Source organism: Castanea sativa, chromosome 6, assembly GCF_040712315.1.
Source record: "Castanea sativa cultivar Marrone di Chiusa Pesio chromosome 6, ASM4071231v1".
NCBI classification, from domain to species: domain Eukaryota; kingdom Viridiplantae; phylum Streptophyta; class Magnoliopsida; order Fagales; family Fagaceae; genus Castanea; species Castanea sativa.
The window spans coordinates 62562234-62626068 of record NC_134018.1 but is presented as its reverse complement, the minus strand read 5'-3'; the positions used below and the strand labels follow the sequence as shown (position 1 = coordinate 62626068).

Genomic DNA, 63835 nt, shown 5'->3' with positions numbered 1-63835 from the left:
ACTGCCCTCTAAGTGGTAAATCGATCCACTAGACAATAAGTTGGGATACACGAAATAACAAGAGACCCTCCAAGCTCCTACTTCAACAAGGTTTCTCGGAACCGCGTCTTGTCTAGTTTTCCGGATCCCGCAATGCGCTCGATTGCATCCGTCAAAGCTTGGCTTCTTCTAATACTTCCCAGCAGCACCAAAACGTCACTAGACACATAGTATGGGTGTGGTAAGTGTTTGGGCTATCAACTTCTCAAGGATTTGGAAATGGAGAGGTAGGAGTAGAGGAAAACCACAATGGATGGTGTAGAGAATTGTAGGTATAAAAATCTCACACTTTCAAGGGTTTGTGGCTAGGGTTTTCTTCTCTGAAAAACTCTCTACTCAATATGTGGGTAATGATGGTATATATAGTATGTATGAGGATATAGTGGAGCAGATATGACAAAATAGCAACACAGACTGTTTCACGGGAATCTCGCGAGAAGGCCTTACCTGTGAGACACTAGTGAAAACCAGCTATCTCCATCATGTCCTGACTCTTCGCATTCTAGTCATGTGCTGGACACATGCATCACTTCACGGGATGGCTAGTCGCGAGCTACCCGCAAAACTCCTTTTGTCTTTAATAGATGCCTTGAGTCTTCACACTCTTTCTCTCTCACACAATCCTTACAAATAAATCCTACATAAAATACAGGGTACAAAAGATTGAATAAAATTACAATCAAATTTGGCATGGAATTAAACCCAACACATAGTAGTTGTAAATTACAACTTTACAATATTATTATATTATATATATTTATCTACCCATCCAATTTATATATAAGAAAAAAATTAATGTGGTTAGTTGAATTATGTAATTTTTTTTCTTGAATAGTTGAATGAGTTAAATTGACACATCACAATTATTATATTATTTTAGTTTCTATCTCTATTCATTCATGTTATATCCACAAAATAAAAATAGTTTGACTAACTAAAAATTGTTATGCATCTATTTCTTTAATAGAAAGTGAAGAAAAGAAGAAGATACTAAATGATAAAGGCAGAGAGAAAGTGGGTTGGGTGACCCAAAATGACTCACCCACTTTTCTCCCCATATTGGAGATATTAAATTTTGTGAGCCCTACTGGAAAGCACCCTGGCGTACGTCCATTTTTCATTCCTCCATTTCCTATTTGAACTAAATAATGGAAAATGCTATTTTTCCACATACTTTTTAGTCTAGTCAAAGAAATCCTAAATCTGATAGTTGAAAGAAACTCTTAAATTAAGATTTAGTCAAGCCTGGTTTTTGTTTTGTTTTATAAAAAATTGTGGACCTCACCAGTGTGTTAGTTAACATTTTTAGTGAGAAATCATCTCTTAGGCACTATTTTATAAGAAGTTAAAGGTTGGGTTTTTTTTTTTTATGGGATAAATATTAGTTTTGAGTATTGAGAAAGTATTAAGAATTTGGTTGAAATTGTTAGAAGTTAAACTTGTTTGTAATTAATCCTTCATAAATAAGTGAGTTTCATAAGTTAATGTAGTGGGAAGTTTATTGAAGTTATGTGTGAGATTTATGAATGTAAGAGTTAGAAAATAAATGTAGTGAGAGTTAAAGGTTGGATGGTGTACTATATAAACCCATTCATCCGTCAAATTCTATGCAAGAGTTGAAGAGAAATACAAAACCTTAAAGAGTTCTAACTCTTCCCTCTCCACTCTCTCTCTCTTTATTTAATTTGTGAGTGTGAGTCTCTTCTACACACTAAGTAGTGTGTGGATATTTGTGAGAGTAACTGAAGAAAGGCCCATCAATAGTTTGTTTTATTTCCAACAGAAATACACTTTATTCTTTTAAATTTGATTAAGTTTGGTGTTCATATCTCTGATTTAAAATCGATAAGTTTATACTGGAAAAATAACAAGGGTATCAATTTCGTACCTTTCTCCATCTCTTGTTAAATTTATTCCAAGTTATATTTCTTTTATTGATAATCAATTCCAAGTTATCTTCTTAACATATAATTTGTTAAAATTTTTGTCTGTCATATGCATTTTCTTTTACCACTTGCACTTTGAGTTAAATTTTAACTTGTTAATGTGATTTAAAAACATGTACCTTATTCTTTCGAGATCAGATCTTAATGTTTTTTCTACCCTAAAAATTTGTACATGTAGATTACACGCTTCAAGAAACAAGTGAAAGTATGTAATAAGAATCTCAATACAATTTGCCGATGATCATTACAATTTGCCATATTTCTAATATTTTATTAAATAAATAAATAATAAGAAAAACAAACAAAAATAAACAAACAATTTTCCATAACAATCAAAGGCTTTAATTTTTCTTCTAAAAAAAAGCTTTAATTTCTTTTTGGCCATAAGGTCGGTTTATTTATTTATTTTGATAGGAAATTACAGCAGCATTTCATTAAAAGAAGTCAAAAATACATCCTGTGCGATAGAAGTTTCTAAGAAACTGGGGTTTCTCAGCCGATGTCACAAAATCATCAACAAACTTAGCATGATGAGCTAATATATATATATATATATATATATATATAATTTTTTTTTTCTTTCATTTATTTTACATGAAGTTAACTTCTTTTTTTTTTTTTTATCATCAAGTCAACTTATTATTAGAAGTAACTGAAAGTTTAAAACAAAACTTATTACCATACCTTTTTTTTTTTTTGGGAGATAAACGATGGAATTACCATACTAACTCATAACCTTTATTTCCCTAAAAAAAAAAAATCATAACCTTTATATACTTTATACTTTACTGTTATGAAGAGAGTAATCTAAGCACTAGTTTTGCCTGTGAGCAATAAAATTCGCGAGAGCAAACAATGGCGCAGCCTTCACTGAATCAAACCCAGAGAGCGAATCCTGAGCTTCCTTGTTCAGTTTTTCAGCAAACTCCCTAGACTTGTCGATCCCCATTAGCTTCGGATATGTGATCTTATCTGCAACCAAGTCTTTGCCTGCAGTCTTCCCCAACTCTTGGGCCGATTTTGTCACATCAAGAATGTCATCCACCACCTGGAACAGCAACCCAATATACCTCGCAAACCTCCTCAACTTCTCAATCTCCTCATTAGACCCACCTCCCAAAATAGCTCCCACTGCTACTGTCCCTTCAAACAATGCTGCAGTCTTATGCAGATGGATGAACTCAAGCTGTTCCAATCCAATATCAGAGACTGAGAGACCCTCTGAACTTATATCTGCTACTTGCCCAGCAGCGAGTCCTTCGTGCCCTACTGACTTGGCCAACTCCTTAATCGCATGAACTACCCTTGTGGGATGCACACCCATTGTGGAAACTGATGTTATGTGATCGAACGCCAAGGCTAGAAGTGCATCGCCGGTTAGAACAGCAACAGCTTCACCAAAAACTTTGTGACTCGAGGGCCTTCCTCGACGGAGATCATCATTGTCCATGCAAGGAAGGTCGTCGTGGATCAATGACATGGTGTGTATCATCTCGATAGCACAGGCAGCGGGCATGGCTATGGACTCGGTGCCGCCTACGAGTTCACAGGCAGCAATGCAGAGGACAGGGCGGGCTCGCTTGCCACCGGCAAGAAGGGAGTAGCGCATGGCTTCTTGGATCTTATTGTGATGACCTTTGAATGGAATGGCTGCGTCGAGGGCTTGATTGATGGAAATGGCTTTCTGGACCATGTAGGATTCGAAGTTGAAAGTGGGTTTTGACTCATGTTCATGTCCTTTGAGAGTAATTTCCTTGGAAAGGACCATTGCACAGCTCATTTTCTTTCTGGAAGTTTTGAGGGAGAGTGAGGGGGTGGCTATCACAGTCTGCAAAATTAAGATAAGGAGGAGTTAGAGAAACTCTATCGAGTGCTAGCTAGCTTATAATTTGAACATCATATATTGGAGTGACAACTCTAGATATACTAACACAGATATACGCGTGCAGTGAAATTTCCTAAGAAAGATTAAAGAAGTCGTGACTTTTGAGACTTAAAAAGTATTCACTTACTCCATACCCAAAAAAAAAAAAAAAAGTACTCACTTACTTACCTTTTTCTCAAAAAAAGAAAAAAAAAGAAGAAAAGTATTCACTTCTTTTTAAATCTTCCACATCTACCATCCCTAGGAATCTTTGATTCTTTGCAATAGAAAATTCTACCGTGTTATATATAGTCTTCTAGAGGGAGTACTTGGGAGGACTTGGAATTCCAAGTCATAATTATTGGAATAAGATCAGCATTCATAAATCACAATTGAGCAGCTCATTTGTAGAATTGAAATCATGTTTTAAAATACGATTTCTAAAAACGCGATTTCTAAATAACATGAATAATAGTGAGTTCCTGTCTTAAAGATGAATATTTAATATCCAAATTTATATGTGGACGTGGATTGAAAAAGTGTTTCTAAAACACGATTTCGGTATAAAATAACTATTATTTGAATTTTTTGCTTTAGAGAGATCTTTAGGTTTTGGATGTCTAATATCTAAACTAATTAATAGAATCAAAATATTATTTCTAAGACATAATTTGAAAACAATATTTACATTGAGTTGATCGAGATTATCCCATGAGATCTTCTTAGTGGCAAGCTCCCACAATATATACCTATATTTTAGCAAAAAAAGAAGAAGAATATATCCCTATATCTGTAAAATGGAGACCCATTAGTAACCTGTATTTCCCGCCCTTTCTCACTTAGAAAAAAAAACAAGGTCAAAATTAAGTGAAAATTCTATCCTGCCTAGCTAATATCAACACCAAGAGAGCTAATAGACACTACAAAAAACATGACTTGTTTCAACCCATTTTTTCCAAGGGTTCACTGAAAATGGTTGAAACAAATGCTAAAAACTGGCGCGCCTAATTAAAATCTGACTAATCTTCTTACAATGGTCATTAAAACCCTTGAAATAAACTAAAACACTAAATTGGCGCGTAATTGTTTCCTCCAAATTTTTACATTCTTCAACGGAATTCTAACACAACCCTCGGAATAAAGTCTCTCTCTCACACAAGCTCAGAATTCAAAAAACTAATTTTCGAATAAAGTCTTTGCTCACTCTCTTAGAAAACTCATTTTCATTTTGTTCAATGGAGAGAATGAGAACTCTTAGTAAATTCTCTCTCTCGGAGCTCATCTCATCTCCGACAATAGGTTGAGGCGCGGTGGTCGGCGATCCTATCTCCGACGATAGTCAGGGCCCTCCCCTCCGCCCCTTTGTTCTATTACAGGTCTCTCTCTCTCTGTTTGTTTCCCAAGAAAAAAAAATTGAATTTGGAAATTACCTAGTAGAACTTTGCAAAGAATTTTTGGTATTCTCTCTTGTTTTCTCTCTCTCATTCTCTCCATTGATATTTCTCGGAAAAGACGATTCTGGTTACCGAAGGAGCCGGTTTCATTGGCTTTCACACTATGGTTTAGCTTCTGAATGAAGGCTTTAGGGTTTCGATCATCGACGATCTTGATAATTCCGTCACCAAAGCTGTTGATAGGGTTAGTGATTTGTTCGGCCCTAAGCGTTCTCAGAATCTTGAATTCCACCTGGTAAATTTCTGTTTTGTTTGGTTACCGAGAAAATGAGGGAAAAGAAGGTTAGAAATTAGAGATTTTTTTATTTTAGGGAGATTTGTATTTTCTTTAAAAAAAATTTAACAGTTTCTTGGCAACTAAAAGGTGGCGTTTTGAGGTTTTTGGCTTTTGGTTACATTACGTGTTGGTTTTATTGCAGGGTGATCTTAGGAATAAGGACTTGGAGAAGCTCTTTTCTCAAACACAGTATGTTTAATTTCAATTACGTGTTGGTTTTACTGTACTAGACTAATTTCAATTCACGAAAAATGAAGTAAAATACAATTAAATGGGAAATTTTTTCATATTTCATTTTAGTCCTGTTATTTTTCTTTTTGTTTGCTTAGACTTATAAGTTTCCTGTGAAACATGGTGATTGGGCTTCTGGAAGATGAGTGGAACAAATAATTAGATCACTTGCACTTGAATTTCAAACAAAGTTTGCACGAAGATCTCCTTTTCATTGGAATTTCACAAACTTGTTACAATTTCCTTTCCTAAATTGGTTTGCAGTAATTTTGTTTTGAGCTGCTGTGGAATTTTATTCTTACAATTGTTTCCGTCACATTGTATTCTGAAAATAATGCCATGCAGCTAAGAAAATAGGGACTTAAAATCTCAGATTCTTGTGTTAATTTTCTTTGGTTGGCAGGACTGCAGATCGCACTCAATGGGTTGGCGCATTTCACAAGAAGCAGGATTTTATTGATGTTGTAGAGGTATATGTAGCTCCTCAGAAACTGAATGATTTTAAGGCTGTCAGTTATATAAATTGGTAGTCTTTCCATTGGAGTGAAAAATCATTTTCATTTTTTATGCTTGTGTGAAACTAGTCTATCTTGTTACTGAAACAATTTTAAGTTGCTTCCAATCTCCTTTAGCACATGCATAAATGTAATTCTTCATAGGTTTTGTTGTGAGTTAGCTTGCCTTGCACTGACATCAATACCTAGAAGACCTTTTCTTTTCACCAATCCTTTGTAGAGTTAATCGCAAGACTAAGTCCTCTGTTCTGAATCATGATTTTGCAGCAAAGTTCATTGAAATAATTTTCTTCTGAGCAGTAGAGGTGGAGTACTTGAAAATTTAAACTACAACTATGATCTTTGAGAAGTACCAAGAGAAGGAAAAATCCATATTCCTGGATTACTAGCTAGAGGCCCAAAGGACTATTCTTTAGAAAGGTTTCCTACGTTATACACACGCATTTGTTTTGATTCTTGTTTGAAGTGATTTTTGTAAAGTTGATTTGAAGCTAATATATGGGTCCATAATGCAATTATTTCGATTGTATCTTTAAACTCCTTTTTGTGATACTTGTTTGCAAAATAATTCAGAATTACTTGTTATCATAATTGAAGAAAGAAATTAGCATATGAAAGATGATATGAATGCTGTCATGTTATATAAACTACTAGTAATCTAATTTCTGTTTTTAAAATTTGTTCTCTTAGTGTGAGTGCATTCGCTCGTGTGTTCTATGATTGTGGGAATTCCACTTATGTCCTACAATCACAGCTTATAATGTTTTATTGCTATTATTTCCATAATATTGTTGACTTGATTTTTTATGTTTTCAAATGAGTAAGAATCTTAGTATTGATAATGTATTTGTTCATTGCAGCCACCATTATCTAATAAAGTCAAAGAGACTGATGATGACTTTGCAATAGTTCTTGAGCTATCTGAAGATGACCCGCATTTTGATAAAAAGAAGGTAAGAAATGGCATAATTGATTGCCTTCAAGCTCTCTTTTATTCTTTGCTAATTTTTATTGAATAGTTGGTTAATGTTTAGAAATGTGAGGATGAAATATTATGTAATTGAAGGAAATATATAACTTTAGTAAGTCACTATTTATTATTTACTCTATTCTATATACTGAAGTGCAGGGGATTGATACTGGACTCCTGTTGCATACCAACTACTAAATTAAAAAAAAAAAAATTACATTTATAATTTTTTACATATGATTGTGTCAAATTCTTTTTAATTAAGATGTATACAAAAGAAAACGTGACTGTAAATACTGACAATAATTGTTCCATTTTTGTTAGCATGAAAATTATGTTCATAAATTTTCATTAGTACTTTCAATTTATTACAGTTATGCTTTAATACTATCTAGTTCTTGGTAAGGAAACCTAATTTCTCCTAATTTAATTGAGTTGTTATGTTGCTACCATTATTCTTATTATTTTCACATCTCGTTGGCAGAAATTACTTCAGAATAAGGGTTTTAACCCCAAGGAACATGTTTATCTTAAGAGCTCTTCAGGTCCAGATTGGATAAGTACTACCTTGAAAGTAATGCTTCAGATAGCAAGAATCATACAATTAGATGAGGTAAAAATTCCAATTCTTCTCTTTAAACTACTTGGTATTTCAGTGTAGGTACATGCTTGGAGGAAAATGAGAGAGAGATAAATTGATTTCCTGTATTAACAATAGGAAACAAAATAGTTTTTCCACATAGGTTTGATCCCTTTTAGGTTCTTAAAAATTGTAGCTTCAGTGTCTTCCTAGTTTGTTTTGGCACAAAATTCAAAAATGGAGCATGAATAGCATGATAGCCTGATCCCCGGCATTTTATGGATTATTAACTCATGATGATGTTTATTATAAGGGTTTCATTGGGATGCAGATAGAACTTTATTTTGGCGAGGATGATGCTTGTTCATCAGTGGAATATTACAGCCCCAGGAATGAGGTAGAGGTTCTTAATTCAATCCTTTTGCTTCTTGACATTTCAGTCTCAAGTGGTATGTGCATGCAAATGAATGTCCTCCAAGAACTTCCAGAAGAAATTATTGGTATGATCCGTGATTTTGGGGACAAAAACAGTGTGAAGACTACAATTTTAGAAAACCACAGCTGTGGTAAAGAAGAATGTTTGTTGCAATGGGGTGAAAACAATGGCATAAGGACAAGGTTGCAGATAGCTTGTAAGTCTTCACAATTATGACTGTTGTTGTTCTTTTTTTCCTTGCTTATTAGGCATGTAAAGATTTTGCCCCCTTTTCTTGGTGTCAGAGGATTTTTTTCCTTTTTCTTTGAGCGTCATGGACGAGTTCGTGGCTATGGGGCTGGAGTCACTCCTACCAAGTTATGGGGTTCCTCCTCATCTAGAATGTATGATCTTGAGAAGCGACTCCAAGAATCTGAACAAAAACGCTTAGAATCTGAACACAAACGAATAGAGGCTGATGCAAAATTGAAAGGAGAAGCGCACCTCAAAAGCATGCTCGAACAACAAGCTATTCAAATGGTAGAACAAAGAAGACATTTTGAGGAACAACAAGTTAGTCAAATGGCTGAACAAAGAGCACATGATGACAATATGATGATGCAAATGTTTAGTTATATCACCTCGCAATCAGCCCAATCTAGGAGTGATCACTAAGGTATGAAGATTAACTCAAGCTAGTGACTGTTTTAGTACTATTGGATAAATTTGGAATGACTTGTTGAGTTGTTTACATATACAATTTTCCCCCATGAGATGTCGATGCACATGCTTGTGGATATTCTGGGTATTGATTTTCAGCTGGGTTTTGTGTGAAAAAGCTGATATTTTTGGTTTTGATGTGTGTAGTTGTATGTGTATATAGAATTAGTTGTTTTAAGCTCAGCTAAGTGTTCATATATATATATATATATATATATATATATATATATATATATATATTAATGGGGATGGTGGAGATTGAGATTTGGGATATGAATTTGTTGTCTTTTGATTGTTGACATTTTCTTGTGTGAACAATTGAAGTTTGTGTAATTTGGGAGTCTGTTTCAATACTGAGAAAATAAAAAGTATTAGTGATCTCAATTTTGCAGTTCTTAGATCTTTTAGGTTTTTCCTAGAAGTAAAGGCCTTGAATTTCAGCTGAGCTTAGTGCAACTAATTGGGTTTCTTTTTTAGTGTCTCAGGAAGCACTAAATCAAGATATATTTTCAGTAAATAGGTAATTTATTTAAATAGGATTTTGCACAGATGCTAAACTTAATGGTGTTGGTGTGTTCTTTCTTTTTTTTTTCTTTTTTTTGTACTGTAACTGACAATTTATGGAAAATTTACTCGTATTTTTTGGTTGGGGAGGGGGTGCTATAAAGGCTGGAGCTCCAAATTGATAATCACCTTCCTTAAATCTTTTTGTTTTTAAAATATTGTTCATGACCTATCAAGGTGTTTTAGCAGATGCCATGTTAAACTAACTAAAACCTGTTCTGCTTTCTCATTGTGCAGCGAATGTAGCAGAATTTACTGGGAAGGAACAAATAGATGCACAGCCAACCAAGAAGGGAAGGGGAAGAAAATAATAAATTTGTTTACTACTAGACATATAGGTTTTGGACAAATTTTAGTTGATATCATGGATGATATGCAAAATCTATTGTGCAGTCATTTAATTTCTTGTGCAAAATCTACTTTGCATATTTGGGTTCTTGTGCAGTCATTTTATTTCTTGTTTTAAGCTTTCTGTAAGTTTTGGTTCTTACAAACCAACTTGATTCTCACAAGTAATATTAGGATCAAGATATCTTCGTGTAATTTAGGAAATACTAGTTCAAATTGCACTAATATGCTTCTTCAATATGGTAGTTTCAACATGAATATATATATATATATATATATATATATATATATATATATATATATATATTTATTGTGTATGATTGTGGTTTTTTTTTTATAAATAAAATAAAATCTTATTTTGAGGGTCAAGAGATCCCTTAAATAACCTTATTTATCAAGGGTTGTAAATATAAATTTTTTAAACCTTGGTAAAAGGTTATTTAAGGGTCTCTTGACCTTCAAAATAAGATTAGAGCACTTGTTTTGAGGGTCACGAAGGGCCCTAAAATTTTCCTTTTCGACGGTATATGTTTCGAAGGTTATCAAGGGTCAATTGGACTCTTAAAATAAATTTTTTCAAGGTTTTTTAATACTTTTTTTAAGGATTTTGACTCTTGAAAAAAGTCAGATTTGTTGTAGTGAGAGTTGAACACTTACCATACATGATCATGCATCTAGACAGCAACATGGATTTTTATACAGTCAGGATTTTAGACAACAATGAATAGATCACAGTACCGAAGAAAGCAACTAAATTAATACATAAGAGGTTAACAGGGCATCAAATTGATGATATTAAGTTCAAAAAAATCACACAAAGGCATCCACACGCGGAAGGTAATCACTAATTGCCAATTCAGCTTGAAAACTTGTTCTAACCACTTCAAAAATACTTTTTTTTTTTTTTGGGTGAGAAGGGAGTTTTATTTATATAAAAAAAGCTAGTACCTCAGATTTGTCCAAGAAACATCCGTAAAAACTAAAAAGTGTCCAGTTATAGGATTTAAAGGGCACTCACGTGGAGTACCTACACATAAAAAGTCTCATACATATTTGTAGAACACAAAAGATGGACAATCAGTAAATGTTTTCAAAAAGCTAGCTTGCATCCTCCCCCTCTTTGCAAGACCATCCGCTATAGAGTTTGCCTCACGGTATATATGTAATAGATGGACCACCCAATCCCTGTTGAGGAGCATCTTGCAGTAAAACATTATGGGAAATAATTCTGGAGCCAAGTTCCTAGAAGAAGTTAGACATGTAAGAACAAAAGTGGAATCAACATTAATACTTAAAAATTGAATACCTATGTCCCAAGTAGTTATTAAACCCTGTCTAACAACCCACAATTCAACCTTATTATTAGAAACAATCCTAATGTAACAAGAAAAACTTACCACCCATTTTCCCAAGTGATCCCGGATAACCCCCCCCCCCCCCCCCCCGCGCGCGATATCGGGGTTCACTTCAAAAATACCACTCACACCCTTGTATACAAAATTTCCACCTTCATTTGCCACAGACCAAAGTGAACGCCTGTTGTCAGCACTTATGCAGTCAAATAAGGAGTAGGAATTTGCAAACACCTCTTGGTAATGGTCCCTCACCCCCTACTTCATACTCAGGTATGGATTCAGGATTTCGAATTAAGAGGGGCTGGTGTATAAGTAAAAAAAAAAAAAAAAAATCATGGAATTTCAAATATCTATTTAATATTAACAAATTATCAACAAAGAAAAATACACAATTTTTGTTTCGTAATACATTATAATACAATCATCTACTAATAAAGACAAAAACACAAAACTTCATTGTTTCTTACTACATTAGAGCATTTGCATCAACTCATACAAAAATTTCTATCTATTTTAACATAATGACCTTTTTATTTATTTTCTATCTCTTTTAGCATAATAACCTTTTTATTTATTTATATAATCACTATTATTTATTTTATACTACATTTCATCATAATAATATTTCCTTATCAATTTTTTTTTTATTATCTCAAATTATCTCTCTCTTCCTCAACCAAAAACCATTTTTCTCAATCTAAATAATTTCTAAAACATTCATTTACATAGCAACAATAATTGTGTAAATTTTTCCAATCAACTCAAAATACACTCACATTAGTCTATGTATCATTGTAAAAAAATACATTTGTACTATGGTAATTGTGTAAATTTGCAAAAATTCATTTATGCTACAATAATTGTGTAATTTTGCATAGTTACTATAGTACATATGTATTCTTGCACAATAATACATAAATTGATGTGAATATATTTTGGGGTTGATTAAATAGATTTGGGGTCTTATGTTATTTTACAACTAATGCAGATTCTATAACAATAAAATCAATGTAAAATTGTGCGGGCACAAATATAAAATTGAAAAAAAATCTCTCTCTCTCTCTCTCTCTCTCTCTCTCTCTCTCTATATATATATATATATATATTTTTTTTTTTTTTTAAATTTCTTAAGAACTAGGGGGGCCGGGCCCCCTTGGCCCCACCTAGTTCCTTCCCTGTTCATACTGCACACAAAACCTAGACTCTTCAATGTTTCGTATTCATATAACTCAAATTTATACAAAAATACGGAGTCAACATTTGTAAAGCATTAAAAAATACTGCTAGACTAAAATCTTTCAATAAGCAAACAAACAGCAAATAATTTTTTCGTAGATGAAGAACTTATCTGATGACTTCTATAACCTATAATCCTAAGTTCCAATTTACATTTGGGTATCCATGACAAATTTTCACAATTTTCATATCATGAATACTGAGATATGGGAACTTCTACAGCTTAAGGTCTTGGAAATGGCTGAAATCAACTCGCCAAATCTGAATAAAATAAACACACCAAAATATTTGTTTCTAGCTTACCGATTATGGCTATACAAACTTAATAAACACATATGGGAAAATCATATAGTTGTCTAACTATCAGTTTATGATCATATCATCAATGATAAGGGGAACCTGTAACTAAAAGTGCATTACAATATTCAGGTTTCAGTAAAGCTTTTTTAAAATTTCATCTGGATATGGTGCAGTGTAGTGGGAAGAAAAGGGGAAAATGAAATCTTACTCATGTGGAACAGACCGCCATGGCCTTTCTAGACTCTCACGTGTGCCTGAAAACAACACGCAAGACAAAGAAGCACTAGTAAAAATCATTGGCCTTAGAATCAGAATCGCATGAAACTTGGTAGGCTGAAGCAAAATGGCTTTCTGAGCAATAGTCGTTGCTTTGTCATAAGCTACTCCTAAAAATGGCGAATTCCTTCTTTTAGGCCTTGAAAATTATGATTTTACTGTTTATAGTAATTTTTGTTTCCTTAATAACTTTTTGCTCAAAAGTTATAATTAGGTCCCGTTTGTTTTGAGATGATCTTTAAGGTCAGTAGTTTATAATTTTGCATTTAACTCAATTTTGTAATTTTTGGTAATTTTTGGTATTTTGTCATCTAATTGCGTAATTAGTGCAAATTAGGGTTTCAAACATTTTTCTCAGTATTTATATGTTTTGTACCAGTCAAAGACAAATTAGAATATTATCAATAAATACATACTTTTGTCAAATTTTTTCTCTGGTGAATTTCAATTTATTTCCTTGTAGATTCAAGGAAACCCCTCGTGGATTCGAGGTTTACTATAAGAAGCTAATAATTTAGTTTTTGTTCTATCAAACAGAGTATTGTGTATGCTTTCTTTAAGTTTCCGCGACATTCTTTCTCATTTTCAGAAGGTCAATAATGGGAAAAGCTAGGCTCTTTCATTTTCACAAGTTCAACTCCATGTGATGTAGAGCTGACGTAGAACAGACAACACAGGCTAGTGCAACGAGAGTGCCTGAAATCACGGTGCTAACTGCTAACTAAGAGGTTCTAATAGAAATCATTGAGGCAGCCATGTTAGAATTGCACAAAATTTGAAAAGCTGAAGAGAAAGGTCTTTTGATCAAAGGTTGTCGCTACCATGTACGGTAGATGTGTCACAACATCAGCCAAGTTGACGTGCAATAGTACTGGAAAAAAACAACCAATCTAGAAAGCATTATATTATATATATGTAACTAAAAAATTTAAATATTTTCTTCATATATAGCAATATCAGGTCAGCACTCAAGAAATAATTTCGAAGTAACTTCGCATGAAGAATGGAGGAGAACTTCTCAATTTAGAATTTTAGACAATTTGACAAAAGAAGGTGACAAGTTCAATGATTGAGATCATCCCTCTAGATAAATTTGACTAATTTCAGGTTGTTGCCTAGAAATAGGATAAATTTCATTATCACAAGAAAAATAGCATGGCTTGTTTATCAAGGATTTAAAAGTAAGTTAGCGGCTGAGACTTTATATTAGAATCTCATCGCTACCTTTCTTGTGTGTCTGTCTTTCACCAAAAAAAGAAAAGAAAAAGAGTAATTTTATACACATTTTATGTCACAATCCACCACGTGGCGAGTTGCAAGTGATGGAAGTGTGTTTCACCAATCGCCCAATCACAAAGTGGTGGAAATGTGTGCCACGTCCACCAATCACAACTCATCACATTACAAGTTATGACACAAAATTGTGCATTTTTATGTGTTCGTAATATTACTCAAAAAATAAAAAAGTGGCACTTTACTGCTGTTGAATAAATCATACGTAAAAAAGAAATGAAGTCGTTCATTTTTACTTGGATTTTGAATAAGGCCCATGTACTGCAAATGTTCTGTCCCTGAATCAAGTTTCCATGAGGCTGGGGGAAGAAATTTTGATGTCATTGATAGCTACCACCCATGCTCTATGGGAAAAAAATTTCACAAGGCCTAAAAACAAAAATGTTTTATGTATATATAATTCATTTGTTTACAACAAGTATGGAGGAGGATTTGAATCTTAATTATCTTCCGGTAGAGGGCCTAGAGGCCTAGCAATATACTATATAAGAAAGTCACCTTACAAAACAAGAGTATAAATGTCACTGAAATAAGGATGGCACCCCCATATTATCACCAATTTATCAACAAAATGGAAAATTCCTGAATAAACAATTGTATTTCGAACCCACGTCTCCTCCCCCATTATCTTTTTTTTTTTTTTTTTGAGATTTTATTGATATGAGACTATGTATCTCATGCAAATAGATACGAAATAGTCTAAATAATAACACTATGTACCTCTCCTCCCCCGTTATCTACATTTATGTTTCTGTTTTAAATTACCAAATAGGTATTTTATGTTGCTGGTAGCGTAAACAGTAACTCTTTTTTTTTAATAGGAAAAAGTAGCACACTGTTGAGTGTTGACTATTACAGCAGTATTGCATGCTAATAGGGTGGAAATGAATAAATGTTACTTCTTAAAACTGGAAACAATTTCAGTGTTCTAATGTAGGAATTTGTATAAGTATTGCAATTTGCAGCCTTCAATCCAGTTAAGTAATAACAAGGTAGGCATGATACAGTATTGTGTAACCTGAAAAACTCTCTCAAGAATATATACATATCGAATCCTCAATTTTTCTCAAATTTTTAAAGATAAAGTCATAAAACACGTGGTATTTAAAAATCTAATTAATGTTAAAGATATTAAACCCAATCCAAGTCAAGGTCCAAGCCCAATTATACTTGAAATGCAAGTAAAATATTTTTTTTGTTTACATATCCAGTAACCATATATGGTTAGTCTAGGAATAATTTCCTATTAATACCCTAAATTGGATTCATTTAATATATAATTTAGGTTGGGTTTGGATTGCGCTGAGCGCGTCCACGTTCAGCACTTTCCAACTTTTTTTTTTTTTTCTTTTCTGCTGCGCTCAGGAGATGTCACTGTGCACGCACTTTTCAACAACTTTTTATTAAAAATGGGTTTCGCAGTACTATTCACACATTTAAAAATTATTTTGCTACAGTTTTCAGTTTTTAGCTGTATTTTCAGTTTAGTATCATAAAAGTGTAGTCAACAAGGAATTTCCTTCATGGATTAAGTTGTTAATCTCTCTCTCTCTCTCTCATAGCTTTGACTATTAGGTGTTTGTTAGCAACCCCTTCTTCCTTGGCATTCTTTTGGTTGCCTTTGTATTCTCTGACCTACAATCGTCGCAACCATCAAGTTTCTTTGATGTCCTTTCTTGCATACGTGCCTCATGTTACATCCCCAGTTGTTACTCTTTAAATCATAGTTTGTCATATTATTTTTGACGTTGATTCATTCTTTTATTCCTAAGTCTTAATTCTTTTTGTAGTTAACAATTAAGCTAAATTATAAATTACATTTTCTAAATTAGATAGATTTTCAATAGAGTCATTCATAAAAAAAATTTGTATTAGTGAAAGAGGCAGGAAAGAATCTATTTATTCAAAACGGACACAAAAGAATAAGAAAAAACTAATAAATATATATATTTTTTTTTTCTAAAGCAATTCTAGTATGTTTGAATATGAGGCTCATATACAACATCTCTTTTCCTTCTTTTTTTCGTATTCTGTAGAATTACTCTTTTTACAGTAATCTGCGGAAGGAAGCACTTGGTGGCCTTTTAACGGTTTAACCTCATATTAGCAGAGGACAAAAGGCACTAATTAATCTTGCTAGAATATGAGCCTCTGTCACTGTGCTTGCATTAATACGAGACACCGTGCTTAATCACCTATTAAATGTCAAATCAACATAGAGAGTAGCCGCACCTATTTAAAAAGCATTAGACACTTAACAAGGTGACATTAAATTTTTACATGTTTCATCAACATATTAAACAGTGTCTAATGTCTATGTAATTGTTCTAATGTAGGTACAACATCGCTTCAGTAAATGTCCAAGTTTTTGTTGTATATTTTAACAATTTACTTCTTTACACAGATTTCAGCTACTTGCTTTGTTACGCAATCTTGCATATAAGTCGAGAAGTCCCACAGCTTTTGTGAAGGAAAACGCATTAGTATACATACTAGTCTCCGTTTGAGATGACTCACACACATTATTTTGCTAATACAAAAATTGTCTGCATAAAACCTTGTCTTCAAAATTAGCCCCATCAAACTACCTTTAGCAAGACTGCTGATGAGCACTGACTTGTTCAAACTTCAAACTTGGGGGAGATGTTTGAGCATCATTCAAAGATACCTCTTTTATGGAACACTTCTGTAGAAGCCTAGAACCAGCAGCCTCAACAAATGTCTTTTAATCAACCATAACATTTATATTTTATTATTACACTATTCTTAGGCACACAATATATGACTTTTTCTACAACATAATGTATACTTTTTCTTTGGAACTTCCTAAGAATGCATACAACCAGTCGCCTGTCTTCAAATTATGTCCAATAATATATATATTAAAGTACACATTAGGAGACCTTATTTTATCTTAATGAAGTTCAATATTTAGCCTGAATAATGTTAGAGACAAAATTGTTCATATTTATATTATTTCTACAACCATTGTCATGATCTGATGTGATTGGAACAAAATCACCGGTTCTATGTTATGAAAAACAAGGTACAACATGTTGTGCACCTGACTTATCTTTGTAGCATTATTTCATTCCAATTGACATTGGGCAGTGGACTCTTGTGATATCTTTATCTTGAGCTCATTTGCTCTCCTTCAGCATCATCTCGCATCATAGATAGCAATGGTTGTCAGCTTAAATCTTCACATCCTTTGTCTCCTGCTTTCTTCTTCGCTTCTAATCAGTGCCCAGATTGTTGAGATTCCAGTTGCCAATCTATCCACAACATGGATCAATAGCCCATTAGACTTCGTGAATGGTTCAAATTGGTATGGTCTGAGGACCGTCCTTCTTAGGGGAAGCTTTGGACCTCGCTTTGTCTGTGGCTTCCTCTGCCAATACCGGAATGGTAATTGCTTTTTTGCTGTCTCTATATTCCAAACCCGCACAGGTGTCAACCCTCGTTTCTTACAATTCCCAGAAGCAGTGTGGACTGCGAACAGGAACACACCTGTCAAAATTAATGCGACGCTGCAACTCTCTCAAGAAGGAGACTTGATCCTAAGAGATGCTGATGGCACTTATGTTTGGTCTACAAATACAGCTGGTATGTCTGTTTCAGGTTTAAACTTAACTGAGGAGGGAAACCTCGTGCTCTTTAGCAGAAACAATGCTGTGGTCTGGCAGTCTTTTGATCATCCAACAGATTCTTTACTTCCTGGGCAGAGGATGGTGTCTGGCCAGAAACTAATAGCAACTGAATCAGCATCGAATTTGACTGAGGGTTTGTTATCTCTTGCTTATAAGAATAAAGATTTGGTTGCCTATGTTGACTCCAATCCCCCCCAATTCTATTATCAATCCAGTATTGTAAACAGTGCTATATATGCGAATAGAAATTTTGCAGAGTTTGATTTTGCTCCTGTATCTTCAGCTCAATTCATAAGGTTTGATTCTGATGGGCATTTGAGGGTTTATGAGTGGGGAGGGTCAAGTTAGAAAGTTTCTGATCTTCTTTATTTAGAAGAATGTGACTATCCATTTGTTTGTGGAAATTATGGTATATGTTCAAATGGGCAGTCACGGCAGTGCAGTTGTCCTGGAGCAGGTGATACAACAAATTTGTTTAGACAAGTCGATGGTAGGCAACCCAATCTTGGGTGTACAGCGATAACACCCATTTCTTGCAGTTCTTCTGAGTCTCAGAGCTTTCTCGAGATCAAGGACCTCTATTACTTTGCTTACGGATTCAGCATTGACCTTAACAATACAGATATGGAGACTTGCAAACAGGCCTGTTTGAAGAACTGTTCATGCAAACTCGCTCTATTTCGATATATATTGAATGCATCAAGTGGTGATTGCGTTTTATTGTCTGATATGTTTTCGATCATCAACAATGAACCAAATATCTATTACTATAACACTTCTGCATTATAAAGTGCAGAACACTACACAAGTTGTTTCATCCATTTCTCCCAGAAAGAGTACAAATCAAGTTGCAGTTATAGTGGGATCAACTCTTGGAGCTGTCTTTGGTGTCTCACTGATAGTCGGCATCTTTTTCTTTCTTCAATTTCCAAAGGATTACAAAGAAATTGAGGAAGATTATCTTGACCAATTACCGGGGATGCCTACTAGATTCTCTTATGAGGACTTGAAAAGTGCGACCGAGAATTTTAGAAGCAAGCTGGGGGAAGGAGGATTTGGTTCAGTCTTTCAAGGGACCCTTCCAAGTGGCATAAAAATAGCTGTGAAGTGTCTTACTGGTTTTGGTCAAGAGAAGAAGTCATTTTTAGCTGAAGTTGAGTCCATAGGCAGCATTCATCATGTCAATTTGGTAAGATTGATAGGATTTTGTGCTGAAACATCACATAGGCTATTAGTTTATGAGTACATGTGCAATGGATCCCTTGATAAATGGATCTTCCACAGAGACCAAGAGCCTCCTCTTGATTGGCAAACCAGAAGGAACATTGTCCTCAACATAGCCAAGGGACTATCCTATCTTCATGAAGAATGCAGGCAGAAAATAATTCACTTAGATATCAAGCCCCAAAACATCCTTTTAGATGAAAATTTCAATGCAAAAGTTTCAGATTTTGGGCTGTCAAAGTTAATTGAAAGGGACCAGAGCCAGGTTGTAACAACCATGCGAGGAACACCAGGCTATATGGCTTCTGAGTGGTTGAACACAGGAATCACTGAAAAGGTAGATGTGTATAGCTTTGGCATTGTGGTCATGGAAGTATGTTGTGGACGGAAAAACTTGGACCAGTCTCAGCCAGAAGAGGATATGCACTTATTAAGCCTTTTCAAGAGAAAAGCAGGGGAAGGACAACTTTTGGATATGGTTGATAAGTCTAGTGAGGATTTGCAGTTATATGGAGAAGAGGTAGTGAATATGTTAAGGGTCGCTGCCTGGTGTCTGCAAAGTCATTTTATTAGGAGGCCACCCATGTCAGTAGTTGTTAATGTATTGGAAGGTGTGATGCATGTGGAAGATAACTTGGATTATGACTTTTCAAGTCCACCAGCATTGAGAGAAAAAACAGCAGCTGTTCACAATGAGGGGGCTCTGCAGGCTGCAACTCCATTACTGCCAGAGGAATTATCAGGACCGAGATAAAGCAAAGGGGTTCTACAAGTAATTCATGAATGACTTATGTAATTCTTGATGTAATTGTGATTGTGCCAGTACGCCTTTTTCTTTGTTTGGGCTGATTTATTTTTCTTCATTTTTTATTTTCTTCCTTTTTTTTTTCAAACTACAAATTATCCTCATATATGATCATTTCACCCTCATCATGTTCATCAACGGATGTGTTTTCTTTCTTCTTTCTATGGGAAAAAATGTTCATACCCCCACACAACGAACATTTTTTTTTTTTTATAATCTCCATGTGCAAATTTCTATAATAGAAATTCTTGGTTTGGTTTAATTTTTGGGTTGGGTCTCTGTGAGTTTGATTTGGTTTTGTATGTTCGATTTTTTGAGGATGATATAGAGCTATTGCTTTTGAGTATGCATGCCTGAGAGATATACGACTGTTTGATTAAATGTTTGAGAGGGGGAGATATATGGCTACTGCTCAATTGGGGTCTGGTTGCTTGGTTTAATCTTCCTTATTCACATCTATGCCCTACTGCACTGTTGTAGAATTATAATTAGAATCCATTGCTTAGTGCCCGTTTGTTTGCACTTTTAGAAGGCAAAAAGTGCGTTTTGAAATCCAAAAAATTATATGAGTGCTTAGTTAAATTTTAAAAGCAGCTTTAGGTAAAAGCTGCATTTTGAAATTGTGAAGGAAGAGGACTTTAGCAAAAAGCAACTCTTCGGAGCTTTTTGATAAAGCTAATGCGCGTTTTATCAATATTATTGTTGGAGGCAGTGTTAAATGACCAAATTGCCCACAATGCTGCTACAAAAGTCTCTCCGTGCTGCTCTGCTACAGAACAAACACAACAGCTACAATCACAATAATCTTCCTCTCAAACATCTCTAAACTCAAGCATATAATCAGATTATCTGAATACAAACTTAAAAACACAATTTTAAAATTAATCAAATCATAACAATAAAAAAATAAGAAATAAAAAAAGACAGAAGACAGAAGTCAAAAGCCATCTGACCCATTTGGACTGCGTTGGGGACGAAGATGAGCAACGGCATGAAGATGAGAGCTCCCTGGAATGTTCTTGAATGAGAGAGAAAAGGAAAAAAAAATTTATTACTGAGAGAGCTAGTGAATGTTCTGGAATCAAGTAGAAGAAAAAAAAAAAAAAAAAGGAGACGAGCTGGAGAAAAAAAGAGAGAATGAGAGCTCTTAGGAATGTTCTTGAATGAGGGAGAAAATGAAAATAAAAGATGAGAGAGGGGGGGGGGGGAATAGAGATAGTGGATGGCAGGGAAGAAGTGCAGATGAAGTGCTAAAAAAATTTAAAAAAAAAAAAAAGAAGAAGGAAGAAGGAGAGCTCTGGAAGACTGGAATGTTTTGGAGTTTGGAGGAATGACTGGAAAAAAAAATAAAAAAATAAAGGAGAAAAAAAGGAAAAAGAAGAAAAGAGTAAGGGTATGTGTGTGGGGGAGAAAAGAGGGAAAAGAAAGAAAGAAAGAAAGAAATGGTGTGTGTGGAGGATAAAAAAAGAGAGGAAAAAAAAGAAGAAGGAAATTTATCATAATATTTTTACAATATTTTCACAATAAATTTTAAGTGGTAGGTAAATTAGCTAATATTGGTGAGAAAAAAAATTTAAAAAGAGAAATAAATAATTTTAATAGTACGTTAAAATTAAAATCAGTATCAATTTTTATCACAATATTTTCACAATACTTTCCCAATAAATCTTAAGTGGTAGGTTATTATTAGCTAATATTGGTAAGAAAAAAATAATTCTTTTAGAAAAAGAAAAAAATAATTTTAATAGTATGTTCAAATTAAAATCAGTATAAATTTTTATCACAATACTTTCACAATAAATCTTAAGTGGTAGGTTATTATTAGCTAATATTGGTAAGAAAAAAATAATTCTTTTAGAAAAAGAAAAAATAATTTTAATAGTATGTTCAAATTAAAATTAGTATAAATTTTTATCACAATATTTTCACAATACTTTCACAATAAATCTTAAGTGGTAGGTTATTATTAGCTAATATTGATGAGAAAAAAATAACTTTTTTAGAAAGAGAAAAAATTAATTGTAATATTACGTTCAAATTAAAATCAGTATCAATTATCACAATATTTTCATAATACTTTTACAATAAATCTTAAGTGGTAAGTTATTATTAGCTAATATTACTGAGAAAAAATAATTTTTTTAGAAAGAGAAAAATTGATTTAAGTATGATGAAATAGTTGATTTAAGTATGAAACAAACTCCTTTATATTTACATTGTCCTTTTTGGTAATTTACCATTCAAACCACCACTTTTATAAGTGCTAACTAAACACTCAGCTTTTTCAAAAAATACTTTTTAACAAATTTTGCTAAACACTTAAATTTTTTTAAAAACACTTTTTCACATTTCACTTTTTGAAAACTCCACTTTTTAAAAATGCCCTTTAATCTTGTGGGCAATACGGCAACTTTATTTGCAATTAATCCAGGGGTTTAAAAATTATGTTTGTGCAGGCTGGGAAATTTTTGCAACTAATATTTTGGAGTTTTATCTTGAAATAATGTGTTTGGTTCTGCTTTTAAGTTTTATAAAAATCATGATATTGAAATTGATTGTTGTCTAGGTTGCATCATTCACCAGTGAGGGGCAAACTATAATTAGTTACAAGAAATTTGTTTTAAAAGCTTACAGTTCGGGCGTTCAAGAAGGCTTGGCTTCTGGTTTTGGTCTTGGCACGGTTATGTTAGTGTCCTTCTGCACTTACGCATTTTTTTGGCTATATGGTTTGGTGCAAAGGTGATACTGGAGAAAGGATATAACGGGGGTTGGGTGGGTTTCTTGCACCTGCTTCTTTTTGCATTATATAATGATTCAAGTAATGTTTCTTAGGAAATGTAAAATATTTGATATTTTATTTCTATTTCAAGATAAATCTTATGAGATTTGATGAAAAGCGGATTGCCAAACTTGGATATTTTACTGAACTACTTTTGCAGAAGGTATCGCAATTCATGAGTTGTGCTGCACGCCTTAATGAAGCCTTTTCAGTTGTGAGGCAGGTTCCCTTTATTCGACCTTCGCTTCCAACCCCTGGTGTGGCTCCATGGCCTGTAATGAATTTGAGATAATTCTTATAAAATATATGGGTGTTGTAAAGTTGTGATTTACAACTGTTTTGTGTTAGCTTTAATTTCGTGCCAAATTTTATTGTAATTTTGTTCAATCTTTTATACCTTGTACTTTATGTGGAATTTTATTGTAAGGGTTATGTGATAGAGAGAGTGTGTGAAGACTCAAGCATGTGAAGATAGAAGATTTCTCGCGGGTAGATCACGACTAAGCATCCCACGAAGTGATGCATGTACCTTGCACATGATTGGAATGCGAAGAGTCATGACAAATGGTGACAGCTGGTTTTCGCGAGTGTCTTGCAGGTAAGGCCTCCCCGCGAGATACCCGCAAAATAGTCTGTTTTGTTATTTTGTCCTATCTACTCCACTACATCCGTATACACACTATATATATCATCATTACCCACATATTGAGTAGAAAGCTTTTTAGAAGAGAAAACCCTAGCCTCAACCCTTGAGAGTGTGAGATTGTTATACCCACAATTCTACACACCATCCATTGTGGTTTTCCTCTACTCCTACCTCTCCATTTCTATATCCTTGAGAGGCTGATAGTCCAAACACTTATCACACCCATACTGAGTGTCTAGTGAGTTTTTGGTGCTGCTGGGAAGCATTGGAAGAAGCCAAACTTTGGCGGATGCAATCAGGCGCATTGCGGGATTTAGAAAGCTATACAAGACATGGTTCCGAGAAGCCTTGTTGGAGTAGGATCTTGGAGGGCTTAGGTGTATTGAGTAAACTAAGCTTGAAAGGTCTTTTGCTATTCATGTATCCCAACTTATTGTCTAGTGGATTGATTTATCGCTTGGAGGGCGGTGGAGAGATTTTTCACCGAGTTCTTCGGTTTCCTCTTCGATAACACATCGGCGTGTTATCTTGTATTTGCATCTCTCTTCCCTACTCTTTTAGCTTTTTTTTTACTACTGTGTTTTATTGAATATGGCTTAGAGTAGCAGTTTTGTTTGTTCGCTTGCATTTACTCTATTCCGCACTTAGTTTAAGTTAGAGTAAAATCAACCGAGCCGTATTTTATTAATTTGGGGTCTAAACAGCTCTTGTGTTTTAACACAAATCTGAGCTTTCAATTGGTATCAGAGCGGGTGCACGTGTTATGGTTTCATTACCTAAGTGCAATCCAAGACCCTTTTTGTGATGGATCGATCACAATCTCTCAATGCTCCATCATTTTTTGATGGGAGCAACTATACTTTTTGGAAAGTTCGTATGAGGGCATTTCTTTGTTCTATAGATGAGTCCGTATGGGATTCCATTGAGAATGGGTATGTTAGGGCCACAACAGCCAAGTCCGAATGGGATAAGGTAGCTCTTGCGTTGGCAAATGCCAATAGCAAAGCAATTAACGCTAATTTTTGTGGTGTGTCTACTGATAAATTTCACAAGATATCGCATGTGAAGACCGCTAAGGAAACTTGGACGATTCTTGAGACTACCTACAAAGGTTTTATGAAGGTCAAGGACACAAAACTTCAAATGCTTACCACTCGATTTGAAGAGCTTAAAATGAGTGACGATGAGTCATTTGATTCATTATATGGGAAGCTCAACGAAATCGTGATTGCCAAGCTTAATCTCGGTGAAAAGATTGAGGATGTTAAGGTGGTGAGGAAGATTTTGAGGTTCTTACTGGAGAGTTATCATGCGAAGGTTACTGCTATAGAAGAAAGCAAATATTTGGATAAGATTAAGATTCAAGAGTTAATTGGATCTCTATAAACATATGAACTCGGACTGCCTTCTCATAAGCCAAGCAAATCGCTTGCACTCAAAACCATCAATGAGAGGATGGACCACTCTTCCGAAAAAGCTAATGTGGAGAAAGAAGTAGCATTCCTTGCAAAGAATTTTTAAAATTTTCTGAAGATGAAGAACAGTGGAAAGTTCTTTAGCAAAGGAAAGTTCTCATCATCCAAAAGTGGTAGAAAGGAGTTCAAGAAGAAAGATGGAAAAGACTCTCAATCCCCCCAAGGAGTTATGTGTTTTGAATGCAACAGCCATGATCACATTAAGAAAGAATGTCCCAACTACTTGAGAGGAAAAGGTAAGGTGTTTGCCACTACTCTTAGCGACTCCAAAAGCTCAAATTCAAACATGGAAGAAGAATGTGACAGTGACGGGAACTATAGGGCTTTTATGACAATTACCTCCGTTGAATCTAAGGATGATTTGAGTAATTTGGTAAATGAACTTGGTGAGCATTCAGAGGATGAGGAAGTTGAAGAATCAGAAGATGAAGATGTATGCCAAGGTTTCGAACCATGCTGTGAGAAAGATGAAGAAAATTGAAGAAGAGCATAAGTGTACTCTTGTGCAACTTAAAGAGGTAAAATGTGAAGTAGAAGGACTCAAGAAGAGCATAAGTGTACTCTTGTGCAACTTAAAGAGCATAAGTGTACTCTAAGATCAAGTTTCTAAAACTTGAAATAATCCAAGCCAATGTCAAGGTTGAGCGTATCTTCACCAAGAAACTTGACAATGTGTGTGTTGTCGTCACAAAAATCTTCACATGACAAGACTAGTTTAGGCTATACTGGAGAAGGAAGCTCCAGCAGCGAACCAAAGAAGGAAGTAAGGTTCGTATTAGCCAAGAGTGGTGAGAAACTTAAAGAAGTGATGCCTGAAATTAAGACCCCTGCTGCTGAGAAAAGAACCGTTGGTGTAAGACCAAAAGATAAAGGGAAGTCATTACCCAAAAATCATAGGGGCCTCAAGTGAAGCATGTGTGTCATCATTGTGGCGTTTAAGGGCACACAAGACCCAACTGTTTCAAGCTTCATGCATTCGAGAAAGCTAATTCCATGCGTGGCCAAAAAAGTTCAAAGAAGAAACCAAAGGGAACACAATATAAGAGAGAAAATGAAGGACATCTCATTGGAGACGTTATGGAAATGCTGAAGAACGTCTCTCTATGCCTTGCTAGCTTCACTCCGAGGTTGGAAAGTTATGTTGGTCATGCACCTCCATCCAAGGCTCTCACCCAAAACACTCGAAAAGTGTGGGTGAAGAAGGGTACCCATGTATGATTTATTTCCTATGTCCACGATTCAATTCTTTCATGTTTAGGGTCATAGGTTCATGCATCATGTCTTGCAAAATCTTCTTGTGTCATTACTTCCGATTTATAGCATGTTTCTTTTGCTAGTTGTTTTTGTTTTTGTTTTTGTTTTTGTTAATCTTACTTTTCGTGTTATGTTTTTGAGTGTGTTGAAAAATTCAAAAACTCATAAAATTGAAAAATCTTCAAAAAGTTTGATCGCTTGTGTTGTGTATATCACATGTGAGTTTGGCCTAATACTCTCGTACTAATAGCGTAGTGCATTTACGAGCTTAGCTTGTTATGTATGCACATCTATCTTTGTGGGACAAATCTTGAAATTTATGTGTGATTGTTGTCAAACGATCTTCAAGTTTGTCATGAATTATTAGTCAAAAGTCTTATTGGTCTTGATACTTACATAAACTTGTGCCTATATCTTTTTCCACGTTTTTATATTTTTTCTTAAAGAGCTAATTAAATATCAAATATCAAAAAGAGATATTGAGTTGTAAAAGCTGTCACACATACTAGTATTTGACTAGAAAAAAGGGAAAGTGACTTGTATTGAAATGTATGGTGCCTCAAAAAGCCAAAGGCTTACTGTGGACACGGCCACGTGACGCTTCTCGGGAATGGTTTTTTTTTTTAAAGAAAAAGAAAATGTTTGATTTTTGGAGTATTTTTTACTACTAAGAAAATCATGAATCTAAAAAAAAAGTTGAGGAGTCGCCACTTATTTTATTTTATTTTTTTGCAATGAAAACAAAACAAGAAATAAAAACCCTTTCTTTTTTATTTGGTTGACTCAATGGATAAGGAAAACGATCTACGTCCACCAAGGACAAGTTCGGGGGTCAAATTACGCCGTGGGAAGGTATGAGGCACCCACGTACGCCCGATATGTCTACCGGCCTCTACTAAATAAGTAAGGACTATTTGATGTTTGATTAATTGTTCAATGGGTACAATATTATTAACCAAATTCATTACACCAAATCAAGCAAGTAGTTGATTTCATGGCATGGTGTCCTAGAGCTAGATCATAATACAAGATAACGATAAATAAAATAAAGAGCGGCAAATTAATAACAAAACAAAATGACGACCAAGAAATTAACAAGCATGTTAAGAAATTGACATAACAACTACTAAAAAAAAAAATAAAGAAGCATGTGTAAACTTAAACTCTTCCAAGATATGATGTGACTAATATGAGAACATTTCATTTTAAGAGACTAAAAGGGTTGTAATCTTTTTAAAGAAAAAAGTGAGGGCTTAATCAGATTGGCTTGTAATTTGGCCTGACTTTTCAAAAAAAAAAGTTTTTTTCTTATTTTTTTCTTGTGAAAACCGAAACCATGGTCTTGGTAAAAAAAAAATGCATATTTTTGTTTTTTGTTTGTGGGATCCGGAACATGGAGTTGTTTTTGGTTTGAAGTAAAAAAAATATATATATATTTTTATTTTGTTTGTGAAAATCGGAATCAAACATTTGTTTTTTGACTTGAAGTAAAATAAAAGTATATTTTCTTATATTTTGTTTGTAGAAACCGAAATAGTGGGGTTTGTTGGGAAGAGCATGGGTCTAGGCAAAGGGGAGCTACGGTGAGAGAAAAAAAAAAGAAAAAGAAAATAGTGGGAGTTGTTGGGAAGAACATGGGTCTAGGTGACTAGGGGAGCTACGGTGAGAGAAAAAAGAAAAAGAAAAGAACCTATGTCAAGCCATCAATGCATAGTCCACTTTCTAAGAAATCACATGCTTTTTAAGCCCACTCTTTCACGTTCTAGCTTTCTTTTTATTACATCCCAGCTCTACTCTTTGTTCAAGGCAGCCAAGATTCAAATTTTAACTTTCAGACAGAAGAGAAAAAAAAAAACCAGCAAAGCAAACATACTTCAAGCAGCTAAAACACACAAGAATGAAAGAGTTGGAAGGATGAACACATACCCAGCACCCTCAAATAAGTTTGATGGTGACTCCACTGAGACGAAAGGCAACGGCAGCGGCGTTCTCTGATGGAACGTCCCTCCACCACGTGACGCTCCACCGGCGACGGTTGACGGAGAGGTGCTGAAAAAAAATCGTGTACAGTGGGATTTGTCCCCCCTCAGGACCGAATTTTCCCTCAAGAAATCTCAATCTCTCAATGTTCTTTTTTTTGTGTTTTTTGAAAGCTTTTTTTTTTTTTTGAAGATTAGAATCAAAGAGGTGTGATGAAAATGAGTTTCTTTTTGAAATCCGGAGAAAAAAAAAAAAGGGTCTATCCTCTTTTTAGAATCCGGTGGAAAGCCCAGGAAAAATTATCTCCTTGTTTTCCTCTCTTTTTTTTTTACTCTCTGATGCCTCTCCCCTTTTTTTCTCCCCTTTCTTTTCTTTTTTTTCGGCCTTTTATCATCTGCTCCTCTCTGTTTTTTTTTTCAAAATTTCAAAATCCACCACCTGCCCTCACTGGAACAGTGGTATGCCAACCAGGACGTATGTGGGAGGTGTCTGTCCTGTGTACCCTCTCACCATTTTGTTGTGTTTTTTGTCCTTTTCTTTTTCCCCCTAAAGCTAAGTTTATACCAATATATTTTGAAATAAAATGCAATTGTTTTAACGTTAAATTAACAGAGAGGGAGATTGAGACACAAAACTTGATTTTTTTTTTTTATATAACTTTCAAAAATTATGGATTTTGTGAAAGAAAAAAAAAAGGAAAAAGAGAGAGGCATGCATGAATTAAAATAAAAAATGGTTGGTTCAAATGCACTTAAAATAAAGAATTGACAGTTAAAACTAAGAATAAACAAAAATAGGAGTTAAAAAAAAGTAAAAAAAATAAAATAAAGATGTGCCAAATAAGAGACAGATTAAGGAGTTATACATACTATTTAATCAGTTCATCACTGGGGAGACGCATGCGCAAAGATATGCATTATAATTGAGGAACGAAATAGGGTGTCTACACTTACTCATTTACAAAGTTGAAATATCAAAAGTTCAGGCATCGATCTCAAAATGAGATGTACTTTGTTCAAAAATGATCATATGTTATGTTTTGTAAAGAAGCCAAATGAAAAGTTTCAAAGTTATGTAATTATTTTCTTGTGGGAGATCATATATATTCATTTCTATAATTGAGATAGTCAACTTGACTTAGTACTAGTTGTGTATGACATGATTGAATTGATCATTGAAGTTTCATTATAGACTAAGGACTATTCCACACTTGATACTCACACACAACACACAAGACTTTGTTCAATGAATGCTTATTTCATTTGTGTGATTGTACATGATCAAATGTGATGTGTATACTCAATTGCTTGCCGATCAAACCTAAAAAGATTTTTGAGTATTTTATATGTTTTTGAAAGTGTTTTTATACTTTCGTGTTTCAAGTTTTTGTTCAAATACATTTTTATGTTTTTATTCAAAAAACTGGTTCAGAGACATTTTCGCTAGTAGCTCGCGACTTAGAGCTACTCGCGAAAAGTGCTTAAGGGAAATCAAAAAGTCACATTTTCATCCAGGGAGTCTAGCTACTGCCTCGCGAGTATTTCGCGACTAAACTCTACTCACGAAATGGTTTTAGGCAAAAACTGGAATTTTTCAAGTTCATACAGAGACTGTCGCGATTGTCTCGCGACTGTCTCACTACTAAAAGCTTCTCACGAAAGATTATATGTGTCTCGCGACTAATCTCACGACTCTCTAACCTGCGAAAAACATGTGTTTTCAGTTTTTAAGTAGCAAATTTGACATCTTTTTTTGAACCACTCACTTTCCCTCACTTTGTCTCTCGAACCCTTCTCAACCCAAAACTCTCTTTCACTTAAACCCCAACTTTTTCAAGCAAAATCTCTTCAAGGTTTTTTTTTTTTCCTAAACATTCTTTTCACTTTTGTCTTAGATTATGCAGAAAATTTCTTCGGGTTACATATTTTGGGGATTTTTGAAATAAGGGTTGGGTTCTTGATTTTTAAGCAAATTTCTTTCAAATTTTTTATTGAGGTGAGTCCCATTTGCTGTGTTTGTGTCTGTGTTGGCCCCATGTGGCATTCTAAGCATGTATTTAGGCATTTTCATTTGTGTTCTTGCATTGTTTTTTCATGTAAAACTCTGTTGCATGTTAGGTGTTTGACAAAATCTCCTAGTGACATTCTTGTGTTGTTTTGGACTCAAATGAGTTCTAATGCTAGGGTTTACCCTTGATTAGACATGCTTAACATGTTTTGATCATTGGACATGTGTTTTACACACTTTTCCCATTTTGTGCCTCACAATGTCATGCCATGCAACACCTAGGCACACACTATGCATCACCTGCCGCACACACATGCATCAGCACATGTACTCACATGCATTAGCACATGCACACACATGCACAATCATTTGTCTTATGCATTCTGTTTAGGTTTACATGTTTCAATACTTATAACATGTTGTTTTGAGTTTGTTATACTCTGTTTTAAGCTGTTTTACTTTTGTTTTGGACTAACTTGAATCTAATCAAGTTTTCTGGTCTATTTTGTGTTTCTGTTTCTCTTTTTGTGCTTTATATTTGTTTTGTAGATGTCTCCCACCAAGCATGGTGCTAGGAAACCATCCTCCAAGGGTGCTCACACAGATTCTGACAACTTCAAGTCTATTGAGGCAGACATGAAGTACAATGACTTCTACAAAGGAGCAACTATTATCATGGAAAGGATTGTGCAGTTAGAAACTCTTGCGGACACTTTCATACCTAAAGTGTTTAAGGAAAGGACATGGACAAAACTGCTAAATCCAAGTGGAGTAGTGTACTTGGAGATTATCAGAGAGTTTTTCTCCAATGCTAGTGTTGAAGGGGATCATATAAACTGCTGGGTATGACACAAAGAATTTGTCATCACTAGGGACAACATTCAGGAGTTCTTAAAAGTTCGTCCTCCATCTCAACCAATCACGGTACAATATGACGAGAGATTGAAATCTACTAAGGAGATGGTTGAAGATACTTGATGGTACTTCTAAGAAAACCTCCATGAACACCATCCTATTCAGTCCAGAGATGAGGACCCTTGCTCATGTGATGATCAACAACTTGTACCTGGTCACTAACTTGACAACATTGTCCAAGCCAAGGACCATCTTCTTGTTCAATCTCTTCACCCACAAAGAGATTGATATTTGTGGTCACATCCTCCATCTTTTGAAGAAGAGAATTGAGAAGCAAAACACCAGAACAGTTCTGTCATTCCCCTCACTCATAATGGGTCTAATTGCAAAGACAAGGCTCAAACTTCCGAGTGGTCTCACTGTGGTTCAGAGGGATTATCCTAATAGTGGACACATAGTGACTCGAAGCATAGCTCACATCAAAGGATCCAAGAATGGCACTTCTCAAATTCCAAAGGCTGCTGTTTAAGATGAAGGTGGTGACATAAAGGATGAGATTGATTACTTCACTTTTGCCCCAGAGACTTCAGCACAGCCATCCTCTTTAGCACCTACACAAGGATCTGATCGTCTTGATCACCTTCTTGCCATAGTTGATCAAATATATGGCATGCTTGAGTCTTATGTGCAACATACCGCGGGGCAGTTTGCTTACCTCCAAGGTTAAATCATTGCCTTATCTTCACAGATCGAGGAAATGTCGATGGCTCATGGATCCGACTCCAAATCCGATCAATTCTAGCTCCTTTGGCCATTCCGATCAAAAAGGGTGAGAAAATTTTGAGGGAGGGTAGCACATTTTGAGGGAGAGATACATAGAGCATGGTGTAGCACATGCACTTCATAGACTTAGACTTTTGGTTAACTTTTTGTGGTTTAGTTGTTTAATTGCTTATGCCATAATCTAGAACTCTTTCTTTTACATTGCTTTCTTTTAAAGTTTTAAGTACTTTGATTTATATTCAGTTTAATATTCAGTATTTTGTGTTTATCTCTTTGCTTTGTAGCATTTTTTTTGTACTTATAGTAAATCTTGAGTACTACACTCTTGTGCCCTTGTTGGATTGTGTATCCTTAATGCAAATACTTTGGTATTTTGCATTGGTTGAGTGTTTTGGACATGTAATTGATTCTTGCTTTGTACTTAATTGCAATGTGTGTCCGGATGATCGTTTACTTGTTAAATGATCATTGTAGTCATTCCGTAATGATTGTTCTTGTATGATCAAGTTATGTTTCATTGCTTATATCTTGTTGTTTATCTTGATTGCATTATACTTGCTCATATACGTACCTTGTATTCAACTTGTCATAAGCTTAATGAAAGTTTTGTTTGTGTGTGAGTGTTTCAGGATACAGGTGTATTCGTGCAAGTGCTTCATAGCTTCTATATTAAGTGTGAGTGAGTTTTGCCACTGTTTCCAAACTCACGTTAAGTCTAGAGTCTGTTATCGGATGTTTTGTCACGGAATAGCCAAAGGGGGAGATTGTAAAGTTGTGATTTACAACTGTTTTGTGTTGGCTTTAATTCCATGCCAAATTTAATTGTAATTTATTCAATCTTTTATACCCTGTACTTTATGTGGGATTTTATTGTAAGGGTTGTGTGATAAAGAGAGAGTGTGAAGACTCAAGCATGTGAAGACAGAAGATTTCTCGCGGGTAGCTCATGACTAAGCTCCTGCGAAGTGATGCATCTGTCTTGCACATGACTAGAATGTGAAAAGTCATGACAGATGGTGACAGCTGGTTTTCGCGAGTGTCTAGCGGTTAAGGCCTTCCTGCGAGATACTAGCGAAACAGTCTATTTTGCTATTTTGTCCTATCTGCTTCACTATATTCTCATACACACTATATATACCATCATTAAGCACATATTGAGTAGAGAGCTTTTCAAAAGAGAAAACCCTAGCCTCAACCCTTGAGAGTGTGAGATTATCATACCCACAATTTTACACACCATCCATTGTGGTTTTCCTCTACTCCTACCTCTCCATTTCTATATCCTTGAGAGGTTGATAGTCCAAACACTTACCACATCCATACTGAGTGTCCAGTAAGTTTTTAATGCTGTTAGGAAGCATTGGAAGAAGCCAAGTTTTGGTGAATGCAATCGGGCGTATTGTGAGATTCGGAAAGCTAGACAAAACACGGTTCCGAAAAGCCTTGTTGGAGTAGGAGCTTGGAGAGCTTAGATGCATTAGGTAGACTAAGCTTGGAGGGTCTTTTGCTATTCGTGTATCCCAACTTATTGTCTAGTGGATTGATTTACCGCTTGGAGGGCGGTGGAGAGGTTTTTTGCCGAGTTCTTCGGTTTCCTCTTCGATAACACATCGGCGTGTTATCTTGTGTTTGCATCTCTCTTCCCTACTCTTTTAGCTTTCTTTTTACTGCTGTGTTTTATTGAATATGGCTTAGAGTAGAGATTTTGTTTGTTCGCTCGCATTTGCTCTATTCCGCACTTAGTTTAAGTTACAGAAAAATCAACTGAGCCGTATTTTATTAATTTGGGGTCTAAACAACTCTTGTGTTTTTAACACAAATCCGAGTTTTCAGGGGAAAAAAGTTGTGTCTACCAGTTAAAATCTAAGATTTAAATGTTGCTTTGTATGAAACTGTGTAAACCACCTTTTCCTTTATGTATGAACTCTGAAGTTGTTAAAGACAGCCTTGTAGCAATTCATGTACAAATGCAGAATATTATGTCCTTGTGTACAAAGCTTTCTTTTTCTTTTACAGTATCTAAATCCAATAATGTTTGTCATATTATTTGGTAAGTGATGCATAACAAAATGCCAGCCAAGTCTTTGAGTTTATACAATTATGTTGTTTCAGCAAGAAAAATGATCATGTGTCTTTTATACTTAACAACGAGAAAAACATGATTTTCAAATTTCTTTTCCTTTATACCTAACTTCTTAGTCAAATTGGTTTATAGGATGACTCTCTCTCTCTCTCTCTCTCTCTCAAATTGTCAAATACTGTTTCTAAACCGGACCCGAAAGCTCATGTGGTGAAGGGAAAATGATAAAATAAAATAAAAAGAGAAACTTAAGAAAACAATAGTGTGCCATCTAGGATGGGAAGACAACTATGTTACTATTGCAATGCATAAGAGGATTTCGTTTAAGTCTGAGTGTTAATGTTGGATGTCACTTGAAGTGACTATTTATGTATGAGTACTAAAAAAAAAATAGTTTGTGACATAGTAAGAATGGAATTAGTATTTTGCCTCCACACCTTTGTACTCAATTTGATTAATTTTTTTGATTTTTATAGTGATTAAAAAGATATTGTTGTATCTATGACAAAGGGTAAGGTTTGTGTAGTTCTCATTTTGGCTTAAAATTTTCCTTAAATGGGATTATTCTAAGGCACACCTTTTGTTTTTGCATTGGAATAAAGGATGATCAAGTCCTTGTCCGAATTGAACTTTATGCAATAACTCTAAGGCTCTTTCAATGAATCAATAATTACACTTTTCCAATAATATTGAAAAACAAATGTATACCGGTTCCATCAATATTTTTAAAAGGATCTCAATATGCCACGAATTGAAATATCAAATGAGTGTTTACAAATAGTATATTGTTTGCCAAAAAATAACACTCAATGAATCCATAATTATACATTTTCAGCAATATTGAAAAACAAAAGTATACTGGCTCCATCAGTATTTTGAAAAGGTTGTGTATCATTAAACAAAATATTGAACTAAAAAATTATTTATCTTCTTGCTACCACTAGACCTTATCCTTTCCCTTATCCTTCTTGCTTCCACTAGTGTTGTCATTCTTTGTACGACTTTGACTTGATTGTTAAGCACCCATATTTGATTGCTGAGTACCCTATATAATATACCACCATCCAACAAACATTGTAGAAACCAGGTCCAAGAGCTTTTATTATTAATTTCAACAATAGCATAAGCGATTGGGAAGATATTATCATTCACATCTTTCCCAATAGCAACCAGCAAATGTCCCTCTGTTGTCCCTTTCAAATGACAACCATCTATCCTAATAAGTGGCCTACAACCTGCTAAGAATCCCCTTTTGCAAGCATCAAGACAAACATACATCCCCTTAAAAAAATTACTCACAATCTGTATCTTCACTGTGCTACCTACATTCCACTTCCTAATAGCAGCTGCAGAGTCCGAAAGTCTCTCATACTACTTCTCCTCAACACCATGTATCATCTTGAAGGCCATTCACTTAACCTTATAACATTATCCAAAGTCACATCAACTCCCTAAAAAATGGTAAATATTTATTGGCTAACCACCTTTAAGAAATCTTACTATTCTTATGATCCTTGCCACACATATGTATGCTCTTTGATAAGGGCAATTCTAAATAGATGTTAAACCCGTCCACATAATATGTAGCCGACGGTCCCAATGAACCCGTTAGTCTTACTTGTGCATTCAAAGATGAAAATTACGATACCATAAATCCGGCGAGTCCTTTTCCAAGCCACCGACTTCACCTCAAAGCCAACAACACTTGTGTGAGATGACCAGAACAAGAAGCTGACAAAAGGAAGCTGACGGGGATAAAAAAATCCTTTGATGGGTCCAGCGTGTCCTTGCTTGGCCTCCACGAATGAGTATGTAAGGAAACATCTTGCGCCTCACGGTTAACCCTAATTAAGAGGATTCCTATAAGGAAAGGATCCCGCGAGATACGCGTATTAATGAGGATCTTCCCTACAAGGAAAGACCCTCTCCGCCAAGAAACGGATGTCAACTCTACGCTACTATAAAAACCCCAAAGCCCTCACAAACTAAGGTGTGCATAATTTATCTCAGTTTTGGCACCCTAGAGTTGTGAAAGTTCTCTAACTTGACATTTGGAGGGTATTTGGCCGATATTACACTAGTATTCTCTGTAGGGTCTTCTTCTTTTTGTGTTGTGCAGGTTTTGTCTAAAGCACGTGAGAACCATGTAGCTTACTGACAATTTTCGGCATCATCACTCTTTAAAATTTTGATTTGAAAGGCATCTCCCATTTGTGTTTGGGATGCATGTATCTTTCAACCACATTTTTTTTACATACAACTATCACTCTCCACTTATCATTGTGCTTATACTCAAAATTATGTTTTTTTTTCTAATACACCACTCCTTTAGTGCCTCCTTCTCAAGCTGTACATTCTTCATGCCAATGCAAATTTTGGTGATTAATTTTGTTTTAAAAAGACATGTGAATTTCACATGCTTTTATTATGTTAGTGTTTTAACGTGAGACTACTTGGAGTATTGATTTTGCAGTTGTAAATAATTTAAGGAGTAAATTGGCCAATATAAAAGTTGAGAAGGTCTTTTGGCCAGTAGTTGAAAGTTTAGGGGGGTAAATGGGCATTTTTTCCTCTTTCTATTTAAATATGAGTTATCCATATTTCAGATGCTACTCTTTTTTTTAGGGGGGCCAGTAGTTGAAAGTTTAGGGGGGCCCAAGGCGATTACTTTAAATGAGTTCTATTCTTATACTTATTTATTTAACATTTGGTTTTTTTTTTCCATTTAAAATCTATTTTTTTAGAAAAAAATTGCAAATTAAAATGAACTCATCACATTACTCAATGACTATACAACTTAAATAAATACTATTTATTGAATGAAGTAACCATATACTAAAAAATTATGATTGAAAGTTTTAATAAAGTTATATATTTGATATCTCCATATAAAATTTGAGTATAAATTTATTTACTAGTGTAAAATTGATGAGTTCTTTTAACATTTATGTGTGAGAGATTAAATGATTGACTCATCCAATGAAAACATTTTTCTTTAATTGGTTTTTCTTTGATAAAAAAACTACTTTTTATTTATTAATGAATACTTAGGGCTTAATTAATACTTATATTGGCACAAGAATATCTCTATTGGTAAAAATTTAGGGGCCTTTTTTTCATTAGGGGCCTTAGGCGATTGCCTATTTGGCTCATCCATTGAGCCGGCTCTATACAAGTGATTACCTGAGCATGAGTGTTATGCGTGTAGTATTAGGGGAGAAAAAAACAGTGAACCTAGAGTTTGGTGGACTTGTACACTAACAAAAATCAATTATGTAATTGATAAATAAATAAAAATACCAATGTTGAATAAATAGAATTCAAAATGTCTTGGTTTCGAAGATGAAAATTATATTGTTACGAGCATTTAAAAAATAACTTTACAAGATTAGAAATTATGAGCAATTATTGGTATTTTATACTCATGTAATCAACAGGAATAGACGTGAATACCATGTTGAAAACAATGTCACTGAAATCAAAATGTGAAACTGTGGGTATCAGAAACACAATAACCAACAAAGCAGATAGAGGTTTTGAATCAACACAACTAATTTCTAACTAAAAAGAGAAATAATTCCACGGCTCGCCACATGACAAATTGTGATACAAAGTTATGCATTTTTATGTGTTCATAGTATTATTCAAAAAAAAGAAAAGTGGCACTTTACTGCTGACAAATAAATCCTATGTAAAAAAATAAAAATAAAGTCATTCATTTGTACTTGGATTTTGAATAAAACCCATGTACCGCAAATGTTCAGTCCCTGAATCAAGTTCCCACGAGGCCAAGGGAAGAAATTTTGATGTCATTGATAGCTACAACCCATGCTCTATGGGAAGAAAATTTCACAAGGCCTAAAAAAAAAAATGTTATAAATATATATATATATATATATATATATAAAATTCATTTGTTTACAACAAGTATGGAGGAGGATTTGAATCTTAATTGTCTTCCTTTAGAGGCCTAGCACAATATACTATATAAGAAACTCACCTTACAAAACAAGAGTATAAATGTCACTGAAATATGGATGGTACCCCCATATTATCACCAATCTATCAAGAAAATAGAAAATTACTGAACATACGAATCGTATTTCAAACCCCACATCTCCTCCCTCATTATCTACTCTCTTTTTTATTTTTTAATGAGTATAATTTTATTGATATGAGACTACATACTTAATGCAAATAGATACGAAATAGTCTAAAGAATAACACTATCTACCTCTCCTCCCCCGTTATCTACATTTATGTTTCTGTTTTAAATTACCAAATACGTATTTTATGTTGCTGTTAGCATAAACAGTAACACCGTTTTTTTTTTTTTTTAAAGGAAAAAGTATCACTCTGTTGTGTGTTGACTATTACAGCAGTATTGCATACTAATAGGGTGGAAACTGGAAATGAATAAATGTTACTTCTTAAAACTGGAAATAATTTCAGTGTTCTAATGTAAGAATTTGTATAAGTATTGCATTTTGCTGCCTTCAATCCAGTCAAGTAACAAGAAGGTAGACATGATACAGTGTTGTGTAACCTGAAAAAATCTCTCAAGAATATGTGCGGGATAAGATCCCTTCTATTGAATTCTCAAATTTTCTCAAATTTTTTAAAGATAAAGTCATAAAACATGCTATATTTAAAAATCCAATTAATGTTAGAGATATTAAACCCAATCTAAGTCAAGGTCCAAGCCCAATTATACTTGGAATGCAAGTAATATATTTTACTTATATTACATATCCAGGGTCTATTGGATACTACTTATTTTGCTGAAATTGAAAATTTATTGCTGAAAGTATTGTAGATAAAAGTAAAAATTAGTTGAAATAGTACAGTGGAGCTCATGAATAGTATCAAAAAGTGCAATGGACCATGAATAATAGCAAAAATTAACTGAATAGTAAAATAATTTTTATTTTTCATTGGTATTTAAACGGAGGCTCGGTAACCATAATTTAATGAATGGTTAATCTAGGATTAGTTTCCTATTAATACCCTAAATTGGATTCATTTAATATATAATTTAGTATTATAAATTAAAGTGTAGTTATGAAGGAATTTCCTTCATGGATTATGTTGTTAAGAGCTCTCTCTCTCTCTCTCTCACACACACACACACAAACTATATTGGGTGTTCGTAAGCAACCCTATCTTCCTTGGCATTCTTTTGGTTGCCTTTGTGTTCTCTGACCTACAATCGTTGCCACTATCAAAACTCTTTGGTGTCTATTCTTATATATGTGCCTCATGTTACATCCCTAGTTGTTACTCTTTAAAACATATATAGTTTGTCATATTATTTTTGACGTTAATTCATTCTTTTATTCCTAAGTTTTAATTCCTTTTTTAGTTAACGATTAAGCTTAATTATAAATTACATTTTCTAAATTGGATAGATTTTCAATAGTCATTCATAAAAAAAATATTGTATTAGTGAAAGAGGCAAGAAAGAATCTATTTATTCAAAACAGACACAAAAGATTAAGAAAAAACTAATAAATATAATCATTTTTTTTTCTAAAGCAATTTTAGTATGTTTGGATCACATCTCGCCCTATTCTAATTTCGGTTCATCCAAACATACGCTAAGAGATATTTTTCTTTAATTTTCAATACTTTTCAAAAAGTCAAAAAAAAAAAAATTTCAGGAAAAGCAAACCACCCATTTTCCAAAAAAAAAAAAAATCTTACAATAAACTGATTTTTTTGTTCTCAATACACGTGGCATCTTCCAAAACATATTTTTCCCACACCCATTATTGATTGATTCATGAAAAGATAATATAATAAATCTATTGATCTTCTTTTTCCTCCAAAAATATCACCCGCAGTGTTAGTGACCGGTGAGTGACAAAGTTAAAAACTTGATCCACCTCTAACAAAACAAAACGCCCACTGGTTTGCACCAAAATGGAGATCCAAGCGGCCAGACGTAGAATCAACTTGATTGCAGCTCACTTCTCACCTACTGATGATATCTCTGTCACCAAAGTCCTCCCAATGGTATATTTCTTGTTATATTCAGCAAAACCACAGTATATACTGCTTTGCTTTTTTTGTGTTTTGAGACTAAGTGAGACTGTGGTTAGTACATAAAGAAGTACTAACCATTTATCTATTTTTTTTTGGGTGTTTTTTATTTTTAGGAGTACATAAAGCAAAAGAAGTAAGTTTATGCAATGTTATCTACTAGATCCATTTATCTGCTTAGAATACTTAATAGCAGATTTGAGTTTAAGGTTTATTTTGTAGGCTTCATAAGTTCATCAATAGTGCTAACCATAAGTACTGTATAAGTGGTTTGGTTAATACTGTGAACTCTACTCCTGTCTGCTTTAATCATAAAACATCTTATGAGTTTAAGTTTCCATTTATGGAATTCAAAAAAGAAGGAAACCTTGATATAAGAGTAAAAATCTTGTTTTCTTCAATTTTGTTCCATTATCTAACCAAAAAAAAAAAACCTACTTAATTCTTCTTTTTAAGAAGAATAATTTTAATAAGGAACAGCATATTGGAAGGTTGAACTTATGCCCTGCAATTGAGGATTCATTATAAGAAAGATGGTTCTAAGCAGAATAATCAAGTTTGAGTAGTATAAAAAGTTTATTAGTAATTTTTTTTTTTTTAAATGTTCTCATAACTTCATCCTGCTAGAGAATTAAAATTTAAAACCCGATGCCTAATTTAAATAATCATTTCGATTGTTGATGAAAGGTAACATTGTTGAAATTCTAAAAGCAACTAATATAAGAAATCAAAATTCATCTTATTTCTTTTTGCCCACACTTAGAATTGCGCTTGGTCCAGTAGAGTATGTATTATCTATATTGAGGATCAAGTGTGAAGAGTAATTGACTTCAGACAAAAGGGGGGGGGGGGGTCTTAGTTGCTAACTTGATGTATTTTTTTCAGCTTCCTTGTGTTCTATCACACATGAGGTAGCTTTTCTACAATAAATTACATTACTTATCGGGAAAAAGAAGAAGAAGACGGAAGGACCAGGTCTAATGCACTAGAAAGGTACAAACTAATGACAATAGATAATGGAACAAAGTAATTTTCATGATGGTTTACCAAATTGAAAATATTGCTCATGAAAGCTGACTCAATCGAGTGTAATTTAAACATCCAGAACAACGTCTGGTTTTGGCAAGAAGGTGGTAATTTAAGTCTTCATACAATTTATTGTCAAATTTTACACAAACGACCATGTTGCTTGTAAGGTATTTGCCCATGAGATTCTTTAATTTTGTTATCTGAATTCACTGTAAAAGTATTTTTTGAGACTCATATTACCTTGTAGAGACAACTGGTTATGTTAAAATCCATGATGTTTGTGGATCTTGAGGACCACTGTTGAGTGCTTTTTTTCCAGCTAGTGTCTATCATCAATGTACCCATAAAAAGTGATTTTTCAATGACTCTGAGAAAGGTGTAATGTAATAAATGTACTGGTGTCATTGAGCTTTTAAGTAATTTGGAGCTCCAAGCATCAGGAAGTCTTAATTCTTCAGATATTCATAGGTTAGGCATGGGTATCTCTTGAGCCTTGTTGTAAACATGAATCAATTCTTTGCTTACAAACATCAATTATAATTACTCTTTTTTGCTAAAAGACATCAACTAGATTTACACTATAACATGAGTAACATTTTCTAGTTATTTCCTTACACTCGATTAACTTATCTACTCTTTTTTCCTGTCTCAGAACTGCAGTAGCAGTTTAAACTCTGTGCTCCGGAGGTGTGATAACAGAATGTTTTTTGCAAGGCAAGGATCTGTTTCTCAAGCTAATTTCATGAGGCAGGCTACCATTGAAGAGGTGTTTGTAGTTTTCTTAAATTCCATTTTGTGTAGGAAGAGCAGTTTCTTTGTTTTCCCAATCTTTGGTTACACTCACTTTATTTATCCACTCTTCTTTCTTGTCTCAGAACTGCAGTAGTGAGCAGGCTACCATTGAAGAGGTGTTTACAATTTTCTTAAATTCCATTAAGTGTATTAACTATTAAGAACAGTTTCTTTGATTTTCCCAATTTTTGGTTACACTCGCTTAATTTGTCCACTCTACCTTCTTGGTTCAGAAATGCAATAGCAATTTAAACTCTGTGATCCAAAGGTGTGATAATAGGATGTTTTTTGCAAGGCAAGGATCTGTTTCTCAAGCTAATTTTATGAGGCAGGCTACTACAGAAGAGGTGGTTAGAATTTTCTTAGACTCCATTTTGTCCTCTTATGAATCTTCGAGTACCTGATCCCGTTATTATTCTGTGTTTTAAAAATATTTTGCCAGATCAATCCAGCTGATTCTGATTTGCCTCTCAAACCCTCTGGTTATAAGGGATCTTATAATGATTCTGAAGCACCATTATTCTCTAGACCTGTGAAGAAAGAACCGGACTTTGCAAATGTTGCCCAACCTGTGGTGCAAGGTTGCATGTTAACTGTGCCTGAGCCTCCTAAGTTTGCTGGACCAGGCAGAAGAACCAGTGGAAGTAAGAAATTGCATTCCAAGAAGAAAATACACTCCTCTGAATCTAATGGTTAATAGCTTTTGATCACTGAATGAACAAGCATCCACTCGTTTGATTTTTAAAATTTACTCTATCTTTCTTGTTTCTATTAAAATAAGCATGTGGCATTGACTTGTAAAATATGTGGTAGAGACATGGCTGTTTGCTGCTTGTTTATTTTGACGGTAAGCAGGTTGGCAATAAGTGTTAGGTTGATTTTCAGATGTGGTTTTCATACCAACTAAAGTGCTAGCTCGCTCGACTATGACCTATGAAAAGAGTGCCTAGCAGTACTTAACGTTTTAACAAGTATCTCTTTCAAATTATTTATTTATAATTTTAAAATTTAAAATTCATAGATTGGTATTCAGTAAGTTGTCTACTTTGTACAAAACCTTAAACACCTCCTCTAATATCAAAACGGGGCAAGTAGAATTTCAGTGATGAAAAGGGATGTGGTTTCTTTATTGTGGATTGTAGTTGGAAATATATAATAGATTATTCATATTATGGAGGACTTGTTCTTTTTCATGCAGGAATTGAGTGGTCTCCCAGGATGGATGTTGCAGAATCAGGATGTAATTATGTTGTGACAGTGGAAATTCCAGGCGTCAATCGCCATAACATTAGAGTGGAGGTTGATGACCAGAAGTAAGATGTATTCTGATGATTTACATTTATCTATTCACATATATTTATTCTTATCTTAATTTTCATACAAAACTTTGGATTGGTCAAGGAAAAGAAAATAAGAATATCGATGGAATTAAATTATGAAACCTCAATTTTGAAACTTGTGCTGTTGGAGTCTTTTCTCTCTACTCCTCCTTTGCAAACGATCCAATTAGCATGTGTTATTAATTTGTCACATGCCTAATTTTTTAATACATTCATGAATTTGTTGGCCTGGTCGATCTCTATGATCAATATCTAAACTTCTGAATTTAAACGTGTGATGATATGAATGTAATTTTGTGACAGATTAACTGTACAGGGTAGACGCTCAACCCAATACTGGAAAGCGTCAGGTTTTTCAAATGATTCAATCTCTGCATATCACAAACAAGAGATTTTACAAGGGCCATACCAGGTAGTATGGCCACTTCCTGCAAATGTCAACAAGGACAGTGTCTCAGCTGAATTTTTGTAAGTCACAGCTTTATAACCATGCAGTCCTTCTAACTGATTTTACATTTCTACTGTAGTATGGACACCAAAGTAAGCTTGAGTCACAGATTTTGATTTCTATTACATGCCTTAGTTAGCATATTGTGGAATTATTACTGGTAGTAGTGAAATGAGGAGTAGGTGTTGTGATGTGTAAATGCAGTTGTGATGGGATAAGGAACTGAAGCCTGCTTCTTTATTAGATATGAATAAAATATAGAATAATTTTCTTTAAAATTTTGAAATATTTTACTTTTTCCTTTATATGAAATTTGAGAAGTTAGTACCTAGCCTAGAATTAATGTGTAGATTTCTAAAAGTAGTTAAAATAAATGGAATTACACTTTAACTCTCAGAAAACATTATAATCTTAAATTTATAAATCAGTTGTGATAGGATTAAATTTAAAGGTTGGCTTATGTACCAAACAAAAATGCTAAAGACTGGTGCTACTTTTTCTTGTCAAAAGCATAATTTAAACTACATTTATGAAAAGGCTAGCTATAACGCTGATCAAGTGATTTTGGGTGAAAAAATATCAACAAATAAAGGGGGCAAGCCTTTTGGGGCAGATATTTAATTTTTAAAGTGGTAGATGGTGAAGAGAGTATTAGTTATTTGTGATAACAGGTCATGATGGTCATTTTGAAGCAAGCGTTTATATAGTCCATCTGAAGCCATTCATCAAATTTACTGTACACAAAAGAAACATTAAAAACAAAACAAATAAACAGAAAGTTGGAAAAAAATTGGATGAGAGAAGTAAAGGAGCTGGCATGATGTGCAAATGGGGATTTTTTTGGTTTGTCCAATATGATGTGATTTTTCTCATGAAACTCCTTAAAAATTCAGTGGTCAATCTGGTGATCAGCATGCAAGGATTTCCTGATTTTCTTAGTCCATGTTTAAGTGCAAGGGTTCCCAGTTGCTCAAGCGGTATCTTTAATGTATCAGGTTTTTCTGTGGATGAATGATGATTCCTTAAATATTGATGCATAAACAGTCTCATCTCTCAATTTACCACTTAGAAACTCAGGCTGGAAACTTCTAATTGCCTTCACTCCTATAAGCCAAATTTCATCACATATATACTTGAAGCCAGTTTATATTGTACCTCATATATAGCTTAAAATGTTTCTAGAATTTTAATATCTGAGCAAAGTCATTTACATTAGTGCTTTACGTGACTACTCCATCAATTTGATGGGCTAGGCTGTGGGGGACGTGCTACACAAATATAAATAAAACAATGTTGTATACGTACTTTTCTGACTTCAGTAAGCACTTCTTGTTTTTTTTAAGTTAGGGTAATTATTGTTACACACACACTTTTGCACAAAACCTTACAGACACGAAAATTGCATTGAAATTGTGAAGTCACAAAAAATAAAGAGTATTATTACGTTTATGTAGTACAAATTTCATCACGATGTTATGCAAGCCTTGATATTTTCAAACTTCAGATTTTCAGTGTTATTATGGGGACTCACTGTTGTAAATTCAGATTGAGTATTATATAATGTCATGTAATCATTATATCATACACAGTGCTGATCTTCATGATTTTTGTTGATGCAGGGATGGATTTCTACAAATTATTATTCCTAAAATATAAGATCATTGTTGAGCTGAGCTGCGGAGGCATGAATATGTTTGTTTGAATGTATGTGTGGCACTTGAAAAAACAAATCTTCACTGTTGTAAGCAGTGTTCATCATCTTGGACATGTGTTGTATGTGTGTACCACTTCAACTCTTTGCATAATATATTTTATAAACACGAGGACGAAAATGAAGCTCTAAATAAAGATTTGAATATAGATTATGTTAAGTTCAGCAAGTTACTCTTACAGTCAGAAATTTTAATCTCCTTTATATATCCTAATGGTGGTTTTTCTTTCTTGCTTGAGCCTGATGTTTAACTTCGCTCTATTATGCATTAACCCTGTGTCCATTTGTTGTAACAAGAGTAAAATTAAAAATTTAAACAATAAGTCTAGCGGTACAATAAATATACTATATATTTTATGTGTTAATAGGTTGTGATTGGTGTACAATAAAAACGATATTAATTGTTATCTCATATGAAATTGAAAGCGATTCTATATCAGTAGCATCGTTGAAGTTTAAAATTCGCACTATAAGCTAAAATAATTTTATGTTGTTTGCAGTGGGCGGCAAGCTGGGGAGCACTGCAACCAGCAGCGCAATCATTTGAAAATTCCGATGACTATAAATGAAATAAAGCAGTTTTTTTTTTTTTTTGGTTGAGATAATTACATTATTTTGTTAATCTTGCAGGCTGAACCCATTTTCTCTAAACTTTTAAATACTGCGTATGGAAAAGTGTCAATTAGGATACAAATATCTTGGCAAACTGTTAAAAATTATTAAAAATTGAGGCATTGTTTTCAAATTTTATTAAAAAAAAGGAAATTAGAGAAATTAGGTCCCATGTAATAAAGGAGACAAAGTTTGTCTACAAACTTATTATACAGTTGTGCTTGAGAATTTAGATTTGGATTTGGATTTGAAATTAATTGATTTGAAATTAAGGGATTTTAAATCTATTGATTTGAGGAGTTATTTCAAAACCAAGCATTTTAAATGTTGAAAATTATTGGTGGATTTGTCAAATTCAAATTCTTGATCTTTTTTAAACTTCCCAAACAAATTATTTGGATTTAAGTCCTCTCAAATCCATCCAAATCCAAATCTAAGAGATCCAAATAGGCCAGTAGTCAATAGCTATAACTTTACTTAATATCTTTTTATTATATGTGAATTTAGATTACAAATTTCTTTTGGACGAAGTTTAGCTACAAATTTGTTGTAACTTTAGGCTACAATCCTACTTAATAAAATAAACAGTATTACGCATTTTGAAAATTTAACTTTTGAATTGCATGTTCTTTACCCTTTTAATACACATGTCAAATTTGTGTTCTTTACGCTCTTTTTATACATGTCAAATTTGTGTTCTTTATACTTTTAATACACATATCAAATTTTGTGTCAATCATATATTATTTACCATATAATTTATAAGTTTATATTTTATGCATAATTTTAAACTACAAAAACTTGAAATTTAAACAATTTATTGATGACATAGCAAATGATATTTAATTTTCTAAAAATTTTGTAAATATAAAGGATATAAGAAGAAGATGCAATCCAATTGTGGATTTGTTAAAATTCACCTCTAATAAAAATATATTAAAATTATTGTAGCCTTAGGCTACAACTAATTTTGTAATCAAATTTTATCATTTTCTTTTTATATCTTCCACCTTTAAAAATGGTCACAGCTGCAAGGACGCAATTCAGGCCTCGGCCTAACAAAAAGGAGGACGTAGGCCCAAAGAAGCCAATACAATGAATTTATAGAGCGTGGGTTAGAAATTTTGATTCTAATGAGCTTAAACAGTAATAACAATGGTCCAAGATCACAAAACAATATAGTTCAACAAGTTTATAAGATGAAATTTATCTTCGGACTCAAGCTGAGAAACAAGTGTTTATATTTCTTCTTACTTAAAAATCTTTTACAAAAATTCTCCCCCATTGTTTACAAGACCCTTCTTCTTCTTCTTATAGTCCCTCCTTCTCCTCTCTAGATTCAGACTTCTCCCTCTGATACTTGCCCCATCCAACTTTTTGGGAAGTTCCTAGGTAATAGTTGTAAGGTTAAAAATCACTGTTCAGATATCACTTCCTCATAAATGTGGTTAGAAACTTAGGTACAGAGTATTCAATGCGGTAGTAGCAACTTTTTCTAAGATCTCCTTTTTCTTAACCCCCTTGCTCTCTGTGCCCCTTTTAAACATATCTTCATCTCCAAGACCTTCTAAAATATCATTCTAGTTAACATGGCGTACCACCAGATTCTCACTCCACTCAACCGATGAGGTAGTCTTCCTCGGATTACTTACATTCACTTCATCCACCACATTTGCTTTAGGGGCTATAAGTTTGATATCGTTATTACCATTAACCTGTCCTCGGACGAGCAAATATCCTCAGCTCAAGCCCATGGCCCAAAAACGTATCTTAGGCTTTTTGTCTCCACAATAGCCCCTCCAAACTTCATTTTCTCTCCCATTCGAGGAGAAAATTGGAGTTCTGACCCAATCGTCACAACTTTTACACGCTTCTCAAATTTTCACACGTGAGAATGTCATTTTCCACTTTTGAAACTGTTTCCGACACTTCAAAACCCACGATGCCCACATTAAATGCTCCAGGCAGAGCCCTGTCTTCCATGTTCAACAGTTAGGTGTAAATCTAACAATCAGAATTTTTCCTAAAATTTTGAGTGGGATAACTCCCACTTAGTCCCTCCTCTCATATAAAACGCCTGGGAGGTCGCAATTCTTTCCTTACTTCAGAAATCGATTAGCCCTTAAGAATCCCTTATTTTCTTAATTCTCAAGAAACTCCTGAAGAGTCACCTGTTCCTTTTCCAGTAAGTTTTCATGCTTCCAAGTTCTTTTCTTCTTGGCCATTCTTCTCGACCCCTACTAATTTTACCATTTTTTTTTCGTCCAAATGGGTAAATTTAAAAGTTTAGTAGACACTCCCACTGGTATGGAAGGCTTCCGAGCAAAATACCATATTCCCCAAGGAGTGGGTTTGAGGTATTATGCCCCAAACCAGATATATACCAATAGGAAAGAAGGGGAAGTTGTCATTCCCATAATCGCATTCATAGAAGGGGGAATGACACTCCCTATGGGGAATGTAACTCGAGACTATCTGTTAAACCATAGGTTATGCTTTCACCAATGTACGCTCAATGTATTTAGAATTTTAAGTTGTGTCGATGCTCTAAATGAGCAGATGAGTTTAAGACTCACATGGCATGACGTTATCCATATGAATGAGTGTCGCTCACTTGAGGACTCGGGGTATTACCTCAAGTCTAGGTCTAGCATTGTCAGGCTAATATCGTGTCTTCCCAAGTCCAACAAGGGCATGAAAGACGATTACCTTATCGCCTCTAAGGAGTGGAAAGAAGGCCTTCACTGCCTAGTTGAGGAGGGAAAACCAGGTGTGATTTTGTAGGATTAGGCTCTTTGGTATGGGATTTAGCCCAATTAACCTTATCATTCTTCTATTGTTTTATGTTCATTTCCTTTCAATAACAGAATTTACTGTTCTGACCATAATCTGCACGTCGGATATTTTTGCAGATAAATGACACGTGTCACCCCGCTTAAGCTTAACAAACGTCCAAGACCTTAACAGAGTTTTAAGATCCGAGGTGTTGGTGAGCGAAGATAGGCAGTTGAGGGAAATTCATCTCATCTTGGGTTTCGAGCCACTATCAACCACCTTCCAAGACATAGGTAATGCCATAATAGCAGGCGACTGTAGGCACCGAAGGATAGACGTCTCTAAATTAGGATTTCTTGCCCGACAAGACTTGCCTAACAAATTTCCTGTCATTCTTTACGCAGGTCCAATAGCCGCAATTCCCTTTCTTGTACACCCTGAAGTAGCGGCCTCCCAAGAAAAGTCTATATCCTCATGATTGTCCCTCAAGGAAAAGATAGACCAATTTCGACTCGAGAAAGTGGAGGAAACGCTAGAAAGCCCTGTTGTCTACCTCTCAGCCGAAGAAAGTGAATCAGACAAAAGCTTGGATATTAGAGGTTTCGTAGTTGCACGTGTGGATAGCAGCGCCGAGGAAGAGGAAGAAAAAATGTCTCTGCAAAAAGGGAGAGCCTTGAAGGCTATCCTTGCTGACAAGGGTAAGCAAACCACTAAGGGTGCTTCAGGGTCTTAGCCTTCTGCCAATCCTTCACCCCCTCCTCCTCCTCCAGGTACCTTACTTCCCATACCCAATCTTAAAAAGAAAAGACAAGATGAAATTGAAGAGGGGGAGCTGGCTCAACGGAAGGGCCCTAAACAACAAACAAATAACCAAAGGCCAAATGCGAGCCTTTTCTATGGAGAGCAAGGAGAGCCATGAAGTGGCCAAGGTACGTCAAACCCGGTCCAATTAGGCCCTTCAATTGGAGTTGGATGGAGCGGCTATTCCCTAAAGTTCTATAATAAGAGAATTTCAAAAAGGGCACGCCCATTATCTGGCGGAGGCCTTAGAGCAACCTATACTTCTGCCTAAGAATATGGCCGTCCTAAGAAAAATGAGGCAATAAGAGCTCTTCTTGTTCCTCAAAAGGGACTTAGCCTAGGTAAGATTAGTTGGTGGCGTCAACATCTTTTCTTACATTATTTTGTTATTATTTGTTTTCTATTAATATTATTTTGTTATGACGCACTGGTTCGTTGCTTTTGTGCAGACTATCCAAGAGGTAATCGTTGCCGAGGATTGGGTAAACGATGCTCGAAACGAGGTTAAAGCTGAGGCCAACCTTAGGGCCGAGACTGAAAAAGCCCTCGATTTGGCCAAGCAGGAGAAAAAGGAGCTTATTGAAAAGTTGGCAGAAGAAGGGAAAGGAATGAGGAGTGCTGAGGCTGGGTTTAAGACTACCAAGACTCAGGCGGAGGAGCAACACAAATAGCTCCATTACAAAGGAATAGAGTTAGCCACTGCCCAACAAGAAGTTTTGGGCTTGAAGAGCGAGTTAGCTCAGGCCAAGGAAGCGGCTCACACCATCAAGGAGTCCATGGAGGCTGCGTCGTTGGCTTTCTACAATCGTCGGGTTGAGGAAATGGAGATCCGTTTGGCTGAGGAGCTTTCTGAGGTATGTAGGGATTATTGCCAACAGGTATGGGCGGAAGCCCTCAATGTGGCGGGAGCTCCTGCTACCTCTGAGTGAAGGAAGGCCGAAAACATATGGTATCCCCCAAATATCAGTGTGATTAAAGCCATCCCTCCTCCTCCAACTGCCGCTGAGTCAGCTCTCCTTATACAACTCTCCACCACCTAAGGCTCTCTTCCACCTCTTAAAATATCTACAGGTCCTGATCAAGCTATGGACCAAGGTGAGAAGACTGATAAGGTTTTGAGTGGGAAGGTTAGTCATGGTGATCCTCGGCTAGGAGAAAAGACAAGGGAAAAGAAGTTGTGACCCTGTCCGAGGCCAAAGCTCCCAATGCTCCCTTCACTATCAAAGAAATAGCTCCTAAACCTAAAGAGACTGAAGCCAAATCAAAAGGGATTGAGGAAAAAACAAAGGAAACTACAGCCAAGTCCAAAGAATACCCTCCGCCGAAGACTAAGGCATAGCCTAGGACTCCCTTTTCTCTCTTCCCAATTTTATGATAGCCCCAACTTACTATATGCTTATTTTTGTGGTTCTGTCTATGTTTTTATTTACAATGTAATTACGCACAATTATAATGACAAGTTCAAGATTTTTTTTAATCTTTTATTCCATACAGATTTTTTTTTATTTGTGATATTTACCTCTTTGTTTTAATGCGACTTATATACACAATATGAATGATTTGGTGTTCAATTGAATAGGGTAGGTCTTAATGCACAATTTGGTAACATATGTATTCTGACAAGGAAATAATCTCATTTCAAGAATGAATGAATGAACCCTTAAAACATTTGTATCATTAATCTGGATATACTCGTGTTTTCATTTGATAACTTGTATATTGGGATTATATTATTTATAAGATTAATAAGCAATAGCAAACAAATGAACATCAAAAAGTGTTCATACACCCAAGGCATATGATTTGAAGATCCAAACGTGACCTAGGATTTATGTGATACTTAGGCAAATAATGAAAGATATCAATTTTTTAAGGGCATATGGTTTGAGGATCCAGGCATGGCCAAAGATCTGTTTGATACTCATAGAAAGCGTTAGATATCAATTTTCCCAAGACATGTGGTTTGAGGATCCAAGCATAGCCAAAGATCTGTTTGATACTCATAGAAAGCGTTAGATATCAATTTTCCCAAGGTATGTGGTTTGAGGATCCAAGCATAGCCAATGTTCTGTTTGATTATTAGAGAAACAATGGAAGATATCAATTTTTCCAAGATATGTGGTCCGAGAAGCCAAACATAGCCAAGGATCTGCTTGATACTCATAGAAACAATGGAAGATATCAGTTTTTCCAAGGTATGTGGTCTGAGGAGCTAGGCATAGCAAATGTTTTGTTTGATTCTTAGAGAAACAATGGAAGATATCAATTTTCCCAAGATATGTGGTCCAAGGAACCAGGCATAGCCAATGTTCTATTTGATTCTTAGAAAAACAATGGAAGATATCAATTTTCCCAAGGTATGTGGTCTGAGGAGCTAGACATAGTCAAGGTTTTGTTTGATTCTTAGAGAAACAATGGAAGATATCAATTTTTCCAAGGTATGTGGTCCGAGGAGCCAGACATAGCTAAGATTCTGTTTGATTCTTAGAGAAACAATGGAAGATATCAATTTTTCCAAGGTATGTGATCCGAGAAGCCAGACATAGTCAATGTTCTGTTTGATTCTTAGAGAAACAATAAAAGTGACGCATAAAACAATAAACTATATGGAATTGGAAAACACTTCATTAATAATAATACATTTGCAGGTTATTTACATTCCAGGGACATGGTATAACATTTTCATCTAGGTCTTCTAAATAATAAGTCCCTATTCCAGCTACTAAAGTGATATGGTACGGCCCTTCCCAGTTTGGTCCCAATTTTTCCCAGATAGGATTTTTTGCAGTACCTAAAACCTTCCTGAACACCAAATCTCCTGGGGCCAGTGGCCTTAGCTTCACATTCAAGTCATAACCCTATTTAAGCTTGTGCTGATAATATGCTAATTGAACCATTGCATTTTCTCTCTGTTCCTCAACTAAGTCCAAACTCTTTTCTAATGATCCATCATTGCTGCTTGGATTAAAAGAGCTTGTCTTCAGCATTGGGAAACCTATCTCGAGAGGAATTACTGCCTCGGCTCCATAGGTCATTGAAAAAGGAGTTTCTCCTATGGACTTATGAGGTGTAGTCCTGTATATCCAAAGGGCATGTGGCAACTCTTCCACTCATCTTCCCTTAGCATCATCCAACCTTTTCTTAAGCCCATTGACTATTACCTTATTAACAGCCTCATCCTGCCCATTCCTTTGTGGATAAGTCGGAGTGGAATATTTGTTTGTAATACCCAACTCACAACAATATCTTTTGAAGTTCTTACTATCAAATTGAACACCATTATCTGAGATAAGGGTATAAGGAATTCCGAACCGGGTAACTATGTTTTTCTAAACAAACCTTCTTATGTCTAGATCCCTGATGTTTGATAATGGCTCGGCTTCAACCCATTTAGTGAAGTAGTCCATGTCGACCAACAAAAATCTCTTATTCCCCGCTGCCTTAGGGAAGGCTCCTATAATATCCAAACCCCACTTAGCGAAAGGCCAAGAACTAGATAAAGGATTGAGGACTCCCTTTGATGAATGTTCGGAGCAAACCTCTGGCACTGGTTACATTTCTTCACGTATTCTAGTGATTCCTTCTACATATTGAGCCACCAATATCCTTGAGTAAGAACTTTATGGGACAAGGATCTTCCCCCTGTATGACTTCCACAAATCCTTTCATGCAATTCTTCTAGAAGCAGTTCCATTGCTTTTGGGTGCATACACAACATGTATGGTCTAGAAAAATAGCACTTGTATAACTTTTGATTCTCAGACAGCCAAAATCGAGGAGCTTTCCTTCGTACTTTGTCGGCTTTAGATTTTTCCCCAGGTAAGATATTCTCTTTAAGATACAGCACCACAGGGTCCATCTAGTTGGGTCCCACTTTGATCTGGTGAACACGGACTACGCCTACACTTATCTTAGTAGGCGTACACAAATCTTCCATTAGAATAACCCGAGGTAAACTCTGTGCCAAGGACGTTGCCAAGGTGGCTAGAGAGTCGGCGTGAGTGTTCCTGTTTCTAGAGATTTGCACTAAAGTGAAAGATTCAAAATTTGATTGCAAACGTCTAACCTGACTCAAATATTCCTGCATTCTTAAGTCTCTGGCTTCTAACTCCCCTTCCACTTGGCCTACAACCAACCTTGAGTCCGAGAACATCTCCACGGTCTTGCCTTCCATCTTTTGAACCATAGTCATCCCCATTAGCAGAGCTTCGTACTCGGCTTCATTATTCGTAGCTAAAAAACCCATTCTCAAAGACTTTTCAATGACGATCTTATCTGGAGATATTATAACCAGCCCTACTCCAGATTATCTTTGATTTGCTGCACCATCCGCTTACACCTTCCATGATAAAGACTCCTTCAGGGAGATCATGCCAACTGATTTTTCATTCATGTCCGATCTCTTCGTATGCTCTTCTAATGAGGGCTCAGCAAACTTGGCTACCAAGTCAGCAAGAACCTGGCCTTTGACAAAGGTACGCGACATGTATATTATATCAAAAGCCCCCAAAATCGTTCCCCATTTGGCAATGCTTCCCGTATAATCAGCACTTCGAAGTAAAGACTTAAGCGGGAGTTGGGTTAGGACCACCACTGTATGAGATTGGAAGTAATAAGGAAGCTTTCGCGTGGCATGCACCACTGCCAAAATGGCTTTCTCCGGCGGTAAGTAGCGAATCTCAGCTTTATGCAATGATTTACTTACATAATAGACCAGCCTCTGAACACCGTTGTCGACCCTTATCAGCACCAAGCTAACTGCATGGGAAACTACAACAATATAGGCAAACAATACCTCATTTACCTCTGGTCTAGACATAATAGGTGGTTGAGAAAGATACTCTTTGAGCTGTTGAAAAGCTAAAGCACACTCTTTAGTCCATTCAAATCCTTTCCACTTGGTCAGCAGCTGAAAAAAAGGCCTACATCTGTATGTGGATCGAGAAATAAACTGATTTAAAGCAGCCATCATTCCTGTCAATCTTTGAACTTCCTTAGGATTACGAGGTGGCTGCAAGCTGTTAATAGCCTTCACTTGATTAGGGTTAACTTTGATTCCATGATGTGTAACCATAAAGCCCAGAAATTTACCAGACCTCACGCCAAAAGAGCATTTGGAAGCATTTAGTAGCAACTTATACTTAGTGTCTCGAAGACGTTTTCAAGATTCCCAACATGCTTAGACACCTTTTTACTCTTTACCACCATGTCATCCACATAAACTTCAATACTCTTCCCTAGCTGCGACTTAAACATCCTAGTTATCATCCTTTGGTAGGTAGCCCCTGCATTTTTCAAACCAAAAGACATTACCTTATAATGATAGTTTCCAATAGGAGTAACAAATGTTGTTTTCTCTTGATCATCCAAAGCTAAAGGTATTTGGTGATAACCTTAAAATGTATCTAGGAAACTCATCCGAGGATGCCCAGCTGTGACATCCACCAATTGATCAATGCAAGGCATGAGGAAAGGATCCTTGGGACATGCCTTATTCAAGTCAATAAAGTCTATGCAGACCTGCCATCTGCCATTCTTCTTCTTAACTACCATAGTATTGGCCAACCAATCAGGATAAAATACCTCATTGATAGCTCCTGCTTTCTTAAGCTTAATTACTTCTTCTTTGACAACATCAAAATGCTCTTTAGACGATTGCCGAGGCGATTGCTTCCTTGGTACCACAGCGGGGTTGATATTCAAATGATGACAAATGAACCTCGGATCGACCCCTGGGACCTCATAAGCGTCCCAAGCAAAGACATCAAGGTTTCTCCTAAGGAACTTCATCAATTCCTCCTTCTCCTAAGGAGGCAGCAGGGCGCTTATCTGAAAATACTTTTCTTTATCATCACCTATAGCAACTTGCTCTAAGGCTTCACACTTTTCTTCCACCAATAAATCCCTTGATAACCTCAGTTCCTTTAATTGCTACAAATCATGATCATCTGATGCCGATGACTTAACTCCAGACGCCGATTACCTAACTCTAGACTGATATCTAACTATAGCCACCATACACTGCCTCGTCGTAGATTGGCTCCCGATCAGCTCTTCAACTAGGTCCCCAAATGGATATTTCACCTTCAAATGCAAAGTGGAAGGGACAACCTCCGTGGCATGAAGCCAAGGTCTCACCACAATGGCCGTGTATGGAGAATATGCATCTACCACTATGAAGTTGACTTCTACAACTTCTAACCCTGTTTGCATCGGCAACTTGACATGTCCCATTGGTATAACCATCTTCCCATCGAAACCTACCAGAGGTGAATCATAAGTAGTCAAATCTTCTGGTTTTAATCCTAAGCCTCTATACAAGTCGGGATACATAATTTCAGTCCTACTACCCTGATCCACCATCACACGCCTCACGTCATACCCCCTATCCTGAGTGTGACCACTAAAGCATCATCATATGGCTGTATAGTTCCAAACTTATCCTTCTCCGAGAAACTCAATGCCAATTGCAGTGCAACCTTTACTCTCTTCAGCCCATGGTTAGAGTTCTTGGATAGTGGTCGAGCCATAGTCATTACCCGGGAGGAACACAAATCCGCCCTTCCAGGGGTTGCAAAGATGACATTAATGGTGCCCAACGGAGGCCTCGAAGAGGTGTTCCCTTGAGTACTTGAACCTGCGTGATTGACTTGCCCATTGGGCCTATATAGGAATTGTTGTAACCTTCCCTCCTTAACCAATTGCTCCAACAAGAAGGAGGACGTAGGCCCAAAGAACCCAATACAATGAATTTATAGAGCGTGGGCTAAAAATCTTGATCCTAATGAGCTTAAACGGTAATGGCAATGGCCCAAGATCACAAAACAATATAGATCAACAAGTTTATAAGATGAAATTTATCCTCGAACTCAAGCCGAGAAACAAGTGTTTATATTTCTTCTTACTTAAAGATCTTTTACAAAAATTCTCCCCCATTGTTTACAGGACCCTCCTCCTTCTTATAGTCCCTCCTCATTCTCTCTAGATTCAGACTTCTTCATTTGATACTTGTCCCATCTGCCTTTTTTGGAAGTTCCTAGGTAATAGCTGTAAGGCTGAAAATCACTGTTCAGGTATCACTTCCTCATAAATGCGGGTAGAAACTTAGTTACGGAGTATTTAATGCGGTGGTAGCAATTTTCTCTAAGATCTCCTTTTTCTTAACCTCCCTTGCTCTCTGTGTCCCTTTTAAACATATCTTCATCCCCCAGACCTTCTAAAATATCATTCTAGTTAACATGACGTATCACTTGATCCTCATTGCACTCAGCCGAGGAGGTAGTTTTCCTCAAATTACTTATTATTACTTCATCCGTCGGGTATAAGTTTGATATCGTTATTACTATTAACCCGTTCTCGAACAAGCAAATGTCTTCGACTCAAGCCCATGGCCCAAAACAGCATCAAAATTTAAATTTAGCTAATTAAATTTTAAAGCTAAATTTTGAGGTAATTAAAATGAAATGGATAAAAGGAGGGACAGTGTCAGTCCAAAGTTAGGGTGAGGTGGCAAATCAGTAGTAGGAAATTCCCAACCCAATCCCATCACACCACGAAACGAAACGAAACGAAACGAGGGGACTCAAAAGGTCACTCGGGACTCAGGTCCACTCCTCTCTCTCTCTGTGTAAGTGTAACTGTGAGTGAGGGAGAAAGTAATAACTCTTCGTATTAACTCAAACAAAGAAAAGAAAACACACACACTGAAAAGAAGAGTCTTTGATTGTTGAAGTTGAACCCACCATGAGCTCTCCCACTCCTTCCCAACGACAAGAACACGTCTCTCAGTCTCAAGACCCAAACAACATGACCGCTCAAGATCACGATCAAGATCAAGAAAACCCACAATCTCATGATCCCCAATCCCCACTAACCCTAACCCTTCAAATTGAAGACCCACCCCAGGATCAAACCCCTGCAATCCAAGACGAACCAACCCCACTCTTCTCTCCCAAAGCCACAGCCGCCGCCGACTCCCACTACCACGTCTTCTCTCGCCGAGCCCCAAAGCGAAACAAGAAGAACGCCCACAAGCGCCGAATCTCTCTCGAAAAGTCCCACAAGAAATTCATAGCCCTAATCGAAATCCTCAACCCTATTCCCTTTTTGCCCTCTAAAACCCTAGACTTTCCGAGCCACGAGAAGCTTCTAAGGCGCCTCGGTTTGTGGGATTTCGTTCATATTGAGTTCGATAGGTCTCTCCGTACCGACCTTCTCGCTCAGCTCATTGCTAATTACAGTTCCCAGGGTCGTTGTAGTTATGTTGAGTCGGTTCGTGTTAATCTCAACCGTGCCGATCTGGCTCGGGCGTTGAGGTTGCCTTTGCCGGTGAAGAAGGGCGCCGCCGCCGCCGCCGCTTCGGTGGTGGAGGTGGACTCGCTGGGGTCGGCGGAGGAGATTGGGTTTGTGGAGGATTTGGTGTCGAATTGGATTCTTTTGCACGAGGATACGTGGATGATGCCGAATGAGGTGTTGAATTGGACCAAGGTGATTAAGGAAGGGAATTTTGAGAAGATGGATTGGGCTAGTTTGATTTGGTTTATGGTCGAGAAGGAGCTTGTGCAATCGCCAAATCTGGTTAATTGTTATTACGCCTCGCATTTGCAGCATCTCATAAGGTCGCAGCGCGAGGAGTTGCTGATGGAGGCACCGCCTAAGGTGGAGGTGGAGGTGGAGGATGTGAAGGACGATGACGATGAAGATGAGATATCTATGCTGAAGGAGCCACCTAAGGCGGTGCTGGAGGCAGTGGAGGAGGTGAAGGACGATGACAACGACAAGGAGGCACCTAAGGAGGTGGTGGTGGAGGAAGTGGAGGAGGTGAAGGGCAATGACAATGTGGAGGAAGATTTGTTGGGTAGTGCTGGTGGAGATGTTAAGATGGCTGAGGTTGAAGATTTTCAGGTGCAGGGATCAGAGGAAGAATCTCGGGTTTGTGAATTGGAGGAGCATACAATTGAATTGAGTCTTGGGCATGATAATGCGGAGAGAGTTGAAGAGAAGGTGGAGCAGGAGGGAGTTGAAGAAAAGGCGGAGAAGGTTGAAGAGAAGATGGAGGTTGAGGTTGAGAATGTTAAGGAGCGTGTTGGGGATGAAGATGTTATGGATTATGAGCAATGTAGGGAGGAAAGTAAGGAGCAGGATGAGGATGTTGTGGATTTTGAGCAATGTAGGGAGGAAAGTAAGGAGCAGGAAGAAGGTGCACAGTGGCTTTTGGATGGGAAGAGCAATTTGGGTGATTTGGGGGAACCATTTTTGAGGCCATGCAGTGTGGGTGAAGTTAGGGGCTTGGTCAGTGAGGAGGAGGAGAAGAAGAAGAGAGAAGAAGAGGAAGAAGTAGAGGAAGAAGGACAAGACGAAGAAGAGGAAGAAGAAGAAGAAGAGGAAGAAGAAGAAGAAGAGGAAGAAGAAGAAGATGAAGAAGGTGAACGGGAGGTTGGTGGGTTCAATCTTTCACCCAAGTGCAATCCGCTAGACAGTTTGGCTCCGGGGGGGAGTCTAATTCCGGATATGCACATGCCTTTTAGCTCGGGGTTGGAAATCCGTGATCCTTTGTCAGGTGACTTTTTGTCGTCTAGGGATGATGGTAGGTTACTGTCTGCTGGTACGTCACTTTTTGGTAATGCTAACAAGAGGGGGATTGATCATGAGAATGATAACATTCATAACTCTTTTAATGGTGGTAATAAAAGGTTGAGGAGTGACGGGTCATGGGATGGTAAAGCAACTGACTTTGATATGTGTATGGAGCAAATACAACATTTGATGGGGAAAACTAGGACAATGTATGCAGCAAAAGAACAGGCTTGTGCCGAAGCTACTGTGAATCAACAGTTCCTACTGAATGAGTTGCAGCAGCGAGAAACCATGATTGATCACTTGCGCACTGTTAAGTTTGAAGAGCAACAGAAGAGACAAGTGGAGGTGTACCGGCTCGAGCGCGAGCTTTTTTTGATGGGAAATCTATTAGAGGGTTATAGGAAGGCCTTGAAAGAAACGAATAGGGCATTTTCTGAATACAGGGCACGCTGCCCGCAGCCTGAAGAGCCACTTTACAAGGATGTTCCTGGATCTGGAGGGCTTGTTTTGAGCACCATGGAACTGGAAAAGCGACGCCTGAAGCAAGAAGAAGAAGACAGGATGAACCGTTTGCTGATCGAGAGGAAAGTTAAAGACTTTGAAGGAGGATGGGTTCGTGAATTCGAATCACATTCTGAGGCGGTTAATTTGCTTGGTAATAGGTTGCTGGATGCTGAGAATAGAGTGAAACTAGTTAAGGAGTCTTTTGTGAATCGAAGGGTTTCAGAAACATCAGAAGGGGCTCCCAATGAACCATGCACTTCTCAGTAAGTCCTCACTTTGTGCTGTCTAAATGTAAGAATGTGGAGCGGCTCTTATGTGTAATATAGAAGCTACAGCTTTCTCTTCATATTTCGATGGAGATTATATTTATCCTAATCTAGTATATCTGTTGGCCTCTTGAAGTAGTGATAGGGACCTGTTATGTTTAGTAGACTACTAGTATTACGAGTACTGCTTTTATTAAGCATAGAACACATGATTCATGTTCATTACTGACATTTTGTTCCCAACTTGCATCCATGTATAGCTTTATCTGCTTATCCCATGAAAATGTATGCTTGTTTGCTCTTTGTGGATAGTATCTAGATTCTGTGTATAGTCATTACTGGTTTTTTTGGAATTGATGATAAAAACAAAATGGAATAGAGACAAGAGCACCCAACCCAGGATCAAGTTGTTTGCAGAAAAGATTAGGTGAATGGAGTTCAACATGGAAATACTAGAAAACTAGTGAGAGATAGTAATTTGTTCTTAATAAATTATATCTTTCTGTTACTTTTTCTTTTTCCTTTGGAAACACTTTGGAGGAGCCAACCAGTTGCACTACAAGTTGCCTGTGGGGGTACTTCAACACTTCTAGCTATTTTCAATGCTTTTAGCTTTATACGTATGTAAAGCATAGTTCTTGTTATTATCTTGAGTCTTCATATGCATCGACTTGGTCTTTTATTATCAATGCGTTTAGCTTTTATCTATTTTCAATTTTTTTAGCTTTATACCTATGTAAACCATAGTTCTTGTTATTATCTTGAGTAGATATGCGTTGACTTGGTCTTTATTGTCCAAAGAGCTAATACCTTTAGATGATGTATTGTATCAATACAAGTGCATCTCCTGTGTACATGGATTATGTTGTTTCTCTTTTTAATAAAGCTATTTTGTTATATTTATATATTACATGTATAATGTATCTATGTATAATTTTCAATTTTTTCCTTTTTTTTGGGTTAAATTATAGGGAGCTGTCTTGTAGTAAGTCTTGTTGGCTTAATGAATTTAGATTGAAAGGTTATGAACTCTTTAGTTCCCTACAAAGATATTATTGTAGTTCTTGTCCATCAATTATATTATTTTTGTATAAATGTAGCTTATAACTTTCCAATAGAGTGTCTAAATTAGTTGATCCTTTCTGGACCATGTCTCTCCTTCCCCCAACCCCCCTTTCCTCTGGTTTTTGTAGCATTTAAGTAGGAAATCACACTTGGTAGCCCAATGCGATTACATTAGTGAATAGTGAACGTCGTTGCCTGACATAATCAGTTCTAGGGTGTTTCTGACTTCAAAATCTTATTTATGAATTTTTATGCTCTTCATTGTCTCGTGAAAATGAATTTCTTGCTAGGGTGATGTTAGCTATAAATTGACCAAATGAAAAGAAGAAGATAATCAATCAATTATAATATCTTGATATTTTTCTACTGCAATTAGCTCTTAACTCAAATGTTACCTCCAATTGTAAGAATGGTTGAGACCCATTAGGTAGGTGCAGAATTTACCAATAGAATTATTATTTTTCCCTTGGTGCGGCTTTAGCAGGCGAAGACAGTAAAGAGAAATGGAAGCTTCAGTGAGTACCTTTATAGTGCTTTGGAAAATCATTAGAGCTCTGGTTATACCAGCGGTGGTACCTGTTACCAGTCAACACATGCTTAAAATTCCACTTTTCACATTGGACATATTTGTGCATTCATTACGTCCCTATTTTCTCTTCTTCAGGTTGTAGTGTAGCATAAGTGGCATTTTGTTTGCCAAACAGAACCTTGAAGCAAGGGAACAAGGGGTATGGCTTGAAAAGTATTTTGATGTATGCTATACAATACTTGAATGTATGTGTGTGGTTAGAACTTAGCAGGTTTCACATATCTCTCTTTATTTTTGCGCCCCTTTTCTCCTTTGTTTTTCATTCCTTAGTTATAAGTCTGCAACTAATTTTATCTTGAGCGCTGGGTCACAACATCTCAGCAGGTTTAATTTAGAAAATATATATTTGTCTGCCGTGCCATCTTTAGTGAGAGGTTGTATGAAAGCAATTTTTATAATTTCTGATGTGCGTTTATGACATGACATGACTTGATTTTTTTACTTTTATTTTAAAATTTTTTGGAGTGGTATTAGTTGATATTTTTGGGTATAATATACAATCTATAACTACATTCAACGCAGGAGGACATTTTTATTCTGCAATGTTATTGGTTGGCACAAAACCTTCATTTAAATGTGGATGGATTCTATGATCAAGTTTCTGAGTAGACTAAGTTTTATATAGTAGAAAGATATGTAGAGATTTAACCATGTCAGCATGTGCTGCTTGCAGTCGCACTAGTCCATTTAAAAATTTTCGTCTATTTTAGTTCCCTTCTTTTGGGCTCCATATTTTTGGGAAAGAACCAGAAAGCTCAATTGTTTAAACACAAAGCGTAGTGTTGAGCCTCTCAAAGCTCAATCCCAAATATCCAATCGTGAAACACAAACCTAAGAGACATAAAAAGAGAGATCCAGGACCCAAGATACTTCTTGCTAAACACCCCCTGGTCCAGAGGCGTACAAAAGGCCCAACATCGCACAAATGGAAGCACGTTGGAATTGGATTTGGACAGTCACAAGGCTTGCCAAGGACGAAGGCCTACAGCACTAGTTTGCTGATAAATAATTAGGCTTTTCTATGCAACAAGACTTTAACCGTCCATTGACAGAAAATAAAAGGACTTTGACATCAAATTCAACTGCAAATCGCGTCGAACAATTTGCTTCATAGAGTGATCATTGAGTGTGTTGCTACTTGCTACAATACAACAGCCAATCTTCATTATCAACATATTCTACTTGATGATTTTTTTAAATAAAATAAAACATTTAGAATGTTTCATATGTTTCAATTTTATTGTTTCTACTAGCATATTTTATATTTTCAACTACTTCTTGTTTCTTCAACTTCAATCAAATTACTTTCTTTTTTGGTCCATGTATTAATTGGTCTCCTTAGAACTTAACTAAAACATCTCAAGCAGCTCTTGTCTACCTTTTCATCAATAGTAGCAATCAATGCATCAATACCGAAATCGACCTATATTTATATATTGACTAATTTAATAATTATTTTTTAGTTTTTTTTAATGATTTTAAACTGATTAAAAAATAAGAAGATTTTAAACTTGTTTCATTGTTTGAGACGGTTTGCATAGGAAGGATGTGCACGTAAGACAAGAAAGTCATTTGTCACAATATAATAACCATAAGAAGTTTATTTGTTTCTTTTTTTTTGTTTTTGAGAAGCATAACCATAAGTAGAATAGAGTACATGTGTCCCTTTGGGATTTGCTTATTTTGCTGAAACTGAAATTTTTTTGCTGAAAGTACTATAGATAAAAGTAAAATTTGCTAAAATAGTATAGTGGGATCTATGAATAATACAAAAAAATGCAGTGAAACTCATAAATAATAATAAAAATAAGCCGAATAGTAAAAGAAGTTGACAAAAAAATCCATCCCAAATGCACACTTAAGAAACACAAAGCTGTATAATAGAATACATGCCTAACTTAAGAAACACAAAGCTGTATAAGCAAAAAAGCCATAAGATATTTAAAGAGAAAATCTATACTAGTTAGCAACCTATACAATGGATGTATGAAAGTTTAATAAAATATGATTTTATCTCAAACAAATGATTTTCTCTCATTTGTTTTGTATGTAAATATGAAATATGATAATTATGATAGTTATTTATAACACTTTATAATAATTGTTTATTCATGAAATATTGAATACAAAATTTGATAATTATGATAGTTTTTTATAACACTTTATAATAATTGTTTATTCATGAAATATTGAATATAAAATTTGATAATTATGATAGTTATTAATAGGTATGTATTATAATTTTGTTCTTGAATGGAACTACTCAAAATATAATTACGGTAAGTATTAATAGATTATTATGTTAATAATTAATGTACCTCCTAAAAAATGAAGAGTTCTTTTAACAGGTGCCTTTAGGAC

At 35.6% G+C, this 63835-nt stretch overlaps 5 protein-coding genes, 1 long non-coding RNA gene and 1 pseudogene across 9 annotated transcripts; 5 read left to right on the top strand and 2 right to left on the bottom strand.

The window, feature by feature from the left end:
- Nucleotides 1–2799: 2799 nt before the first annotated feature.
- Nucleotides 2800–3843, bottom strand: LOC142639213 (heterodimeric geranylgeranyl pyrophosphate synthase large subunit 1, chloroplastic-like). Its single transcript, XM_075813342.1, has one exon. The coding sequence runs from the start codon at nucleotides 3763–3765 to the stop codon at nucleotides 2800–2802; it is 966 nt and encodes a 321-aa protein (XP_075669457.1). The 5' UTR covers nucleotides 3766–3843.
- Nucleotides 3844–7800: 3957 nt separating this feature from the next.
- On the top strand, nucleotides 7801–8500 carry LOC142638983 (uncharacterized). Its single transcript, XR_012845096.1, has 2 exons — nucleotides 7801–7909; nucleotides 8208–8500. It is a non-coding gene; the product is annotated as an uncharacterized LOC142638983 (long non-coding RNA).
- Nucleotides 8501–17318: 8818 nt separating this feature from the next.
- Nucleotides 17319–20245, top strand: LOC142641071 (G-type lectin S-receptor-like serine/threonine-protein kinase SD2-5; annotated as a pseudogene).
- Nucleotides 20246–24291: 4046 nt separating this feature from the next.
- Nucleotides 24292–24873, top strand: LOC142640331 (uncharacterized). Its single transcript, XM_075814390.1, has one exon. It carries the CDS (start codon nucleotides 24292–24294, stop codon nucleotides 24871–24873), a length of 582 nt encoding a protein of 193 aa, XP_075670505.1.
- Nucleotides 24874–39706: 14833 nt separating this feature from the next.
- On the top strand, nucleotides 39707–45977 carry LOC142640779 (uncharacterized). 4 transcript variants are annotated; one of them, XR_012845235.1, is made up of 9 exons: nucleotides 39707–39936; nucleotides 41645–41758; nucleotides 41868–41900; nucleotides 42018–42131; nucleotides 42227–42428; nucleotides 42983–43097; nucleotides 43441–43592; nucleotides 45192–45276; nucleotides 45784–45977. XR_012845235.1 is itself a non-coding variant. In XM_075815038.1 (9 exons), exons 1-8 carry the CDS (start codon nucleotides 39844–39846, stop codon nucleotides 45226–45228), a joined length of 873 nt encoding a protein of 290 aa, XP_075671153.1. In that variant the 5' UTR covers nucleotides 39707–39843; the 3' UTR covers nucleotides 45229–45276; nucleotides 45784–45977. The 4 variants fall into 4 exon arrangements, 2 of the variants coding, with proteins under 2 accessions (XP_075671153.1, XP_075671152.1); XM_075815038.1 differs by having other exon boundaries at nucleotides 43428–43592; XR_012845234.1 differs by lacking the exon at nucleotides 45784–45977 and having other exon boundaries at nucleotides 45192–45452.
- Nucleotides 45978–55450: 9473 nt separating this feature from the next.
- On the bottom strand, nucleotides 55451–56129 carry LOC142640329 (uncharacterized). The gene is made up of 2 exons (XM_075814389.1): nucleotides 56011–56129; nucleotides 55451–55874 (listed from the first exon to the last, which is right to left on the bottom strand). Exons 1-2 carry the CDS (start codon nucleotides 56127–56129, stop codon nucleotides 55451–55453), a joined length of 543 nt encoding a protein of 180 aa, XP_075670504.1.
- Nucleotides 56130–57070: 941 nt separating this feature from the next.
- On the top strand, nucleotides 57071–60063 carry LOC142638931 (uncharacterized). The gene has a single exon (XM_075813011.1). It carries the CDS (start codon nucleotides 57215–57217, stop codon nucleotides 59819–59821), a length of 2607 nt encoding a protein of 868 aa, XP_075669126.1. The 5' UTR covers nucleotides 57071–57214; the 3' UTR covers nucleotides 59822–60063.
- The last annotated feature ends 3772 nt before the right edge of the window (nucleotides 60064–63835 follow it).

Bases quoted from the DNA above. Each gene is read 5' to 3' on its own strand.
- LOC142639213 (XM_075813342.1), bottom strand. From the start codon at position 3,765: ATGAGCTGTGCAATGGTCCTTTCCAAGGAAATTACTCTCAAAGGACAT.
- LOC142640331 (XM_075814390.1), top strand. From the start codon at position 24,292: ATGGATCGATCACAATCTCTCAATGCTCCATCATTTTTTGATGGGAGC.
- LOC142640779 (XM_075815038.1), top strand. From the start codon at position 39,844: ATGGAGATCCAAGCGGCCAGACGTAGAATCAACTTGATTGCAGCTCAC. The intron at 39,937-41,644 runs GTATATTTCTTG...TTCCTGTCTCAG, and splicing joins TCACCAAAGTCCTCCCAATG to AACTGCAGTAGCAGTTTAAA. The intron at 43,098-43,427 runs GTAAGATGTATT...ATTTTGTGACAG, and splicing joins GTGGAGGTTGATGACCAGAA to ATTAACTGTACAGGGTAGAC.
- LOC142640329 (XM_075814389.1), bottom strand. From the start codon at position 56,129: ATGGGCAAGTCAATCACGCAGGTTCAAGTACTCAAGGGAACACCTCTT. The intron at 55,875-56,010 runs GTAATGACTATG...ATGATGCTTTAG, and splicing joins CGGATTTGTGTTCCTCCCGG to TGGTCACACTCAGGATAGGG.
- LOC142638931 (XM_075813011.1), top strand. From the start codon at position 57,215: ATGAGCTCTCCCACTCCTTCCCAACGACAAGAACACGTCTCTCAGTCT.